This window comes from Vicugna pacos, chromosome 29, assembly GCF_048564905.1.
Source record: "Vicugna pacos chromosome 29, VicPac4, whole genome shotgun sequence".
Classification (NCBI taxonomy): domain Eukaryota; kingdom Metazoa; phylum Chordata; class Mammalia; order Artiodactyla; family Camelidae; genus Vicugna; species Vicugna pacos.
Genome location: NC_133015.1, coordinates 2,270,135 through 2,342,223, shown reverse-complemented (window position 1 = coordinate 2,342,223; position 72,089 = coordinate 2,270,135). Strand labels below are relative to the sequence as shown.

General features: G+C 39.9%; 1 protein-coding gene and 3 pseudogenes across 1 annotated transcript; 3 read left to right on the top strand and 1 right to left on the bottom strand.

Moving 5' to 3' along the window:
• The first annotated feature begins 9,548 nt into the window (after positions 1–9,548).
• LOC102529834 (R3H domain-containing protein 2 pseudogene) lies at positions 9,549–12,477 on the top strand (annotated as a pseudogene).
• A 14,339-nt stretch (positions 12,478–26,816) lies between these two features.
• RIPK2 (receptor interacting serine/threonine kinase 2) lies at positions 26,817–54,093 on the top strand. Its single transcript, XM_072951715.1, has 11 exons — positions 26,817–27,224; positions 32,135–32,288; positions 34,579–34,734; positions 42,087–42,244; positions 42,964–43,013; positions 43,801–43,962; positions 48,138–48,223; positions 49,914–50,003; positions 51,231–51,318; positions 52,994–53,149; positions 53,733–54,093. Exons 1-11 carry the CDS (start codon positions 27,052–27,054, stop codon positions 54,068–54,070), a joined length of 1,611 nt encoding a protein of 536 aa, XP_072807816.1. The 5' UTR covers positions 26,817–27,051; the 3' UTR covers positions 54,071–54,093.
• On the top strand, positions 34,772–35,852 carry LOC107033380 (E3 ubiquitin-protein ligase RNF220 pseudogene; annotated as a pseudogene).
• A 5,732-nt stretch (positions 54,094–59,825) lies between the features above and the next one.
• LOC102544846 (rab11 family-interacting protein 4 pseudogene) lies at positions 59,826–62,084 on the bottom strand (annotated as a pseudogene).
• Positions 62,085–72,089: the final 10,005 nt, after the last annotated feature.

Sequence of the window (72,089 nt, the reverse complement as noted above, 5' to 3'; positions counted from 1 at the left end):
TCTCAGCCTCAGTAACGCAGGCCTCCCTACTAACCTGAGACGGGCCATGCAGATTCCTTCCTCAGGGCTTTTGCACTTGCAAAGCCCTTATCTGAAACATTACTCCCCCAAGTGTCTCTTGTCTCTTTAAGATCTTTGCTCACATATCACCTTCTTAGTGTGCCTTCCCAGAGTGCCCTACTTCTCCTTTCAGGCATTTCAACACTCCCTAGCCGTCCTCTCTACATCAATTTTCTCGATAGCATGTATTCTATTTTTTGTTTATTGTCTGTCTCCTCCCACTAAAATGTGAACTCTGGGAGAGCTGATCATTTTTGTATGTTTTATTCACTTCTGTATCCCTCTGTGCATGTATATAATGGGCACTCAATAAATACTTATGGAATCAATTAACAATAAGCTAGAACAAACAAGCTTGCTTCATTATCAGAATAAGTCCTCTCAACAGGGAACACCGGCCATCCTACCAAGACAAGTCTGATTTTCAATCTGCATCTATCCTTTGAATCCCAGAGACCATATCTAGACTGATGAAGTTCAAGAATCCCAAGGGAGCACTCAAAAAAAAACAAAAACAAAAACAAAAACACCTTATGGAGTTTTTAATTAGTAAGAAAGAATATCTTTGAGGAACTCACTGCAAATTTAAAACTTATACAAACAGAAATTATACAATCTAGGAACCTCCGGAAAGAGTACACGTTAGGCCATTTGATCATTTAGAGGAGGAGGTCAATCCCTATTTTTCAAACCTATATTCAATGTATAAAATGAAGTCTCTTCAATTTTAACATGCATGTCTCATATATATAAGGAAGTCTATAGAAAGTAAACTGTGTGGACCAGTGAAATAAAGTATATGAAGGTGCTTTGTGAAGTTTAAAGGAAATTAAGTTAAAAAATGTAACATAAAACTTTTTACATTTTTATTATGATACTAAAATTAAGCCAGGGAGCTGGGTTTACCATGGTGTCTTATGCTTTCAAGACAATAAGAGCTTTGGTGCTACTGAGAAGACACACAGACAACTTTAGCTTCCCTTCAGGCAAGAGAACTGGCAGCAACAGAGACACGGAGTTTGGAGGGGAGAGAAGGCAGCAGTTTCTTACAGTGTGGTTGCAGAGTCCGGCTTCAGAAAGCACGGCTCCAAGTGAAAGTTTCTCTGATCATCCTGTTTTCCAATTTCATTTTAGGTGCTTTCTTAATAATGGCCAGAAGATGGCGTGCACAACACCTAATTCCAGAAATATGTAACCAAATACATTCATGCATTACAGAGTTATATTATTCAGCATATTGGCCTTTAGCTGCCAATGAAGATGACACAAAAAGACAAATGAAAGTTTAAGAGAATAAATAGGAAAGGGCACATATATCACAGCTACTATCCCTACCTGGACCACTAACATCGCATGATATAACACTCATTCTGAGAAATCCTTTCATTATGACACTTCAGTATGTGAAAGCATTGGTTTACAGAATATTCTGGAATTTTTTTTAGATGTTTGTTGTTTCATTGTTTGCTTGCTTTTTTTAAATGTCAGTAGCCTATAAAGTTTTCCTTTCAAGAATGGCATTTATAGGAAACTCAACTCTCAAGGCATTTTATTTCAACACGTACTGTTTGACGTGTTTCTACTGAAATAACTGTTTCAACAGTTCCCATGATGCAATCTTTTTAGGCTCCTCCCCTCGGGTCAGATTAGACTCCAGCTCAAGGCAGTGAAGAAGTGATTGCTTAGTCATCAGAGAACCTCCTCCTCCAAGCCAGACAGACAGAAGGGGCAGCTGCCTGGGAAGACTAAAGTGAAGAGGTTTTCCCAAATTGCTCTCCTTTTTCCAGCACTCCTGTGAGGTGAGGGTGGGTCCTTTATGCTCTCAAGAGCAAGCCACATCTAGTGAGTAGTTACTGGTTACTCATTCTATTGTAAGTCTGTGTTGTTATCCGTGAGTCTCTGGTAACATCAGTAAGGGGCTGCAGTGGTCTCAGCTGCACTGTGGTCAGTTCTAACCCGGGCCTTAGCTGGGCCTGGATGCTAACGAGGGTCATGCATCATCTTCCGTGGGGGCCAGGGGTGGTTGTGGCAACGGTGATTAGCGAGACCCTCAAGGGGTCAAGGACAGAAGCCCTGTGTGTCAGGTCCAGGTGTCCCTTCCCCCACGTATCCTCACACTGTTGCTGACCGAGGAGGATCAAAGCATAAGGAAGCTCATAGGTTTCTTTGTAAGGACCATCACAGCTCTGGTTCTTTACAAAATCTCTTAAAGATTGATGCAAACTCTGCATTTTTAGCATCCTCTGTGTTCTCCGTGGGATCATATTTTTGAAAAAAAATCTCCTCACAAAAAGACGAGGGCATTTCCCTACTCATTCAAAACCACAGTCTTTCAGTCAAGTTACTTGAAAATACAGCCTTGATCACCTGAATCATGGCCTAAATTCTACCCTTTACTCACTAACAGGGACGTGGCTGGAGGAGAACACTAAGCAGTACCTTGTGCTTCCTATTTACAGAGCAACATAGCTGAAGGACTTCATCGGATTTCTCATGAATAGAGGTCTCAATGTCTAAGCCAAAAATGGTATTAAAAACAGTGAAGAATCAACATTGTAAAGTGGCTATAACTCAATTTTTAAAAGTTTTTTAAAAATTGCACATAAAAAAAATTGCCATTTTTTCACGAAATAAAGGACTTTTGTATACCCCCGGAAGTCCACATTTTCAGAATAAAGGGCAGTACTCTAGCTTTATGGGGGGGGGGGGCGAACAGTGAAGAAAACACGTTGTACCAGGAAACTAAATCCTTCATTCTTTAATTTATTACTTTAAGGAATTGGAATGACATACCAGAAATAAATAAAAGATGACAACCACAATTTAATAGGCTCACTTTAATCTTTTCATCTCTAAATATCCCTCATTTATTCAAAGCTACTATGTGAAGGAACATATATGAATCAGAAGTGATTCACAAAGGTAACCAGAGCATTTTGGACTCCTACCAGCTTCTTGAAGCCTGTAGTATTACACGGATCAGTGGGAAGCCTTACATAGAAAAGAAACTGGGCGGAAGTCTACGTACTACGTTCTGAACTTGATTGTTAAGACTCAACTGGTCAGACATGCCTAACTTCTCCAACTAGTCAGACATTTCAAAGACGAAGGAAATACATCTGTTCATGCACATTGGCACAGGGCTGTAACAGCAGGTACCTTTTACTGAAACGTATCAAAATATTCATGACCCCCGTCCCCCACTAAAACTGTCCCTTTGTGCCTAAGTCACCATCTTAGGTTGTAATTTGTACTACATAACATTAACCCTTTGAGGACACCGAGATAGACTTTAGTTCTAAGCTCTGATATACTAAATTAGTAGCATTTAATCATGAAATTCTGGACATTGGTAGTCCAATAGCAGAAAAGCCTCAAGTTTCTGTATGTTGTTTCTTAAACTTTATGACATATGTGAATCACCTGGGAACTTCTGATTCAGTGAAAAAGGGTAGATCTCAAGATGCTACAGATCTAACAAGCTCCCAGGTGATGCCAGTGCCGCTGGCTCACGCACCACAGTTACAGAGGCACAGAAAAAAAGCTGTGCGGAGTCTCAGTAGATACTGTGGTCCAAGTAAAACTGCCCTTCCTAGCATTCCTCAATGAGTCCCTGTTGCAGATCACGCTGGACACATTTAACCAAAACGAAAGTAGTCAAAGATCTTGTCCTTATAAAGATATACACATACGTAATTTATTTTACTATTTTAGATATTTTTAGAGTACTCTTTCTTGAAGTAGGGAAAAGCTTACTGAAGAGGAGGTAGCAAAATGAAGGAAAGATGTACAAGCAATGAGTTGGAATAAGAAATTAAAGACAAAAATGTAAGTTTCACAGATGCCAGGTGGCACAATGGAATGGGAGCAGGAGGAGAAAGAAAGTAACAAAATGAAGGCAGAATTGGCAGGAGATCTGGGGGGAGGGAAGATCCCTGGGAAGGGGAGTGTTCTCAGTCCGCATTCCAAAGGGTGCCGAGTAAGCAAACCAGTCACCCTGAGTGGTTTCGTTTGGCCTCTGTTGTTTCCCTGCTTCTTCCTCTGCTCAGTTCTGAGAAACTACAGAATGTACATTTAGTCCTTGACGTATGACTACAACTATAAACCATAATCCACCATCCTGTTTGTCAAAAACATCTGTTGTTCTATAAATAAACAAGATTATACACGTATAGCACAGGGAAATACATACAAGATCTTTTGGTAACTCACAGCGAAAAAGAATGTGACAATGAATATACATATGTTCATGTATAACTGAAAAATCGTGCTTTACACTGGAACGTGACACAACATTGTAAAATGACTGTGACTCAATTTAAAAAAAAGTTTAAAAAAGAATCCATTCTACTTAATATTAGTCCCCATTGTAAGGACATCCTTTCTGGCATGTCATTCCAATTCTTTAAAGCAATTCCTTAATTTTCCACAAGGGAAAATCCAGTTTTTCTGTCAAACTAAAACCCACACTTGGTTTTACAAAAAAAAGGACAAATTTTTGATGCATCTTATCTCAGGAAGAAAGTCACTATGCCCACCCTTTACAAAGCAGATTATGTCAAAAGTTGGAATATTTGGAATCCTAGTTAAAGAGCAATTTTTATTTGTTCTATACAAAATAACCTTTCACCTGATTCAAACAATTCAACTGTTAAGTGGTAAGCTAGCACCGTAATCCCAATACGTAACTCCTTCCTAGTTCAGAGGGAGAGAGAAATGAGGTGGCATTTCTTCACCATCCTTCTGTCTTTGAGAGCAAGAAAAGAGATCACAGAATATGATGCATAGGAGACATGGACTTAGAGAGAGATTTAAGACACCCTTACTTCAAGAGAAGCAGCAGCTAATCAGTGGGCTGTCAGGACACCGTCCCAGGAAACAACTCTGAATCAGGCACATTACAGGAGAGGCACTGAAGGGCTATTATCAGCCCCTGGGAGCAGTTTTTTCTGGGAGCACAAGACAATGCAGACATGAACTCTTAAAGACATTAACATTGATTCATCTTTTCATTTCCGGTGACTTATACTATATCTGGTGAATATTGGGTACTTAATAAACGAATAAAGAAAAGATGCAAAACCCTTTAAGACCTATGAGCACAGTAGATGCAAAAAAATTAAAATGTTAGCGTTTTTCTTCTTCTGAGATTAGAAAGAAAAAATAAAAGTTAAGAAAAAGAGTACTCCAAAGTAGTTATATTTAAGAAGGATACCTAAAGGGTCTATACATTCATTTTCTTTTTTTTTCTTTTTTTTCTTTTTCTTTTTTTTTCTACTTTATTTTTCCATGTTTACACCTAGCAAATACTTTAAATGATTAAATATATATACCATGTATGTTCTATGTTCACAGAAAAACACATTGATATTGATTAGGTAATTATTGATATTAACATAAAATGTTAGCAATGGTTACCTTGTAGGGAGTGGAAGGAGTAATACTTTGAGAACTGGGAAAGGCTTCCCTTGTTACATTTACCCACGTCGGCTGGTAGAGTGTCCTCAGTGACCGTCCAACATGGGCTCTAGCTTTTAACTCCTTTCCTCTCAGAGTGTCTGTGGGCCAAAAAAATGTCCCTGCCCTGAGAAAGGCAGGTATGAAAGGGTACTGTGTTGACATAAAGGAACACTGAGTTGCCCCTAAAAGGCCAACATATTTCTGTTTTTCCTTTGTTTTCCCAAAGCCAATAACCATTCACCTTATTTCAGAGGATCAGAGACTTCCACATTCATCTTACTGAGGCTGCTTCCCCAGTCTTTGCTGCAATTTCCACGTACCTGCCCTTTGGAGGCCAGTGGGACACACAGCTCAGCAACTCTAGACCTTTCACAAATACATCTTAGATGGGGTTGCAGAAGCTTGGGGTTAGCGGCTGGAATCTCATGCCCAGAGGTTAATAACCAGCTCCACAGGGTACCTTGCCGAACGACACCCACCAGGTAACCACACACGCACGTTTATTCATTCATGCCACTGTTGACCTCAAGGATTATTCATAGGCTTAATCAAAGAGAGAGAGACGTACAGCCACTTAGGAAGAGAGTTTGACTGCTTCTTCCAAAACTAAACATACTCTTTCCATTCAGCCTACTAGTTTCTCTTTTTGGTATTTACCCAAAGCAGCTGGAAAACTTGTGTCCACACAAAACCTACACATAGATGTTTACAGCAGTTTTATTCATAAATTTTTAAAACTTGGAGGCAACCAAGATGTTCTTCCATAAGTGAAGGGATAAATAAACCGAGGCACATCTAGACAATGGAATATTATTCTGCACTAATAACAAATGAGCTATCAAACCGTGAAAAGGTGTGAAGTGAACTTAAATGTATATTACTAAGTGAAAGAAGCCAATCCAAAAACACTATGTACTGTATGATTCCAACAATATGACATTCTGGAAAAAAAGCAAAACCATAGAGACAATAAAAGATCAGTGGTTACCAAGGGTTTGGAGTTGAGAAAAAGGATAAATAGGTGGAACACAGGACATTTAGGGGGCAGTGAAACTACTTTATATGATACTATAGTGATGGATATATGCCATTATATACATTTGTCCAAACCAATGTACAACATCAAGAATGAACTGTAATGTACACTGTGGACCCTGGGTGATTATGACGTATCTGTCAATGTATGTTCATCAACTGTAGCAAATGTATCACTCCACTGGGGGCATGTTGATAATGAGGGAGGCTATTCATGGCAGGAGTCGTGATCATATGGGAAATTCCTGTATCTTCCCCTCAATTTTGCTGTGAATCTCAAATTGCTCTAAAAAAAAAAGTCTACATAAATAAATAGTGAAAGAAAAATATTCTTCAAGAACAAAGGCAGGGAGTTGGGAAGCACATCTCTGTCAGGGTGCCATTTTCTCTTCTACTTAGAGCTCTAAGGTGTTAGGGCCACATGCTACAAACATTCAAACCAAAGTAACAAATGAAAGATTACCATTGCTAAGATGGGGAAATGGATGTGTTGAGATGGGGGCCAGGGTGCTGAATATACCTCCTTTCTTTCTTTGCTGGTTCAAAACACTGCCATCTCCCACCAGATACTGGTGGAGAGGTTGGATTCACACCCTTCCCAAATCTAAAACCTAGAAATACATTTTCCAAGAAAATCTTAACTAGCAATAAAATCACTTTACAGTCAAGCAAATTGGACGTAGTATGGAATTAATTTTTAAATCAGTGACCAGCTGAATATTAAAATCAATATTTTAAAGGCCCAGAATAATTTTTATCAGTTAATACTTATCTATAACTTAAGAGAGTTATTAGTTTTTCAAATTCATAAACATTCAGAGCCTATGAATGCAACATAGCCTGGCTATATATATATATATATGTTTGTGTGTGTATATATATATATATATATATATATATATATATATATATATATGTTTGTGTGTGTGTGTTGTGGGGGAGATTTTTTTTTAATTTTATTTTATTAAGTTATAATCAGTTTACAATGTTGTGTCAATTTCCAGTGTAGAGCACAATTTTCAGTTATACATGAACATACAGATATTCATTGTCACATTCTTTTTCACCATGAGCTACCACAGGATCTTGTATATATTTCCCTGTGCTATACAGTATAATCTTGTTTATCTATTCTGCATATGCCTGTCAGTATCTACAAATTCTGTCTGTCCCTTCCCACCCCCCAACCCTGTCAACCACAAGTAGTTTGTATTCTATGTCTATGAGTCTGTTTTTGTTTTGTATTTATGTTCATTTGTCTTTGTCTTTTCTTTTTTTTCTTTTCTTTTTTTTGGATTCCACATATGAGCAATCTCATACAGAATTTCTCTTTCTCTTTCTGGCTTACTTCACTTAGAATGACATTCTCCAGGGACATCCATGTTGCTGAAAATGGTGTTACATTGTCATTTTTATGGCTGAATAGTATTCCATTGTATACATATACCACATCTCCTTTATCCAGTCATCTGTTGATGGACATTTAGACTGTTTCCATGTCTTGGTTTTAATCAACACTCAAAGCACTTAACAGGAGGTAGGATCAAAATGTTTTTTAAGAGATTGATAAAATGCCTGAATTCCCTGCTGGAGCAGAGGGAGGAAACAGAGCGGGAAAAAAAAAAAAAAAAACAGGATTAACAACCAGAACCCCAGTCACCTCATAAGTTTCTAGGCAACAGGCCTCCTTTCAAATTCTCACAGGATTTCCTCCCTTACCTGATTCTCTTTAGATGTAAGAATTTATACAGTACCCCTGCGGTTAAGTTTTGAGTGAGTCATCAGCTGGTTCTGTATGTCAGACAACCTAGTGCCTTCCACATATCCTTCTGTTGAAACTCAGAGCAGAACACGTCACAAAGCTGCACTATCTCAAAGACAAGACTCCGCCAGCCTTGGCCAACCTTCTGAGAAGATGTGGGTCCCCATGTTTTTAATTTGCTGGTAATTTATTGTAAAGGGAGACTTATTTTGTCATTTTTGTTTGTTTGTTTTGAGGGAAAACATAAGTTAGCATGAAATTGCCTTAGATTTCAAACTCCAGACTAGACTGTGAGACAGAGCAGGAATCTGCCCAGTTCTGCCACCTGCTAACCATATAACATTGGGAAAGTAACAGTAACCGAGCATTTGCAGCTAAGGCGCTATTCAAACTGCTTTATGTGGATTAACCCATTGAATCCTCAAAAAGACCCTATGAGGTGGGACCTTGGGAGATGAGGGAACTGAGTGAGAGAATAAGGAACGCAGAGCTGGGAAGATAAAGAACTGGGATTCTGGCTGAGGAAGGGGGCCTCACAGAAGTCTTCCCGGGGACGGTGAGACCTGGGTGGGGGTTGGGAGTGTTCTGGCTAGAGGAGGGAGGAAAGCCATGGCCCTCGTGATGGTTAATTTTCTGTGTCAATCTGGTTAGGCTATAGGGCCCAGTGATTTCATTAAACACTAATCTAGGTATTGCCATGAAGGTATTTTGGAGATGTGGTTAACATCCATCATCAGTTAACTTCAAGTAAAGGAGATTACGCCCTGCACCCACATCCCCGCCAAGGAAAAGGACAGGGATTAAACCAAGGGAACCTTTTTGCTAGAGCCTCTACCCTTAACCTCTTCATTGGTGGGTTTAAAATTGTTTAATGTAACCCACTATAAAAAATATTTTTCACTTTCTTCCCCTTCTGATTTTCCCCCTCCCCTCTTTTTTCCCTTTCCGGGTTTGGTTTCCCACCTTTTTCTCCCCATCTCCCGCCTCCTTCCCAAACCCCTTTCCCCTCCCCCGCCCTGGGGAAACCCCCACCGAGAAGAGCCCGCCCCCAGAAGCGCGCCGCCCCCACCGGCCGCTGGGGCCGAGCCGCAGCCGGGCGATGGGCGCCCTCCCCGCTGCGCCCGCGTGGGGTTAGACTTGCACTTACATGTGATGCCATTCCAGCCCTGGGCTCTTGGAGGCTGAACATGTATTCACGAGTCCGTAGAGGCAGCTGCGTCCTATGAAGAAGATGTCTAACAGTAACACTACTCAAGAGACCCTGGAAATAACGAAAGAATCAGAAAAAAAACTGGTGGGAGAATCTGTAAACAAGAACAAGTTTGTATCTAAGGCTCCAAGCAAGGAAGAAACTGAGAAAGAGAGTGAAGATACCAGTTTGCGTCACGAGACACAGAGGCGGACATCCAACCACGGTCATGCCAGGAAAAGAGCCAAGTCAAGAGCTAAGCTGAGGTTGGTGCGCAGCCTTGCCGTGTGTGAGGAGTCCTCTGCACCATTTACTGATGGGCCACTAGAAGCCCAGGATATAATTCAATTGCACATCAGCTGCCCCTCTGACAAGGAGGAAGAAAAGTCCACTAAGGATGTCTCTAAAAAGGAAGACAAGGATAAAAACAAAGAAAAGGTCCCAAGGAAGATGCTGTCTAGAGACGCCAGCCAAGAATATACGGACTCCACTGGAATAGACCTACATGAATTTCTTGTAAATACACTGAAAAAGAACCCAAGGGACAGAATGATGCTGCTAAATTTAACACAGGAGATTCTGGAATTTATTAATGACAACTACCAGTTCAGGTTCCCACAGATGACCTCATATCACTGGATGCTATCACACCAAGTGGCTGCCTGTTTCAGAATGGACCACAATGTTGATCAAACTGGAAAAGCTGTCATCATCAGCAAAACCAGTAACACAAGAATCTCTGAACAGAGGTTCTCAGAACATATAAAGGGTGAGAAGAATACAGAATTTCAGCAGAGATTATCAAGAGAGATGATGCCAGTATGGACCGAGATGATAACCAGATTGGCCAGAACGGATATCTAAATGACATCAGAGCAAGAGTCTGAGCCTCACCTCAAGCAGCCGCCAGAGCAGCACAGACAGCTAGCTCAAGTCCCTGGAGCCTCGGCCCTGGAGCAGCAGGGACTCTGAGAGCTCCGTCCAGAGCATGCGGGCCCCTGTCACCAAAGCCAGCAACTTCAGTGGAATCTCTCTCCTCACCCGGGGTGACAGCATTGGGAGCAGTAAAGGTGGCAGTGCAGGAAGGCTCTCCAGGCCAGGTATGGCACTTGGTGCCCCAGAAGTGTGCAACTAGGTCACCTCATCCCAGTCTGTCCGGGGCCTTCTTCCTTGTACTGCCCAGCAGCGGCAGCAGCAGCAGCTTCCTGCTCTCCCGCCCACGCCTCAGCAACAACCACCCTTGAATAATCACATGATCTCACAGCCAGTCCCAGCTCTGAAGCCCTCTCCACAGCCTGTTCCGTTCTCGCCAGGCTCCTGTCCCCAAGTCCTTCTGCCAGTCTCTCCGCCCCAGCAGTACAACATGGCAGATGACCTCAGCAACCCCTTTGGACAAATGAGCCTTAGCCGCCAAAGTTCTGCTGAAGCAGCTGACCCATCCTCAGCTCTGTTCCAGCCCCCACTTATCTCCCAGCCCCCTCAGCAGACTGGCTTCATCATGGCTTCTACGGGGCAGCCCCTCCCCACTTCCAGCTATTCCACTTCTAGCCATGCACCACCTACTCCGCCAGTCCTGCCACCCCAGGGCTACATGCAGCCCCCTCAGCAGATCCAGGTTCCTTACTACCCCCTTGGACAGTATCCTAACTCCAACCAGCAATATCGACCTCTCTCTCACCTGGTGGCCTACAGCAGCTGCCTCGGCCATCCCAGCAGCCTGGTTTACAGCCCATGATGCCTAACCAGCAGCAGGCGGCTTACCAAGGCATGATTGGGGTCCAGCAGCCACAGAACCAGGGCCTGCTCAGCAACCAGAGGAGCAGCATTGGGGGCCAGATGCAAGGCCTGGTGGTTCAGTACACTCCACTGCCTTCTTACCAAGTCCCAGTGGGTAATGATTCACAAAAAGTGGTCCAGCCACCTTTCCAGCAACCCATGCTGGTCCCTGCGAGCCAGTCTGTACAGGGGGCCCCAGCAGGGGGCACACCAGTGTACTACAGCATGACCCCACCAGCTCAGCAGAACGGTACGAGCCCTTCTGCAGGGTTTCTGCAGGCTCCTGGTTCTGAGCAGTACCAGATGCCTCAGCTTCCCTCTCCCTGCAGTCTGCCACAGATGCCACAACAGTACTCAGTAGTGTCACCTTCTGGACCAGGTGTGGTGGTCATGCAGCTGAATGTCCCTAGTGGAGCACACGCCCCCCAGAACCCATCCATGGTCCAGTGGAGTCACTGTAAATACTACAACATGGACCAGTGGGGGCAGAAGCCTGGAGACCTGTACAGCCCTGACAGCAGCCCCCAGGCCAACACACAGATGAGCAGTAGCCCTGTCACATCTCCCACCCAGTCTCCAGCACTTTCTTCTGTCACCAGCCTCAGCAGTGTCTGCACAGGACTCAGTCCCCTTCCTGTCCTCACACAGCTCCCCCGGCCTGGGGGGTCTAGCACAGGGTGATGGGCGCTACTCCCTTTTGGACCAGCCATTGCAGTACAATCTGTCCATCTGCCCTCCCTTGCTCCGTGGCCAGTCAGCTTACACGGTGCACCAGGGACAGAGTGGACTGAAGCATGGAAACCAGAGCAAGAGGCGAGCACTCAAGTCTGCCCCCACTGACCTGGGGACAACAGATGTTGTCCTGGGGCGGGTGCTGGAGGTGACAGATCTCCCTGAGGGCATCACCGAGGTGGACAAGCTCTTCACTCAGCTTGCCATGTTCGACACCAAGATCCAGTGGCTCAAGGACGCTCAGGGGCTGCCTGGTGGGGTTGGGGGAGACAGCGGTGGTACTGGCGAGAACAGCTGCCACATGGACTTCGCTGCCTTGTGCACCATCGTGGCTGTGTTCCCCAACCCCCTGGCTGCCCAGAATGCCTCCCTTCGCCTCAACAACTCCGTGAGTCACTTCAAACTTCAAGTGACCAAAAAGAATTATGACCTGAGGATCCTGGAGCGAGCCAGCTCCCAATGAACGGAGGAGGAGAAGGGACCAGCATGGCGTGGGGCGTGGGGCAGGGTGAAGGGGGTCGCGGGGTCCTGATAGGCCACAGAGGCAGAAAGGGAGGTGACAGACACTAAACTGAAGCCTAAGACAGTAGGGATGAAGATGGGAACAGACAGACACGGACACTCTCACTGGACTCTCACTCCTCTGTCAAGGGCCCCCTTTCTCCCTGGTTGGCCCCACGTTGCTTCCCTCTCCTTCCTGTCCTCTTCTATCATTTTTTATCTCTTCTCTCACCACAAAACTCATTTCTTTCATAGTTTTTGGTCAGGTAGAATTGGGAGGATCCCAAACTCCCCTGTTCTCCTATTTCCTTGCCATCCCAAACTCTCCTTTCTTTTTTGGTCTTCATGAATATATTTATATGGACAGAATTAAGAAAAATGAAATTGATTTCCCCTTCCTCTCACCCCACTCTGTCTCCCCAAGCCCCACAGAGTTAAAACTTCGGCCTCCCTCCACCCCCAGAACACTTGTATATTGTTTGTTTGAGGTTTGTGCCACAGTAACAGACACAGTATTTAATTGCACATACAGATGTTTGCTGGGTATATTCACTGTAGATTTTATTTAATCTGATTTTTTGTTTGTTTGGGGGTGCTATTTGGGGAGAGGTTGATTTTGTTTTTAAATATTAAAAAAAATCTGTCACTGGAAGAAAAAAATATATATTTTTCCCTTGTATCCCCTGTACCTCCTCTAAAATTAAATAAACCTAATTACTTCCCCACACATACACACCAAAAACAAACAGAAAAAAAACCAAATCAAATAAAATATTGGATTAAAAGAGTTTTTTTTAAATATTTTCACTATGACCCATAGTAAGAGATGCGTTCTGCAACACAACCCAGAACATGCATTTTATCAATTAAGACTAACTTATAACTTAAGTATATATATTTAAAAAGAAGAAAAAGAAAAAAAGTATATATATATATATATCAATATTTTATCAATTAAAACTTACTTATAACTTAAGAGAGTCACTCTATGTGTAATTGAAACCAAAATTTTATGAAAACATATTTCATGCAATTTACCAATATTTTCTATTGTATTTTATTGTTTAAAATTGCTGGTCACTCCTTCCAAACTGATTTCAATTTCCACTGAGGGTCATGAGCTGAACTTTAAAAAACAAGAGACTACATTTCTTTCCACCACCATAGTAGTTAAATATAATAATGTGTGCGAAACACTTAGCACAATGCCTGACACACACTGTGTACTTAATACAGGGTAGTGATTATTACCGATCTTTTAAACTAGTAGTAACTATGGGAGTCAGGGACACTGAGGGGAAAATCTGACTGGCTGTAGATGAATTTCTTGCCAGTTAGGATCTGTCCCTGGCAGTGAGAGAGGGACTTCCCCCTGTATTTTTAACTTGTGTGTAATGAAAATCCACAATCTAGAAAGAGAATTGGCTTGTGGCTAACTCTGGTTTCCTCTTCTCCACTAGAAAGGGCAACTGACAAGTTGCTGGGTCTCTCTGCTGGAGCCGTAGGAAACCCAGTTTATTCACCTGTGTTTGTAACAGAAAAAGACAAATCTGACTCCATATTCGATCTGTTCCTTTGGCTTTAACCCTGTGCCCTGTTTCCTAGCTTAGTCTTGCTAGCTCTGCACTCTCGTAAAGATAACAAGTTGCAGAACAGAGAATAACATTTGTTTTGTTGGAGGTTTCCAGGGATACCATGACCTGACCCACGTGGATGGCTGCAAGAACAAAGAATGCCTGCAGCTTCCTTGGCTCATGGCCTCTTCCTCCATCTTCAAAGACTGCAACAGTAGGCTAAGTCTTTCTCACATCAAATCATTCTTAACTCTGACACTGACTCTGTGGTCTCATTTTCTTCCCTTAATCTTCTGTCTTCCTCTTCAATTTTTAAAGGACTCTTGTGATTACATTGGATGTACCTGAATAATCCAGGAAAAATTCCCTATTTTAAGACTTTTAATTTAACCACATCTGCAAAGTCCCTTTTGCCATGTGAGGTAACATTCAGAGGCTCTGGGAATTAGGATGTGGACATTGACGTGGGGGAGGGGCAGCTATTCTGCCTAACACAGGAGACAAATAGCACAAACTAGCAAATACAATATAACAACAACAACAGCAACATAGGACATTTATTGATCATTTACTCTACAGCAGGAGTTGTGCTGAGTGCTTTACTTGCCTCAGTTTACTTTCCTGTCTAGAGACCAAGGCTCCAAGAAATAAAGCAAATTGCCTGAAGTCATACAGATAGTGTCAAACCCATGTCTGCCTGGACTTCAAAGATCATGCTCTCAACCACTTCACTAAATAAATAAGTACTAGATGTATGAACATTTTGTGGTTTGCAATTTCTTCCCAGCGTGTACTCCTTTTTCTCTTTTCCCTTAGGGACCTCATTTTGAAAGGTTTATTCTGTTGATTTTTTTTTTCATTAGTCAAAGATAACTGTAACTTCTGATAGCTCTGAGCTAATCTCTTTGCCTCTTTTTGGATTTATATAGTTTCAGACAAATAATGAGATTAAAGGAGAATAAATAAAAAGTTGAGGCTTTGAAAGAAAGGTAAATAAATTTAACCAGACAGGAAAATACAGAAGCTGGAAACTTTCTGAGCAGCAGTTCTTGGGCTTGGGGAGGTTACTCAGGTAGAACAAAGAGCAAGAAAGGAGGAAGTAAGAGACTGGCAACTGTGATTCCGGGAGGGGGAATTGGGTGGCTGGAGGCATGGAAAGAGGTCGAAGCTAACTTTTCACTCTATCCCCTTTTGATTCTTCTAAATTGTATATGATGCACGTGTACAAGCTAATGGAATATGCAGATCCACATATGTGGTATGTATCATATATAAATGTAATATTATAGATAGCCATGTATATAAGGCTAACATTACTGACACAGAATACCATGCAGTAAAACTAGGCATCTACTTTTAGTACAATTAAGAGCTCAGTATAAACCATTCCTCAGTTCTTCCCCCTCCTTATCTCACCCGTGCCCCAAGTAAAGCTACTTCAGCAATTTTCTCATTGGCTTAAAAAATTGCTCCTTGGTTTCTGGCCACCTACCTTATCCTAGAGCATCAACTCCAGGTTGGGCCAGGGCCCAAGCATTTTACATTACTCTTACATGTTTGCCCAACTTAGACGAGAACTTACTTCAGAACTGACTCAGAAATCTCAAAGGATACTGCCATTCACCGCCAGAATCAATGATCAGTAATAAATCCATAAGGCCTACACATCTTAACCCAGCTCAGGGCCCTGAATCAGACAATGCCTGCCCACTGGCCTCATCCCCACACCGTAGGCTCCACTTTATCACCAGTGTATTTGCATCAATATTCCTCTATTCAAATTAGCATGCAGTTCAAAGGGAATTTTCATCTCATAGTTCAACAGGCATCCTATTGTTACCCACTTGTTCTGTTTTGTAAGAGCTAACTAATGAAATAATTCCATCAATGTTTTTGTGAAAAGATGTTGAGTTTAGCACTTTCTGAATAATCAATGCTGTATTTGTAGCATTAGAAAGCCCAGTGGTCAAAGCAGGCGCTCCTAATGCCTAGGCACCCAGTCTGTTGCATTAGTGCTGAGCGGTACCTGAGGCATATGGAGAACTCGATAATTCTTTAAATGTTTTGAAGTTCAGGAAGAGTTGCATTGGAAGACAATTACTATTTTTTGTTGTTGTTATTCATTTTATTTTCTGTAATTTTTTTATTGAATTATAGTCAGTTTACAATTTTGTGTCAATTTCTGGTGTAGAGCACAATTCTTCAGTCATACATAAATATACATATATTCATTTTCATGTTTTTTCGTCATGAGCTAAAAAAAAAGATGATTTCTCAATCATATTGTGACTTTACTCCATTCAAAGCCACAATGTCAAGTTCCTAAAGACAGTTTAGAAGCTACAGACGATGACTATATAAACAAGCGCAAGTTCCAGCAGGTCGAGGAGAGCTAAGCCAAAAGTGACGGGCATGGCTAGATCCTAAAAGCCAGTTTGGTTACTCATTACACATTTTTGCCAGTTTTCATTGTAAGATGTGCAAGCATGTGTAAGATGACATGCTATGTTGTGTGAATGAAAATGTTTCATGTAACTAATTGATCTGCCTGTCTTATGTTAGTCAGTGGAGAAATATTTATTGAGCTCAACACAGAAGAGTAATTTTAGAAACCACGTTAGCAGGAAAACAGCCAAGGGTGGAGAAAGTGCTAAGCCTCTAAAAACCGTCCTCTTTTCTCTTGAAACTCCTGGAAGGCAGGAAATGCCTGTGTTTTTCCATTTGTGCCCAGCACAATGTACACCTTCAAGTGACACACAGGAAAAAAGAAAACCTTAGGGAAGAGTCGCTATTCAGAACTGAAATTAATTAATGTGTCACAGTTCATAAAGCACTTCCACATGTGTTCTCTCATTCATTCTTCCCATAACCCTTATGAGTGAGAAAAGCAAGTTTCAGTAAGGATAAACAACGTGGGTAATAAAACAGAGGCTGGGGTTGAAACCAAGCGTGATGCTATCAACACGGTTTTATATGTGTGATTAAGCCAAGCACAGATCATGCAGGTTTTTAGAGCCTTTGCTATCTACCCACAAACTATAGATGTAGATATTACAAACTCATATTACAGTACCTGGCTCTTCAAACCTCTTATTGTCCCAGAATGTAGCCGGGTACAGACTTCATTCAGCATGGCATTACTCCTTTGCAGCCTGCAGACCCACCAGTGGTCCTAAAAGACATGGTTCTCATTCTTGGACTTTGTAGCCCTCTCTAACCTGTACCCAAAAGTCTCAGGGGACAACTTTCCTCCTATCTGTAATACTAGAAAGGTAAAAGAAAAAGCAAATTATAATCAATGGAATTATTTCTATAAAGTTTGGATTATTTCTAACAGAAACCATTGTTAAAGATACATCAAATACTTTAACATTGCTAGACTGGACTTATTTAAAAGATTCCCTTGCTCACATATAAAATAACTTTTCATATAATAGTGTATTGAACTGTATCAGATCATTCACACCCATCTCTCAGTACTCTATGTGTGTCTGTGCATGTATTGCTTAAAAATATATACACCTTAGCTTACAATCTGAGAGGGACAGATGGAGAAAATGATTTTGAGTTCTGAAGACATTTTAAAAAGCAAAATATCCTGCTAAATTCAGGGGCTAAAATTTTTAAATGCAGGCCCAGCTACTAGTAACCTGTCTTTCTACATTCTTGGAAACCTGCCAGGTAAAATGTCAAAAGCAAATGGAATTTCCCAGGAAATGTCTCTTAATAATAAACTTCTGTCCAGCACTGTTTTCTGTAGCTGGGAAATCCCCTCTTGCCACTGTATTCCTCTGCTGAGTCATTATATAAAGTGAAACCGAAAATGAAATATCCTACTGATAGAGTGAGCAGTTTCTGGAAAGAATATAAGCTTAATTCAAATAGATCTGTGCAGGAACCCTGCCTCTGTGATTTATACACTGTGTGACGTTGGCCGATTTGCCTTACCTCTCTTACTTTTCATTAAATTACCATTTATGGTCCTCTCCCCTAATATCCAGGGTGCCCCAGACTTCCCTATCAGGACGCTTATCATACTCTACTGTAATTGCCATGTTCAGGTTTCTACCTCCCTTAGAACACTAAAAGCATTTTAAGAACAGAGATCATACATATTTTGCTTTTCTTGTGTTTCTAGCACCTAGCATTACGGTGCATAATATTTGTTAAATTTATTTGTTGTCTGGAGGGAGGTGGACTGGAGGTCTGAAGAATCAGGAAGGCTTACTTAGCATTTATATTCCTTTTTATAATTCTTGAATGTTTTACCATGCTAATTTGGTATATGTATTTCTTTTTTGAAAAGATCGTATTTACATGAAGAGAAGAAAGATAAGACGTTTCTTGTAAGTAAATATTAGACAATGGAATAGTAGGCACTGAATACTTACTTTAATAGGGATCAAAGTATCTCAGTTTAAGGAAAATCATTTTCTCTGTCTTCTTCTACATAATAAACCATATGTGTAACTTGAGAATTAAAGTGCAATTTCATTTGGATGTAGTTTTTTTATTATTATGAAAAATTGATAGTCCAGCCAATTCTATCTTAAATCCAAAACTTCCCAGTTAAAGTTAGATAGAGGACAGTTGCAAGAGGGAAGCTTCCTTGGGCCTTTTGCCTAATGCTCTGGTCAGCTAATCAGAGCTTTAAAAATATGCTACTAGTTTTCCTTCTTTCACCACTTTTACTTGTGTGTGTAGATCTATCAGGGCACCTCATCAGCAGGAGGCTGGGGGATTGAGGCAGGATGTGGCTAATCCTGAGTACCTTGGTCGAATGCCATCAAATAGCACCACAATACCTCCATCCACTACCAATTTGAACTTTTTAGCAAGCAATTTTCTCTGCATGGAGTATTTCTGAAGATTTTAGCTCCTGATCATCTTACTCTGAATGACCTTTTTAAATCTTTTAATCTTCCCAAAGGACTTTTGTTTCTTTAGCCACATAATTCAGATCATGCTGATGTAAAATGATCTGAGTCAGAATTAATATATCAGTCGCATATTTTCTGCCTGATTGTTCTCTATATTACCAATTTTAAAGGCTTAACAACATGATTTGTTTCAATGAGCAGACAAAATGAGCAATTTGCCCATGCTTTAACCTCAAAGGTAAAGGAAAAATTTCCTGAAGTTTTACTACCTAAGTGAAAAATATTTTCCAGGTACTAATTTATCTGGTTAATTAATGAAGAGACGTCTTCAGTATTTACCTCTAGATTCTGACCCTGTTTTGTTCTGGTCCACATTTTGGTTCAGTTGAAAACACAGAAGGGGAAAAAAAACAGCATCTACTGAAAGCGTGCCTTATACTAAACACTACACACAAATTATCTTATTTCATATTTACAGTATTAGTTAAAGCAAAATCTTCACAGAGGGAGAAAGTAGGGTTCAAAGAAGTTAAGCAGGCTGCCAAAGTCACAGTTCATAAATGATGAAGCAGAAGTCTGAAGTCAGGTATGTATTATTCATATATATATATATATATATATATATATATATATATATATATATACACATACACAGGTATTGTATTATTCTGAACATTGTGCTTTCTGGAAAAGACAACCAATATAGCAAAATACAGATTTAAGAGAATCATGAAAGGCTAGAGGAATGGACCTACAGAAATATGGAAAAAAACTTAATATGATTGAATCCAAAAATTAAACATGAGTCTATAAATGAGGTATCACTACACACTTACTAGATAAGCAAAATAAAACCCAATGGCAATACTAAATGCTGGTAAGAATGCAGAGAAAGGCAATCTCTCACATATTGCATACTTCGTTCTGAAAAATAGTGTAATAGTTCCTTACCATGTGACCCAGCAATTACAGCCCTGGACATTCATCTCAGAGAAACTCAAGTATATGTCCACACAAAAAACTGTACATAATTGTTCATAGCAGTTTTATTTGTAATAACCAGAACCTGGAAACAACTAAAATGTCCTTCAGTAGTTAAATTGTTCAACAACTTTGGTACACTTTTACCATGGAATACTATCCATTATTAAGAAAAGAATCAGCAAGATGTGGTGTATATTTACAACAGAGTACAACTCGGCCATAAAAAAGAATGAAATAATGTCATTTGCAACAATGCGGATGGACTTAGAGGTTATCATACTAAGAAAAAGTCAGACAGAGAAAGACAAATATCACATGATATCACTTATATGTGGAATCTAAGATATGATACAAATCAACTCATTTACAGAACACAAACACTCACAGACATAGAAAACAAACTTATGGTTATCAAAGAAGAAAGGGATAAATTAGGAGTTTTGGATTAGCAGATAAAAACTATTATATACAAAATAAACAAGATCCTACTGTATAACACAGGGAACTATAGTCAATATCTTATAATAAACTATAATGGAAAAGAAAAAAGAAGAATCAGTCATTGATACAAGAATAAAACTTGGGTGGACCTCAATGAACAAAACCAATCTCATAATATCACATACTTTAACTAACATAACATTCTTAAATAACAAAATTACAGAAATGGAAAACAGATTGATGGTTGTCAGGGGTTAATGATACTGGAGGGTAGGAGGGCAATTTTTGAGGTGATGGAATAATTCTGTATGTTAACTGAGTTGGTAGCACATGGAAAAACTGCACAGAACTCTGTACACATATTGGAGGAATTACAGGTTTTGGTATTGTATTATAATTCTGTAAGATGCAATCATTGGGGGAAACTGAGTGAAGGATATGTGTAATCTCTCTGTACTATTTTTTCAACTTTCTGTGAATCTACTATTATCTCCAAATTAAAAATTTTTAAGTTGTACCTGAGTGTGTTAGTTTCTTGGGGCTGCCATAACAAAGAACCACACACTCGGTGGTTTGAACAATGGAAATTTATTGTCTCACAGTTCTGGAGGCTGGAAGCCTGAAATCAAGATGTTAACAGTCAGTTCCTTCTGAGGGCTATGAGAATCCATTCCATCCTTCTCTTCCAGCTTCTGATAGCCTCCGGCGTTCCTTGGCTCGTAGTTGGCTTTCTCCCCACGTCTTCACAATATCTTCCCCTAAAGCTTGATTGTCTCTATGTCCAATTTCCCTTTCTTATAGAGACATTAGTCATATTGGATTAGGCCTCATCCTAATGACCTCATCTTAACTTCACCAACTACAAAGACCTTGTTTTCCAATATGGTCATAGTCACAGGTACTGGAGGGTAAAGACTTCAACACCTTTTTGAGTATACAATTCAACCCCTAATGTAATAGAAAATAAATCTGACTCCATATTAGATCTGTTCTTTTGGCTTTAACCCTGTACTCTGTCTCCTAGACTGTTTTGCTAGCTCTGCACCTTTTGTAAAAGAATGTTGCCTATAACCTGACATATACAGGAGAGCCTATTCTCAAGGCTCTGACCTTTAAGGATATTAACACTTCGCATTCATACAAAGATAACAAGTTACAGAATAGAAAATAACATTTGTTTTGTTGGAAGTTTACGGGTCCACCATGATCTGACCCACATGGACAGCTATAAGAACACAGGATTCCAGGAACAAAGAATTCCTACACCAAGAAGTTTGCAACAACCAATCACACCCCCTCCCCTTTTTAGTATAAAAGGAGCCTGAATGCTGACTTGGGAAGGTGGTTCTCCAGGACGTTAGTCTGCCATCTTCTTGGTCTGTCAGCTTTCCAAATAGTCATTATTCCTTGCCCCAACACCTCGTCTCCCAATTTATTGGCCTGTTGCATGGCGAGCAGAATGAGATTCGACTTGGTAAGAAGACTATGTTAGATTTCAAGTATGTCATTTCAAGCTGCTGTGTCCCTAAAGTGGCACATGCAGGTAAAAACAACCTTTATTCTCAGTAAATGGAAAAATATATCTTAATATGATTTTACAAAATTTCAAATAGATGAATTCAACATATAAATGTGATGTTTGTTTTTTTTAGTCTAATTTGCATTATTATTCTCATTTTGTTTTGTTTCTCATTTAGTTGATGTATTTCAGCATCAGTATTCCTTAAGCGTTCTGTCTTTAGCCATTCATTATAGGCATTAATTAAACAATATAAATATGACTAAGAATACATATTTTTAACATGTATAACAGTGAAACTCATAAAACCTAAAGTTTTGAGGTTTTGATAAACAAACTGAAGCCAAATATTTAAAAGGTTTGCTATAATAAAAAGAATTTTAACATTTAAATGAGTTTAGAAGCACCAAACTCCAGGAACCAGCAGACCAACACTGTACTATCTATCTCAAAAAGAAATAAAGGCAGGTATGTGGAGAAATAACACTTCCATTTGCCTGCAGAAAAAAAAAAAAAAAGAACAACTTCAGTGAACAGCAATTCAATAATACAAACCAAAAACGACAAAATGAACATAGCACTTTGGTCCAGCAATTCAGGCTTCTGGACTTACATACGTAGATATACTTGCTCATGTATGAAATGACATATGTAAAGATTATTTATTGCAGCATTATTTGTAATAGCAAATTGTGGAAACCCTCTAAGTGAGATAGGCTGGGACCTGGGACCTGGGACCCTGGGCTGCAATGCTTGCACCTGGACCAAATAACAGAAACAAAGAAATTATAAAGGACTAAAAATAACTGTGCATGAGCAGTTAGGGTGCAGGTGGGGTTAGTTATGAACAATAAGATACAAAATGATCAAAAACGCAACAGCCACTTTTGAGGTGTTAGAAGCAAAAGCAGGGTACCCTGAGCAGAAGTAAGAGACTGTGCATGATCCCTGCACACAGCATGACCAAGGGGTGGGCAGAGCACTTAAGCCACCCCTCCAGCCCGATCCCCAGACCCCCGCTACTTCCACCCCATTAAAGAGAACAGCTCACCTTCCCACCTAGAAAGTGAGCAAGGGAACGTGTTACTTGTTTCTGATCCCTCATGCTGGAAGTCCCAATAAAGCTTTGCATGAATTTCTTGTCTCTCTTTTCAATTTCCATTGATTAAGGAGGCCAGGAACCCTGGTTGGTCACATAAGTGTCCACCAATAGGAGGTAAATTATGGTATATCCATTATTTTAAAAAACAAAAGATATGGAGTTAACTTCTTACGCATTCATATGGAAAGATACCCAAGAGAGGCTGCTAAGTAAAAGACAGGCAAGGTAAACAGGCTTATAGTACCATATTAATTACAAAGAAGTAAGAGACAGTGTATATCTCCATATATTTATTTTATATTTAAACCTATGAACTTTTTATTGAAATATAACATATACATACAGAAAAGTTCACATTGTAGAACCTCAAAGAATTTCATAATGGAATATACCTATGTAACTTGCACCTAGCGTCTAGGTCCTAGATCAAGAAACAACATTATTATCACCCCAGAAACCTCTTCATGTTCCATTTAATCACTGTGTCCACCCTACAAGAGTAGCCATTATTCTGATTCTAAAAGCATGGGTTAGTTTTGCTTATTTTTGTGCTTAATAGAAATTGACTCATAAAATGTACACTCTTCTGTGTCTAGCTTTTTTTATCCAATATTTTATTTGTGTGATTCATCAATATTATACTGTTCCATATCATTACTATTTAGTATTCCATTGTGTATATGGGCCACAAATTATTTACCCATTCTACTATTTATGGATATTTGGGTAATTTCCAGTTTGAAGCATAAAATAGCACTACTATGAACATTCTAGTATATGCACATGCATGTCCACACACCTAGGAAAGGAATTGCTGAGTCATAGGACCTGCATGTCTGCAATTTTAATAGGTACTGCCACGCACTTTGTAACATTGGTTGTACCAGCTGACACTCCCACCAGCAAAGTACAGGAATTCCAATTGCTACAAGACCACATCCACACTTGATGCATTCTCTTGTTTGGCCTTTTTTTTGTTTGTTTTTAATTTTAGTTATTCTTGTATTCGTGTAGTGATATTGCACTGTGGTTTTAATTTGCAATTCTCTGATAATTAATGATGTCAAGCATTTTTCACCCTCACTCGCTATTTCTATGTTGATGTTACTTTCAGTGAGGTATCTAGGTTTTCTATTTTTCTATTGGATTATCTGTCTTTTATACTTTTAAATTTTGAAACATGAATATAATACCTATTTTTAAGTAAATTTAAAAGTAATGTAATTAAAATATAAATTTTATAGAGTTCTATGATGCATGTTCTGAATACTAGTGTTTCAGAAGCTCTGAAAATTCTTAAACTTTTCACCACCACAGAACACTTTGGAGAAATGCTTTTTCTATTCTTGTATAATTTTTATTTTTTATGGAATTAATAATTGCCTCCCTTTTTTCATTTGCTTAATTTTTTTGAGTTCTCTCTCCAATTTTATCATGTATTTCATTAGATCTATCAAATACCTATCAATATAACTATCCAAATACTCAAATCATTTTAACTAGTCTTTTTTCTTGGACTCTGCCATCTTCCTGCTGAGGTGAAAATGGACAGCTCTCTAAATCCATTACATATCTTTAATCCTGGGATTTCTCTTCCCATTCTCCTGGTCCTGTTTTCTGGATCCCATGTCTTTCTCTTTCTTGACTTACTCTCATGTTTTGTTGGAGCACATTCTCTCGTAGCTTCCTTAAAAAAGAAAAAAAGGGGATGGATGGTGGATAGGAAATAAATGTTGGCATCCTTGTATATGTGAAAATATTTTTATTCCACTCTTGTAACTTGATGGATAGTTTGATTATGGAATTTGAGGTTGGAAGTTATTGCCCTTCAAACTTGAAGAAATTTCACTGCAGTGTTTTAGCATAAAAGTGTTACTATCGAGAAATCTAGTGCCATTCTAATTCTCATCCATGTATTGCTTCTTCCCTTGAAAATTTTTAGAATCTTCTCTTTAGTCTTAGTGTTCTGATCTTTTTAATGACATGCTTTAATACAGGTCTTATTTCATTCACTGCAGGTAGCTGGTGGGCCATTTCAATATGAAGACCTTTGTTCTCTGGTCCTGGCAAATTTTCTTGAGTTATTATTTTGATCATTTCCTCCCTACTTACTTTTTGCTCTCTTTTTCTGGAACTCTTCGTTTGTTAACTGATGAGATGAATGAATGAGTAGGGAAAGTTTTCTCAGCACTTTTTGTAGTAAAAAGCTTAAGCAATAAAGCACAGATTATCAGACCATATCTTTAAAGCTAAGCATTTTATTTTAAACGATCAAAATTTAAAACACACTCTTTCATTACAACTTCCCTTCATTGTAAAATGTAACATTGCTACTCTCATTTCAGATAACTCAAAAATATAGGATGCATTGATTCTCTATAGGCAGAAATCCCCCTCTGCGGGCAGAAGTAAGTCAAGCATTCCTTATTATTGTTGCCTTAGAATTCATTAAATGCTTCATATTGACTTGGTATTGCATAATATTTGCACTCACACTCTAGAAAATGGTCATTTCAGGGGAAAGGTGTCTGTTTAAGGTAAAAAGATGAAGAGATGTTGGTAGTTTTTTGGTTTTGTTTTGTTTTGGTGTTAAACACTGACTGCATTCTTCCCAGGTCTACAAGAAAGAAATTTTTGCAGTCTTACCTGGCATCACAAGGATGGACTATCTCAAGGTTATTTTTCAATCTCTGTCTAAAATTATGGATTTCAGAGAGAAGGGAGGAAAATGGATCCTTAGCAGAGGAGCACTCAACTGGAACTAACATCTGAACTTTTTGACAGGGCTAAACTCTGTTGACTGAAACAAATGCACAGCCTAGAAATTGAGAGTTCTGTTTTATTTGGCAGGAGGATTCAAGCTGGGATGACAGCCTCTCAGATCTCCCTGAGGGGCTGCTCCCAAGAGGTAGGGGAGGATCTAGGATATACAGGAGCTTTACAACAAAGACCAGGTAGTTGGAACATTAAAAGTTTACTTGTTAACTGAAGGAAATCAGACATCTCAAGTTAAAGAATTTAGCGCTTTTCTATGCATGAGAGGAAGCAAACATTTGGGCTCATTGAATTCATTCCTTTAACAAGCACCTAGCTATGTAGGGCCGGTGTCCTGTCCTTTCTTATTCTGAGTCCCCTCAGAGGGAACCACTGTGAGTGGCTGCAGAGGCCGGGCTGCAGGCTTGTCTTTACTGGGGGGTGGCGGCAGCCACTGATGACTTGATGGCTTCAGCATTCTTTGTTCACTGGTTTGGTTTGCAGAATTTTTTTGTTCACAGCTCTGACAGGGTTTATCATCCACCCTGTCAGGACTAACGCATCTGGAAGTGCGGGGACACTGGAGCCCAGATAGGCACCGGAGCTTAGCACTGGGCTCACCAAGGGCGTCTTTCTGCCCAGGGGCGGAGCCGGTACTCGCTGGCCCCCTTGCCACCCCGCCAGCCCCCGATGGCCCCTCCTGGGAAAGCCCCGGCCCAGAGGAGATTTCTCTCCTCGGTGAGAGCTTGCTGGCCAGGTAGGAGGCTGCTGAGAGCAACTTTCCTCCAAAGAAAACTTTTCCAAATCTAGCGGAGGGGTGGAGAAGACCAAGTGGGCGCCCCTGGCTCCCTTCCGCACCTGGGAGCCCCGCGAGCGCGGGGACAGATCGCCGGGGCCGCGCCACCAGGCGGAGACCCCGTCCTCGGGCCAGGCAGGAGCCGCTGGGAGGACCGCGGGCCCGGGGCCCCCGTGCCCGCCCCGGCGGCCACCGCTGACGTCGCCTGGGAAGGCGGGGGAGGGAGGAGCTCGGCCGGGCGGGCCCTGGGGAGGGAGCTTGCGCCGCCGCAGAGCGGCCCCGGGCTCCAGACGAGCGGCGCCCGCCCGGCTGCGGAAGAGCGGCGGCTGGGCGCGGGCTGCGCGGGGCATGGCGGCCTCGTGACCCAGTGCCCGGCGGCCGGGAGGGCCTGGCCGGCCCCGCGCGCGCAGGGGCGGAGCCGCGGGGGGCGGCGGGCACAGCCGGAACCCGGCCCGCGGGCCCCGAGCGCCCGCGCCGCGCGCCACCATGGACCACGAGGCCATCTGCAGCGCCCTGCCCAGCATCCCCTACCACAAGCTGGCCGACCTGCGCTACCTGAGCCGCGGCGCGTCCGGCACCGTGTCGTCCGCCCGCCACGCGGACTGGCGCGTTCAGGTGGCCGTGAAGCACCTGCACATCCACACCCCGCTGCTCGACAGGTAGGCGCCCGGGCGCTTCCCTCGCGAAGCCACCAAGTCTGCGTCCCCCAACGCCGCTGGCTCCAGCCCGGGGGGAAGCGGGCTCTGGAGCCCCAACGACCGCGATCACTTGTGGGGTCGGCCCCATCCCTCCACACCTCGAGGCCGTCTTTCAGGCGTGGTGCTGGCCTGGTGGGCAGAGCTGGCTTCTCTGGAGATGCAGCCCTCTCTTTTCAAAGCCCTCTGTTTTCTTACTTCTGGACTTCCTCTCTGCAGATACTCAAAATCAGCCATCACAGCCCAACTCTAAACGCCCTCTTTATTGAAATTGGGTTTTATTTGCTGTGATTTTTTTTTTTTGGCCCTTTTGGGGAGGGGGGTCGGTCTCTAGGATTGCATTGACCAGTAAGAAGCTGTTAGCCACAGGAGGCTGTTGAGCGCTTGGAATGTGGATGCCCGAACTAAAATGTACTCTAGTTGTGAAATACACACCAGGTCTCTAGCATTTTGTACTACAAGAAAAGAAAGAAAGAAAGAAAAGAATTACAATGCCTCATTAACACTTTTGTACTGATATGCTGAGTTGATTTTTTTAATCCATTAGGATACATACAAGATATTGTTAAAGTTCATTTTATGTGTTTCTTTTTACTCTTTAATGTGACCACTAGAAAACTTAAAATTGTGTATGTGATTCATGTTATATTTTTGTTGAACAGCAGTACTCTAGTGTCTGGAATGTTTTGGTTTGTGCTTTCTGTTGTTCTTTTTGGTTTATTACAGTGTAGTCATGAAAGTTTAGATACCAAACTCAAGTCAGTTTAGTTTCTCCTCTCACAGGGAAGCCCATCCCCAAAGGAAATGTGTATTATTTTTGCTAACAATAAACTGAATCAAAAGACTGTTAAATAGCCAAAAGATTTGAACGTCACTCACATCCTGGAACAGTTTTAGTGCAATGTCGGAGTTTTAAGGGAGGGCTAGACTTAGTTTCTGTTTCTAGAAAACTTTGGACCAAATGTATTAGTCAGTGAGTCTATTTTTGTGTATTTTCTTTCCAGTAGGGATTTAACTGGGACCTGTATTGAGTTCTTAGTGAGTTAACATCCATGATTGCAACATTGTCCTCTCCTCCCCCTCTGTCTAAAGTGAAAACACATCATGCTGGCTGCCTGATTGGCCGGGAGGCTGTCAGTATCCAATATCCAATCAGTTCCTCAGCTTCAGCCCTGGGTGTTACTGGCCTTTAATGTGCCTGTGGCTTTTCTTTGTTCTCTTCCTGTCAGGTTTGGATGGGCTACATCTCACAGTAAATTCGAGACACTTATAAAAATTGTCCCCACTTTTTGGGTATCGTAATCCAGGTCTAGTGACCATTCAGGGTGTGGTGTCTGTTTACCCTGGGCTTGGAATTCTGTGGAGCAAGTTCTAGGCAAGTAGGTGTATGTAGTCAGCTTTGAAGGGTGCAGGTTCATTAGAGAGGGTGGATGTATTTTAGAATCAAGTATGAAAATACATGGAAATCTAGCACTGAGGGGCTCATTAGGTATTTTAAGGCCAGCTAATCCCTCCATTTTGGATGCTGCTTCTGAAGATTTTAATTTATCAAAGTGTTGTGCCATTTGGGGCCAAGAAATGAAGAGGGAGATCCCTTTCCATATTCACCAACAATTTTCATAATCTAAAATTCTTCACTAAATTGGGTAGGAAATTAATTTTGTCATCAAAGAAGCCATTTAAGAACCAGTGAAACACTGGTATTACGACATCACGTTTTTTTCTCGCGCTTGTCACCTAGAACGTTAACGTTAGCAGCATTTATGTAGTCTGAGCGTGGGGCTGGGCTCTGCAGTTGACTCCCAATGTGTCTGTTTCCTCACTTATAAAGTGGGAAGAGCAACACATACACTTCCTGGGCTCTGGTGTGGACGATGATTGCATTGTTCTTTGGGATCGCCCGAAAGAAAAGTAGGTTTATGTGCTGTTACATGTTCTTATTTTAGTGATTTAGTCATTCTCTGCAACTTGACTTCTGCCCAGTAAGTAGACCTTCCCCAGCAGTCTCCCAGCTATGAGGAGATGTCTGACTGATTGTTCAGACACCCTGTGTAGACAGCATACCTGTTTTGTAACCGAAATTTTGATTTGGATAATTTTAGTCATACGTCTATAGAAGCTGTATTTTATGTTTTTATTTTTAAAAATACAAAAATCTTTTTTTTAAACTGTTTTGGCTTTTCTGTCTTCCCACTCTCACTCATTCTTCCTGCAATCTGACTTCAAGAACTTTCTCTTCTCTGATCAGTGAATGGAAAGAACAAAGGCATTAAGAGTCCCACAGTTAAGAGTCCCACAATTACAACTCAGATCTGGCTCCAGCCGTCACCTGTTGTTGGTGTGACCATTAGAAAATTGTTAGTTTACCTGAGCCCTCGTGTGTAAAGTGGAGATAGTGAAACCAGCTTTGGAGGGTTGATCTTAGGGCGATAGTCCACTTAAAGTGGCCGGCACATAACAGAATCACAGTAGAAGGAAGATGCCTCAGCCTTTTGATGGGAGGAGGAGTATATATTTAGTATCACTGAGACGCCCCCGGCTTGCCCTCTGAAGCATTCTTCCTCAGAGTCTCCAGGAACCTCCAGGTCCATCCTCTGCCTCCCTGCAAAGGTGCTTCTCAGTAACTGTGTTGCTGACCACATCTCTTGAGGCGAACACAGAACTGTTTCAGCTTAGAGAATATGAATTTAAACAGAGAGAGAGTTGGTTGTCTCACAGTTGGGGTATTTAAGTAACTGAAGAAGAGGGAGGAGGAGAGAAGCTTTTTACTTTATACATTTTGCAACTCCTGAATTTTGAAATGTGAATATACTACCTATTCAAAATATAGATGACTGAGTTTTTTGTTTTGGGGTTTGTTTGTTTGTTTGTTTGTTTGCTTGCTTTTTGTATGTTTTTAAAGCAGGCCTCATAGTCTGGTCTGGAATATCTGTTGCTTTTTTTGTCTTTTTTCCAGCAGCCATTCATCAAGAGCTTGGGTGGTTTAAGCACCAACTAACTTATATTACATCATCACTTACCTAATAAGCTCCTCCTAGAGATGTTTCTATTTCTATCATTGCTGCTACCAACACCAAGTCATCCGCAGTAAAAATTGATGACAAATCCAATTCCCTCCCTTTTTTTTACATATGTATGCAAATAAACCGCCTCAGTCAGTCAGTCAGTCGCCACAACCTGGCATTCTGTTCAGCTGGTATTTTTCTTTCCATTTCTACTGCAGCCTTTATGGTTCCAGATTCGCATTGCTTCACATTTTAACCAATATTATAATCCTCTAACACCTGGCTTTCAAACTCTGCCTCTTTCTGCTGATTCTACACCTTGCTGCCAAAGTAATCACCCTGAAAGTTTGTTCCACTCATATCATTCCCCTGCTCAAAAACCTGAAATTTGAGTCACAACTCAGTGACTACCAAATAAAGTGTGAACACCTTCACCCAGTTTTAAGGCTCTAAGATGAGGGCATATCCTGCCCGATCCACCTTCACTTCCTTTACATACTGTTACACATTGATTATATTAAACAATTTGCCATTTTCCAGGTATAGCCCTCACTTTAACTGCTCTGAATACATTTGATATGGTATCTATGAGACTATTCTGTGTGCCCGGCACTGTTCCAGATCCTGGGGATACACAGATGAAAAAGAAATGCACATCCATCTTGGATGCGTGCTTTTTGATGATTGAAATTCTATCCATCCTTGAAGTCCTGTTGAAATAGCTCCTTCAAGACTGTAGAAATCCTTAGCCCAAAGTTACTAGTTCTCTGAGCTCCTTACAGTTCTGTATTTATTTATTTACTTGGTTACTTACTTGCTTATTTTTTGTTTTTGTTTTTGATGGCACTTATCATATTCCATCTTACATTTTGACTATTTAGTTTTCTTTCATTATTTATTTGCTTTCCTTATTTTTTTAACTTTATTGAGGAATACATGACAAATTAATTATATATGTTTAAAATGCACAACATGAGTATTAGATATACATACACATCATCATGAAATGATTACCAAGGTCAGTATAATTAACACATCCAAAGACGTGCAGATGACCAGTAGGAAATATGCAAAGGTGCTCAACTTCACTAATCACTGGGAAAATGTAAATCAAAACCACAATGAGTATCTAGTTTTCTTAAAAAGATTTCTGACAGCTTGAGGTCACAAACTATGTTTGTTTTTTTTAGCTTAATAGTCTTAATAGCTGTGCACAGTTCTTTATTCATAGTAGAAGTTCAATATTTGTTTGTTTTATGAGTGAATAAGCAAATAAACCAGGGATCTGTTACAACAGATTAAAACAGCATTTACCTGTTCTCAGTGTTCTTTTCCTGAGTTCCAGTGCATAATTTCTAAGCAATATTGTCCCTTACACAACTGTTATCAGCTAGTCATTAAAATCTACAACCTTTAAGTGTTTTAAGCTCCAGGGTGTGCAACCATACAATGAAAACATTTAATATCAAACTTGATTCTTTTCTCTAATCAAATTTGATCATTCTAATAACAACATAAATTTAGTGTAATTAGTTCAAGCACCTGTCATTCTAATATAGATAGACTTTATAAACTTAGTTAAGTATTGTGTTCTTCCCTTTTCTAGGAAAAGTATAATAATCTGTACATAGCACTTTTTTCTGTCAGTGGCTTTTAGAAGTTATTTTGGTCTCTAAACAGACCTGTGGAATATAGAGGGTAGATACTGTCCCTGCTTGAAATACGAAGAAAATAAGACAGACAAGTTGTGTAATTTACGTGAGGCCAAAAGCTACAGAATGAAAAAAATCCAGGGTGAATTAATATTATGGGTATAGTAATTATGTATTTTTCATTACTTTGAAATAATTTTGCATTTTCTTTCTTTAGTGAAAGAATTGATGTCTTAAGAGAAGCTGAAATTTTACACAAAGCTAGATTTAGTTACATTCTTCCAATTTTGGGAATTTGCAATGAGCCTGAATTTTTGGGAATAGTTACTGAATACATGCCAAATGGATCATTAAATGAACTCCTGCATAGGGTAAGTATTGTACATTTTCAATGGCTGTAATTCTGTTATTCAAGCTATGTGGTGCTTTGGTTTTACATATGGTCAGATTATTTGGGGATATATAAATGAATCAAAATAAGAATAATGAAAACCAAATGCAGTGGTAAAGGTTCACCATTTATAGCTTCTTTTGTGTTGTTAAAAATAACTGGAGTCAGACCCTGCATCCTAAAGGACCTAAAGTCTGCACACTATACAATTTATTGTGTATTAAGCCAGCTTTTATTTTATGTTGAAGGCAATTTAGGATTCAAATCAGATGTTAGTAATACAAGTTCATAAAGTTCTGAGTAAATAGAACACATAGAGCTATCTCTGAGTATCAAATACTTGAACTTTTCCTGTAATAGACAATAGCGTGAGCCATTTACCTTTCTCTCAAGGTACCAGTTACTCTGGCTTTGACTGCAAATCCCATCAGTAAACAAATTCGGGGTCTTCTCATTCTCAAAATGTATGTGTTCATCTGCTGTTGTTTGATCTTATTATCTCCACCCTGCAGTTTCTCTTAGGAAATATTTTTCAGATAACTCGATCTATTTTGCAAGAGTTGATTTAGTTGAAACTGGGGAACATAATGTGTAAAACCCAATCACTGGACACTCCTAAATTCTGACATGTCACAACGTTCTCTAAGCAAACAAGGGAGACTGGCTGCTACTGTCACCCAGTCATGAAGTGACTTCCTCTTTATTTCAGGATACATCACATTCTGTTTGTGACTGGACCACCTAAAACAAGGACCAAGTAAAGTGACTAGTGTCAATGTGTAAGATTTGTGTAACCAAAACAGTCAAGATACAAATACTAATTAAACACAATTTCCCATTTTTTATGAATATAAGCAAACATTGTATGTAATGCTGTCATACCCAGCACCCCAGCAGATAGTCTGGTACCCAAATTTGGAGCTCAGTAGAAGTTCTAGAGCCCCCTTCAGGGGGCTTGCTACCTCCTAAAAGGAATCATAAAATACAGAGTGAGTGTTCTTCTGCTTGGTCCCATGATCCATGTAACACTCTAGCAGAGAGATCTTGCTTGTTACTCCTCTAAACTGCATCATTTTCAGCAAAAATACCTTTTCACAGATTGAAAGATTTAATTAGTCCACAGGATGGAGATCCATATATACAAGAGGAAGTAATGGTCAACATGTATGTTTTGTGTTTCTTTTGGTGTCCTGTATTGTATTATTAGGGTAGGATTTATCTTGAAGCACCCTCCCCCAACCTCACAAAAGATTGTTGGAAAAAATCAAAATACACTGTAAACACAAAGTATTTTGAGTTATTCCCCTACCAAGTGAGTTAATCGGTGAACAGTAAGCTGACCAATTTGCAAAAAAAACAAATTCTCAAGAACAGTTTTGAACTTCCAGTAGAAGCATACTTTTTCATTTAGAAAAATGTACCCAGTAGCATGGTCCCTGATGATTCATTGTCAGATTTTCCCACATCGTCTCATTTTTCTGAGTGTGTTCATTCTCCTGGGAAGCTGTAGTAACTTGTATGTTCAGAAAACATTTAAGAAAGTTCAGATGACTCTCACTTGTAGGTACCAAGAAATAGAGAACATTACATTTTTAATGTTTCTGTGTTGTATACACTTAGAAATGAAGGTGATCTTTGTCTCCTTCTCAAAAACAAAACTCCCAAAGGCTAATTTTTCAAGCTGGAATGCAAATAAATTCATTTTATGATTTAAAAGTATGAGATATTAATGCTTAGTAAATATATAACATAGTCATAATTTTAATTGATGCAATGATTATTATATAATAAAGTTTGGTTTTATATTAATAGGAAAAATATAAATTTTCAATAAGAACAAATTGTGTACATGTATGTGTTCAGGTGTGCGTGCATGGGCACAAGTTACTTGATAGAAGCCATGGAATGGGGAGATGGGTATGAGTATAACTACATGTGTCTGTGTATTACACAGACGAAATATAATTAAAAACTGTCACCCAAAGAAAGACGCATACCATGTAGTTACCAATATAAACTAAGAGGAACTATTAGTACTGTAAAGTCATCATTATTTTCTCCAAAACTTGAGGAAAATGAGATATAAGGATGTTAAATAATGTCAAATTGATACTATATAATAAAAAAGAGCGTATATTTTGACCTGCCTTTAGTTATACTAAATATTTAATTTATACTATATTTCCTCATGGACTATTTCTTTTCCTAAGTGGAAATGCAGTGAAAGTGGGCCACTAATTTCTATTTTGTTTCTTTTATGTTATGTGAAGAAAAATGAATACCCTGATGTTCCTTGGCCGTTGAGATTCCGCATCCTGCATGAAATTGCGCTAGGTGTAAATTACCTGCACAATATGAACCCTCCTCTACTTCATCACGACCTGAAGACTCAAAATATCTTGTTGGATAATGAATTTCATGTTAAGGTAATTACTTTAAAAAAAAAATTTAGGCAGAGACAACCTGGCCGCCGCCGCCAGGCAGCCGGGGGCAATCCGCCCGCATCGCTGCCCTCGCCGGCCGGGCGGCCGCGGGGCCCGGAGTCCCGGAGGCCGGGGCTGGGGCGGCACCGCGCGGCGGCCACGGCGTCCCGCTAGAGCAGTCGAAGGCGGCTATGCCGAGGGCCCGGAGCTGCCGGCAGAGCAGGGGGGCCGGCGGGAGGGAGGGAGTAGACCTTCCTGCGAGTGCGAGCCAACCGGCAGACCCGACTGAATGCTCGGATTGGGAAAATGAAACGGAGGAAGCAAGATGAAGGGCAGGTACGTCCCCTGTGCAGCCGCCCCCTGGCAGGATCGGAGCAGGAGGTGAGTAGGCAAGCGGAGCACTGCCTTTTTAAGAGGGAAGGCTCCTGCGTGGCTGAGGACGATGCCGCGGACATGGAGCGTGAGAACAGCAACCGCTCTGAGGCGTATGAGTGGTGCGGGCAGAAGCGGAGACGGGCCCCCACTGGCCTGGAAGGTGGGTTCCGAGGCTCTGGCTTCGTCATGTGCGGCGGCAAAGAGAATCCGGACAGTGATGCTGCCTTGGATGTGGGTGGGGATGACACTCCAGAGTACGGGAAGCCACGGTACACGGAGGCTGACGTCATCCCCTGAGCGGGCGAGGAGCCTGGCGAAGCCAAGGAGCGAGAGGCACTCCGGGGCGCAGGCCTAAGTGGCGGCCCTCCCAGCACACGCATCACACCTGAGTTCTCGAAATGGGCCGGTGATGAGATGCCATCTACCAGCAGCGGTGAGAGCAGCAAGCAGGAGGCCATGCAGAAGACCTGCAAGAACAGCGACATCTAGAAAATCACTGAAGATTCAACTGTGACCACGTTTGAGGCCCTGAAGGCTCAAGTCTGGGAACTCCAACGGCAGCTCTCCCGTGGGGACCGTTACAAACGCCTCATCTGCATGGACTCATACTCGATGCCCCTAACGTCCATCCAGTGTTGACACGTGCACTGTGAGGAGTGCTGGCCGCGGACCCTGGGTCCAAGAAGCTCTGCCCCCAGTGCAACACCATCACAGCACCTGGAGACCTACGGAGAATCTGCGTGTGAGCTAGCCACCCCAGGCAGGCCTGCCTTGAGCCCCACCTGCTCCGCCTGTGACATGACTCCTCCTTGTACATACTTGCACGCAGGTTCCCCGTGTACATACATGCACGCACACACATGCACACACACAGGACTCTAAGCCAGAGTCGGGGCTGAGGCCCAGGCCCTGCCTGCTGGCTCCCGCCAAGACTGGGGACCATAACTGTTTCAGGTTCTGTTTCCAGGGTGCGGCATGGAGGCGGGGGTGGGGAGTAGCCCGGCAAGGCTCCTGAGATCCAGCCCCTAGACCGACAGATGGACAGACAGACATGCAAACACCAGACTGAAGCTCATGTACTATAGGCCGTGCATGTTTACAGTGTTGTGTGTAAGTGGGACAGCTGGCCCTCTCCCTCCCCCCGGTTGTACGATTTTCTTCTTTTGTTACGAACACCTGGAAGCAGTGCCTCTTCAGGGCTGACTGGGGGCTCGGCCCACCCACCTCTTGGGGTAGCTGCCTCTCCCACTCCCTCTCCCTGGTGTCCCTTCCCTCTCCTATGTGCTCGGTGTTCAGTGGTGTATATTTCTTCTCCCCGACGTGGGGCACACGCCCCAAGGGACATGATCCTCTCCTTAGTCTTAGCTCCTGGGGCTCTTCATAAGGAGTTGGGGGAGGGGGAGGCACAGGAGATGGGAGCCGAGCTGAAGCAGGGGCTGAGACGGGCTGGATGAGGGTGCTTCTGGCTGCCCAGCCTCCTGCCGAGAACCTTTCCTGGGATTAGAGCTGCCGTTCCCAAGGAAAAGTGTTGTCTCCCTCGCCCCTCTCGTGGGCTCCATGGTGTGATGCTGTGTCTGTATATTCTATACAAAGGTACTTGTCCTTTCCCTTTGTAAACTACATTAGACATGGATTAAACCAGTACAGACTTAAAAAAAAAAAATTTAGGGGGTGGGGTATAGCTCAAGTGGTATAGAGCGCATGCTTAGCATGCACAAGGTCCTGGGTTCAGTCCCCAGTACCTCCTCCAAAAATAAATAAACCTAATTTGCTTTCCCCTCTGCCAAAATAAAACAATTAAATAATACCATTTTAAAAAAAAAAGCAAACATTTATCTGCATTCTTGTGTTTAATGGTTTTTAACACTTAGACATCCCTCCTCTCCCAAGGCGGTTAGTCTGTGGCGGGGAGTCTTTAACATCAGACCTGAATGACTGACTTTTTTATATGATCAGTCAAAACTTCTTCCCTGCTGCTTCTGCCCTTCGGTCCTAGTTCTATTCTGTGTGATAAACTGAATTCAAAGTTCAGTTTTATTTCCCCCTGACAGCCCTTCTGACCCTCACACATACTAGTGTATTGTCCATCTTTCTTCTAAACATCCTTAGTTCATTCACACAATTTTCTTATTACATGAGTTTTAATCCCAGGTGCTATGTACATGCATCTGTGTTCAAATCTGTCTTAAATTTGTATTTTCAGGACAAAACAAAATACCCTTTATGTGGTCTGGTGAAAATAGAATTGAATGGAGGTATCATTTCCCTGGTCCTACGTACTTCGCTTCATAGTTCCTTAGTAGTTCGTCTTTTGGGGAGCAGTCCTGTACCAACAGTCAGGCAGCACTCAGTGTCAGCAAAAAGCAGCTAAGAGGTTTTTTTTTCTTTTTCTAACGTGTTGTTAACTTCAGTCATACCTCCTTACCATGCACCTTGCAGAATACTTTCTGGACATCATCAGTTTATCTTGTTGGATTTGGGTGATAACTTCAGCTCTTAAGACTTCTTTGAATGTTATTTCTGTAGTCCAAGGATCTCAACTTTGTCTTCCAGCTTTGTGTCATCTTCAGATTTAATTCGCTGGCTTTTTGTATTTTCAAGTCATTATTAAATACTAACTACTACAGAGCTCTAATCAGAGCTCTACAAAATGATGCTAAAAACCTCCCTTCAGGCCAGTATCAGTCCTTTTATTAATTAGCACTTTGGGAGAATAAGCATTCATTTTGTTTGGAATACTCCTAAAAGAGTTGTCATACAGCACCTATTTCTCCATTTGTCCTTAAGAATATTGCAAAAGTCCTTACTTGACTGCTTTGCCAGGTGTCCTCGTGGCTTACTCCCTCACCTTTGTCAGCTCAGTATCCAAATGGCTTTTCCTGACAAGTCACCCTGTTCCTCTGCGTCCTCATTCCTTGATAAATGCTTCTCCATAGTATTTTTCATCATCTAGCATAACATTTTATTTTACTTCATTTTTTGGTGGGGGGAGGTAATTTTATTTTATTTATCTATTTAATAGAGGTACTGGGAATTGAACCCAGGACCTCATGCCTGCTAGGCACGCACTCTACCACTGAGCTGTACCCTCCCCCCTCGACATAACATTTTTATTAATGTGTTTATTGACCATCTCCCCCAATTAGAATGTATAAGCTTCATGAAGACTGAAATTTAGTCTATTTTAAACTACCATCTGTTCAGCACATGCCATATAGAAGCATTTAGTAAGTATTTGTTGAATGAACAAATGAATGAATTCCACACCTTCTGTATATACTAGGTAGGTCTGACCATTTAACACTCAAGTGTATTATTATTAAAGTACCTCAAAACACTTTATAATACACAAACTGTTTCAACGTTTACTCTCTGACAGCAGTCCTGCTCTCAAAAAAGGAAATGAAACTCATCATTCCTTTTTTCAGTAAATACTTTGTGGAGCAACAGTGATGTGCTGGACATGCGGAGCACTTGAGAAATGTCGCATGAGCTCTGAAATTGACCCCTCGTCCGATACAATTTGTTTTCCTTCAGTCTTTCTGGCTCTTTCTTTAGTTACTCATAAAGTATCCCTTTCATTAAATAAACTTTCTAAATTTTCTCAACCTGGAATTAATGGATAGCCTCTCCCAGTGTGTAGATTTACGGAAGTCAACGTTTTTCCCCTTTTTAAAAACCAGAATGACGTTTGCTTTCCTCATATCCTTTAGTACCCGCTGCATCACTGTGGAGGCATTTGCATATGTTCTAAATGACCTGAGATTTGTACTTTGAAACTTTTCAATCTCCTTTGACTTCCTTTTCTTCATCTCAGTTCAGAAACTATTCGTGGTGGAGAGCGCAGAAGCAAAGTAATGGGTGACGGTCCCTACTTTCTCATTTTCATTCATCAGTTGGGTACCCTTGGTCTTTTCTTTGAAATGAATAGAATTTAAAATAGTTTGGCTTTGTGTTTTTCTTTTTATTAATTTTATCACATACACAACTGTGACCTTTCTGATACCCTTCTTATAAATTAGTGACACTTATACATGTGTCCTATGTGTCTCTCCTTTTTATTTTATAAATGTCCCTTAAAAGTCAAAATGTATCAGTGACTCATGAAGAAGTACCAGTTTTCTGGTCTACCTGTCTTCTTGGAAGGGCCTTTAAATGAAATGCAAAAAAACTTTTAAAAATACTTAATGAAATTAAATGGGAATTCACACCTTGCTGTAGTTTTTTGAAGTAAGCTTTTTTACTGGAATGCTAACCAGAAACACAGTATCTAAAAGCAAAACATTTACCACCAATTAAGATCAACTGAGATTTATTGAGATCAACTGAGATTTTCCTACTTTAAAAAGAATACATTCAGTTTGGTCATCTGCTGGTCCATTAGTGTATCTTAGATAGAAATGAGCCAGTGGTAGTCTTCTTTGAAATGAAAATATTTATATGTACAGTATTTACTTTCTCTACTATTTGTCAGTCCTGTGTGGAAACCAGAATACTTAGAGGTTATTCCTTATGGCTCCTTATTGATGATAAGTTTATAGTTTTACATAAATGGATAGTATTATGTGCGTTAAAATAGCTATTCTGGTAGGGTGATAAGATTATGGATGATTTTTATGAGTAGTGTGTTTTAATGTCTTCTAATTTTTCATCTTTTTTTAATTGAAGCACAGTTGGTTTACAATACCGTGTTAGTTTCGGGTATACAGCAGTGATTCAGCTATATTTTTTCAGATTATTTTCCATTATAGGTTATTACCAGATATTGAATATAATTCCCTGTGCTATGCAGTAAATCCTTATTGCTTTTGTCATTTTCTTTATTAAAAAGAAAGCCTTTAGCTTTGAAATGCATATTAAGATTTGTGCAGAATGGAAAGGCTGCTATTCTGTCTTCATTGCTGAATGATACATTTATCAAGCCCCTCAAGAAATCACAGAACTCGTATTCCTCTCATCACCATCTTCAGTTTTTTCTTCTATTGAACATCCAGATTTAATGAATCATGTCTCTTGTATATCATGTTTATAATAGAGAAAGGGGAGAAATGTGGTTCCATGTGAAAGCCAAACTAAATTAGCTAATAGGGGGAATTCTGATGAAGTTTTCTAGGTGAGGCTTGAAAACACATGGATGAAGCCCTCAGGTGAAGTCAAAGGAGCGCATAAGGAAGCCAGCTCAGAATACTTTTTCTCCAATACCATATTCAAACCAGTAGCTTGAATTGCCCAATAGTTTGGAATTTATGATTCAGGTACAAGATGAGACCAGATCTAAGTTTCTTTTTTTAGCATTTTTCAATAAATAAACTTTTCTTCTCAAAGTGATGCTTATTATTCTAGCAGATGTGCAGCTGGAGTACTGTTTTGCTTTTAGAGGATGGGTGGAAGGAATAGAGTTTGGACTGGCAAGTAGGAGTGTGGGATATAAGGTCCTCAGAGTCTTAATACCACGTAAAAGTGACTAAAGGCCCTGAAACTGCACACTGTGCTCGCTGGCTTTACATGCATGAGAGCAACCTTTAGAGGTTTATTCCTACGTACAAAACATTAATAATACCGACATAAATAGGTCACTTATTATGTGCCAGGTTCTATTCTAAGTGCTTTGCTTAGAAAATCTAGTTTAATTTTCTCAGTACAGCACTGTGATATAGACACTGTTACTATCCCCAGTTTACAGATGGGTAATGTGAGGCCCAGAGAAATTAGAAAACTTGCTCAAGGTCACACAGCTAATTAACTGGTAGAATTAGAGCATCACTCTAAATAACCAGGCCTCCAGAACCCCTCTTCCAGAGTCCATGCTGTATTGCCCTTAGAAATCAGTTCAGCTTAGCTCTCCATGTACAGGCACCATGTTCCCTCGTGGTCTTTTCTAATTTTTTTCTGAGACTTACCCTTTCATTTTGCTAATGTAGGAAAGATTCTTTCAGGCTACTCCCTCCCTTTTTGGAGTGGGACCACAATTTTTTTTTATCTCAGACTTATCTAAAGAGTAAACAAATTATTTTTTCTGTTAAAATTATTAAATATTTAAGAGTTAAATGATTGAAACACAAACGGTGTGTTGGATGGAGCTGATTCTACTCTGTTGATTCCTAAGTTATGCAGTGTAAAGGTCTATGTAATTTAAAATAAATGTCTTCAAAGTTTTCCTATACTCCTTTGTCCACTAAATATTGTTTCTGTCCTTACATTTTTGTCTTTCTTTTAAAAAAAAAAGGGGGGGGGATGTTTTAGGCATTTAGAATGCTGTAAGATAATGTATAATATCTGCATAAAATTTGTAAGTGAAATAAAACTACAAAGGACATATCAAAAATCCCGAATGTTTGTCACTGGTAGTTCTCTAAGCACTCCCCGTGTGGACGTATGCTTCATACGCTATCTAGACTATTGTCAACAGGGATTCTTTTGGTGGTGGGTGTCAGTTACATGATAATGATTTATGAGATTTTACTTATTTCAGAATTAAGGATACTGTTTGTAGCACTGTAAATAAGAACGTATAAACTTGACTTGTAAAACAACACACCACGAGTCATATTAGATACGAGTCGTTTAGCAGTTCTGTGAGGTAGAGGTCAATTTTGAAAGCACACACTAAAAAGCTACTTGTCATAAAAAGTATTCAGTGTGTATGCTCATTCAGAATAAAGGACAAAAGATATTCGTTTGATTTCTCAAAACTTAGTCTCCCTCTTAAAATTTATGGTATTTTGCTGAACTTCAAGTCAGTGTGTATTGCTTCTAGTTACTGGGTTCAGCACTGTGGGATCCAATTTGTTAAGAAACTGATGGAATGTACAGAAATAAAATATTAATATATAACATTTGCTCTGGTCTCATCTAAATACAATGGATATAAAAAAGACAATTCTTGGATTTTTTTTAAGGAGAAAAATTTTAAATGACAACCAATTCTTGGATTTTTTTAAGGAGAAAATTATTAAATGACTTTCTTTTTTCCCTTGCAGATTGCAGATTTTGGTTTATCGAAATGGCGCTTGATGTCCCTTTCCCAATCACAAAGTGGTAAATCCGCCCCAGAAGGAGGGACAATTATTTACATGCCACCTGAAAATTATGAACCTGGACAAAAATCAAGGGCTAGTGTCAAGCATGATATATACAGGTACAGTATGTTACTTTTGCTCAGCGTTAATCTTGTCTTAAAAAAAGAAAAGATTAATCAATCAGAATTTTGAAAATGCACTTTAGAGTATGATTTTTATGCTTCTCATAAGTGTGGTGAAAATGAATTAGAGACAATGGTTAATATTTTTAAATATTAAATCTTTAAATTTAAAGATGTCTTGCTTTAAAGCAACTTTTACATCCTTAAGAAGTATAAAAGCGTATCTTATTGTCCTATCAGTTTATAATACTCAAGGGTTTTTATCATATTTGACCTTGATGGGGGGAGGGAAACAACGTGACGATGACACGTAACACTGCTAAAGGAGACTGTACTTGCACCAGGAAGAACAGAACAGGGTTACAGGAGACGGTCTTTTTTATTAGTCTTTATTTTATGTGAATAATAAAATCATGTGTTAAAGAGCACAGCTTATCTAGGTGTTGAAGAATCCACAATAAGTCATCCTAGCCTAGAACTTCAAGTTTTTATTACAGTAATTTCCTAATTTTTCAAATTGTATTAATTCCCTTTCAAAACAAAGCTATATATGAACAGTCATCATTTTGGATCTACATGGTGGTTCTTTAAGCAGCATTTCACTGCCTTGTTACTTTCAAAATCTCCAGAGATTTTTAAAAAATCAATACTATTGTAGTTTTATTATGCATACTTAATTTATAATGTAAAAATACGTGTATTTTTATCTTAAACAGCTATGCAGTTATCACATGGGAAGTCTTATCCAGAAAACACCCTTTTGAAGGTAAATATACTTTGACTTCCCTGTTCTAGGTGATATAATCTTAGCAAGTCATGCTCAGATCTAAATAAAGATCACTTGTCTTAAATCTGCCTACCATCCATTTTGTGGAAAACACACTAGAAAAGTGTATCAGTGTGAATTCTGTATCAGTGTGAATCTACCATATATTGGAAAGTACTGGATTAAGAATCAGAAAACTGTAGATTCTTCTTGTTGTGATAATAATTAGCTCTGTTGTGCCACTAAATTTCTTAAGTCCTCATTTTTTCATCTGCAAAATAAGAATTTTGAATTTTTATTTCTAAGATTCAGTCCACCTATAAAATTCTTTATACGAACATGTAATTAGTACTTCTATAAGACCAGCTGAAGAATAATTTTTAATTTTTCTGATAATATTGGCTATTTTGAGGTTTGTTTAGGTCACCTTGCTGTGTGACAACCTCAAAATCTCAGTCACTTACAAACTAAACATTTCTTTCTCATTCACATTAGATATTAGTTGCTGTGGCCCTTCTTGGCTTTGCTACCCTCTTTATACTCCGTTGGCCAAATCAAGTCACATGGCCAAGCCCCAACTCAAAGAGGTGACATAAAAATTCCTCCCACAAAAGGCAGCAAGTCTGGCAGTGGGTGAGATATATTTATTCCTTTGACAGAAAGGGAAGTAATGAATTATTCCTAAGATCTTAAGATTCTCTCATTTTCATTCAGTTGGCTTTAGAATGTATTTAATATATTAGATCATAATATACTGCTAATGAATGAAATATATTTGTTTTGACAGAAGTCACCAATCCTTTACAGATTATGTATAGCGTGTCACAAGGACATCGACCTGACACGAAGGAAGAAACTTTGCCGTGTGATATACCTCATCGAGCACTGATGGTCTCTCTAATAGAAAGTGGATGGGCACAAAATCCAGATGAAAGACCGTCTTTCTTAAGTTAGTGTACAGTTTTAATGTGGACGTTTTGAATTTTAAAAATAGTGAATATGCTGTGAATATTATATTTCTTGAAATATTACACAAGTTGGATGACAAGTTCAAAGGTTTTTTTAATTCAGTGTTGTTTTTATTTTATGAGATGAGATTAGAGCAGTAGGCGAGGCTGTTGGCTGTCATAAAAAGGTTAGAAATTTATTCCAGGTACAATGGAAAGTCATTAAAGTGAGTTTTTCAGGGAAATGGCATGTAAGTTCAGGATGCACCACTCTTGTTGCTACGTGGATATTGACTGGAGAAAAACGTAGACTCAGAGACCAGCTAGGAGACTCTTGTAGGAGTTTTCTGATTAAGGTGGTAATCCTAGAGATAGAAAAAGCAGGTAGAATTAAGATTTATTTCAGAGGTAGAATGGATCGTCAGCTAAGTATAAATGTAGGAGAAAATCTTCATGACTTTGGGTTAAGCAAAGAGCTTTTATATATGAGATCGAAAACAAGATCCATTTCTTAAAAATTTGATAATTAGGCTTCTGAAAAAATTGGAAAATATTTGCACTTCAAAAGATGCTTTTTTTAAAAATTGAAATAGTCAGTTACAATGTGTCGATTCCTGGTGTACAGCACAATGTCCCAGTCATGCATGTACATGCATGTATTCATTTCCATATTCTTTTTCAAGATATTACAAGATAGTGATTATAGCTCTCTGTGCTGCAGAAGAAACTTGTTTTCTTTTTTAATCTATTTTTATATATAGTATTTACAAATCTCAAACTCCCGAATTTATCCCTTCCCAACCCCTTTCCCCAGTAACCATAAGATTCTTTACTATGTGAGTCTATTTCTGTTTTGTAGATGAGTTCATAATGTCCTTTTTTTCTTTCTTTTTAGATTCCACACATAAATGGTATCATATGGCTACTTTTCTTTCTCTTTCTGGCTCACTTCACTTAGAATGACGATCTCTAGGTCCATCCATGTTGCTGCAAATGGCGTTATTTTATTCCAAAAGATGCTTTTAAAAATGAAAAGACAAGCTATAGACTGGGAATCTTTCCAACTGAAAAAGCAATGAAATATACTTTGCATTCAAAAGTTATGTCCAGTGCTCATCGGCATTGTATTTTAAAAAATCGGAAGTTGCTATAATAATGGAGTAACATTTTATCTATTTCTCAGAGCCATGTAAGAGGATTTGTCCCCAGTGTCACTTCCAAATTGTAATTTCTTCTCCATTCTCTGAAAATTCCAGCTCTTCTGGAGATCATGCCATTAGACAATACTTATTTCTCTACAGACTTCCTGGTTTTCCCCTATTCATTGAAGACGCTGGATTTTGGCTTACTGACTTCTCCACCCTGCATTGCTCAGTACTGCTGAATATTTCAGAGGAAGGAACCCTGTGCAGTCTCTCTCTGCAGACTTCTTTTCTTTGGTACTCTGTCATATGCACTCTGTCTTGGTCTGTCCAAACTCTCAGCCCTGTCTCCTCAACTCTGAGCATCCACTGGGCCCCATCTTATTTCCCTCTCCCTGTGGTATAGCTGGAAACTCTCAAGGCAGTAAGCATGGGCAATCGGCTATCATGAGGCTCACCTCAGTTGTTTCCTGTCACTCAGAGATCACTGTCCTTGGTTGCTTGATATCTAGTGTCTTCAGCAAACACTGTTTCACGTATCTTGTCTTGCTAATATAACAGTTGCTTCCGGCAGGAGGGTAAAATGTTCCTGGTTGCTTCATCTTGGCCAGAAGTGGAATTCATTGATTTCTCTTTACATTAATGGCTAAAACCAGGTGCTAAACAATTCTTGGCAATCCTGTTACACTTCTCAAATACATCTATTCCATTCTCATAGATCAGCTGTTCTTAAGACGCAATGCGGGGCCCCCTGGGTGGGGGATAGAGGGCGGGGTTAGTCCCTGAGACTTTTATAAGGGGTTCACAAAATCAAAGCTGTTTTCAAAATAATAAATACTAAGATACTATCTTCTCTTTTTACTCTCATCCTCTGGAAAAACAGACTAAATGAGGTGTGTTGGCAATATCATTGCTCCAACAGGCTGTGTTCTCTTACACAATGACATTTTTAAATTTTCTCAGCTTTAATTTCTAATCTAGTAAATATCACTAGATATGATTGACATATACAAAAGGGTACTTACTAATTTTGAAGAATTCTGAGACCTTAAAGTCCTGCAAGTTTGAGAACTGCTATCTTCGACAATCAGCTTATGCTGCTGTCGGTGATACAGCCCCATTCTTCACGTTTCCAAAGTGAAGGTGAAATTCCTTTTCAATCCCCAAGAAGAAAAGTGTGGGAAGAACATTTCCAGCTTCCCTCTGCCCCTCAGCACTCCTCCTTATGTGTTAATTTTGGAGCAAAACTGAGCATTCTTATCTAGTCCTTCCTCAGTTTTGTCCTACTTTATAAGTCTACTTATAAAGGGGTGCGCACATTTTCTGCTCCTTCATATGGAAGCAGGTGAGGCCGGTGGCTGAGTGAGTGACGCTGTTCGCTGCAAGAGTAAAGCGTTACCAAGCCCCTGGCTGAAGATCTAAACCAGGAACGTATTCCAATTAGCTTTATCAGTAATAAAGGTGATGCTTTGATCACTGGCTGTCATTCTGTGACTTTTCTTAATAAATTCTGAACTTTGGAAGAGAAGACAGGGGTAACACATACTGTCTTTTGTGCTCCCTTCTTAAACCTCCTGCACCCCATGCGCCATATTTCCTTTGAGCTTTGAGAAAATAGAAGCCACAAAAGAGAACTCCCTCATAGTTATGCTGGTTACAAACTTATTAGTTATAATTGATCCATCTTTTTCTTGCCTTATCTCTTTACAGTGGAAAAAGGTGTTTGTATACTTAACACAAATGTGAACAGTGTTACATATGCTCTGGACACCTCTCCCTTCCATCATTCTGTTCTTTATGTCTGCTCTTGTATTGCCTGTCTACTGGGTCATTCAGCCGGCATTCAGATGTATTCTATTATTATCTCCTATCTTCATGTAGGAAAAAAATTCTTGACCCCACATTGTCCGTCAGCTGCCACCTCATTTTCCTACTTCTGTGTAGATCTGAACACCTTGTAGGAATTGTCCATACTTGTTGTCTCTACTTCTTCCCCTCTAATGCATTTTTTGACAAACTTACATCAGTCTTCTGTTTTCCTATCTCCCCTAAAGCTGCATTTGTTCGAGTTACCGAGGATGGGAATGTTGGAAAATCCTGCTTATCTCCGTCTCTCCGCAGAGTAGATACATGTGGCTGACTCTTCCCTCCTTGGAACTTTCCCTCTGATGGCTTCCAAGACTTGAGAGACTACACTCCCTATTACTCTGTCTTCCTCAATCTCTTTTTCTCTTGCTATACTTAATTTCTAATTGTTGGGATGCCTCACAGCTCTGATAAGGGTCTTTTACTGTTTGTTATCTCAACCCCCCCCCCCCCCCGCCTTAGATGATCCAGTCCAGATCATGGCTACATATACCCATTTGTGTATCTCCTTTGGTGAAATTCAGTTTTTTGTCTATTTTTAAATTGGGTAATTTTTTATTAAGTTTTCAGAGTTCTTTTTATATTCTGGATATAAGTGCTCTAGCAGATTCATGACACATGAAAGTATTCTCCTAGTCTGGGGCTGTCTTTTCATTTTCCTTAATAACATCTTTTGAAGTGCAAAAGTTTTCCATTTTCTTTCAAGCCCAATTACAAAAAAAATTTTTATGGATCCTGTTTCTGAAGTCATATCTAAGAATCATGCCTAACCCAAGGCCATGACGATTTTCTCCTATATTTACATTTAGATGTACAGTCTATTTCAAGTTAACTGTGTGTACAGTGTGAGGTAAGAGTAAATTTATCTGTTTTCATGTGGATATCCAACTGTCCTAGTACCATGTGTTGAAAAGAGTGTCCTTTACCCCATTGCATTGCCTTAACAGCTTTGTCAAAAAACAACTGACTAATTTATTTTTAGACTTTCAATTCTAGTCCATTGGTTTATATTTCTATCTGTATACCTGTAATAAAGGTCTGAAGACAATGGAATGTCATCAGTTTGGGGCAAAATTGACCTAGGGCCTTATCAGTTAAATATTAGCATTTATGTTTTTCATTTTAACGGCTAGAAGCAATCTGAACTTAACTTTTTTTTTCTTATTTAGAATGTTTAATAGAACTTGAACCAGTTATGAGAACATTTGAAGAGATAACTTTTCTTGAAGCTGTTATTCAGCTAAAGAAAACAAAGGTAAATTGCTAAACGGAATGCTGAAAGTTAGAATGGTAAATCATGGAGATTTTTGGTTTAGTTTATAGTTTTTATCCATATGCCTTCCACAGTTACAGGCTACAGAACTGGGGCAGTCACGTTCACCAGAGATTGTGAATACTGTCTTTAATCTGTCTCCAAAGAGTTTTTCCATTTCATTCAAATGGCCACCGCTAGATTTCAGAGACATTTCCAGACCTCCCATATGTCAAATGTGGATTTAAAATACGTAACAAATGCCAGTTGTGTACAATGAACGCCCTAAGTCACTAGTTTTGGGTTTTTTTCTTTTTAAATCTTTATTTCCCTAAAGCCTTGATATACACAGAGTAAAAGCCGTCTGGATTATTGGATTTCTCTTTATTCAGTTATCTTGGGTTTTTCTGAGGTTTATTGCCATGTTAGGCTGTAGAACTTTTATTAATAATAGAGGCCCAGTGTGTACTTTGGTTATAAAATGCAAGAGGAAACAGTTCAGTTCCTTTTTTGTCCCCAACCAACTTAAATACTAGGGTCTCTGTTTAAAACTTAATTTGGGGGAGAAACGTTTGCTTTTTAAATTAAGTATTTTAAGATGGATGTTCTCAAGTACTTGAATACCACTTACCAGTAGCATTACTTTCATCGGTCAGTGTTTTTAAGTTGCTGTATTATTTTCAGTCAGAGTTGTTGTAGTTTTTGTTGTTTTTTTTTTTTCTTTTTTGAATCCTTGTGTCAATTCTGTAAAACTGTTAGGGAGAGAATACCGCCCATCTCCGTTTTATAGACAAGATGCTGAAGTATAGGGAAGTACGTTACACAACACCCTACACAGCCAACTTCTAAAGTTCTGTAGAGAAGTTGACGTTATGTTGGTTTGGGGAAGAAAAGCAGACTGATGGGTTTGTTTCAAATCACTCAATAGTGATGGCAGCTAATTCAAGCCTGGTTTATAGAGACCGGAGTAAATCATTAAACAATTTTAATTCAAAGGTATAATATTTAAATAAATCAGCTGCTTAATAGCTACAATTTATCTAATGCTTACAAAGTAATCTTAGGGCCTTTTTGTATGTATTACTTCTAATCCTCTTTACAGTAATCTTGTAAAATTGGCATTCTTATCTCCAGTTTACAGATAAATAAACTAAGATTAGGTCTCATGTCCAAAAACAAACAGTTAGATATCCTGGGATTCTAAACCAGATCTTACTGGCACCCATCATTCCATTGAGGCACTCTGCTTCCGCAATTTCTTATCTAGAAAAAGAAAAATAATAATAGTACATACAATCACAGCACCTAAAGTAAAGTAAATGCTTAGTAATATGGGTGGCTACACAGATGGAAATTTATTAAGTACCTTGTTTGAACCAGGTACTGTATACTCACTATCTCACTCAATCTCTAGACCGATCCTGCACGTAGATATTATTCCATTTTAAGAGATGAATTTGCTCAAGGTAACCAATTAATATGAGGCAGGGTTCAAAACCTGTGTCACTAAAGTTACTTCCCCTATTCTACACTGTCTCTACCTTTAAGTTATATATTATATTCTGAACTGATTTACATTTCCCTTCCATTGATTTTGTATAAACATATAAAATATGTTAAGCAGATTGTATTTCACTCATATATTTTCTCATCACCTCTAATTCAAGTACATACATGTGTGCATTCATTCCAGTTACAGAGTGCTTCAAGTACCATTCCCTTCTGTGACAAGAAGAAAATGGAGTCATCTACGAACATACCTGTAAATGATGGTGCACAGGAGGTAAAAAAAATATGTTATTAATAAACTCATTGAATTATAGTCAGTTTACAATGTTGTATCAATTTCTGGTGTACAGCACAATAGTTCAGTCATACATGAATATACATATATTCATTTTCATATTCTTTTTCACCATGAGCTACTACAGGATAGTGAATACATTTCCCTGTGCTACACAGTATAAACTTGTTTATCTATTTTATATGTACCTGTCAGTATCTGCAAATCTAGAACTCCCAGTTTATCCCTTCAAACCCCCCTCCCCCAAGGTAACCACGGGTCTGTGTTCTGTGTCTGTGAGTCTGAAATCCAGCTCTCTTTAATTCTCAGTGCATTGTTCATCTCACTAATCACAGTCCTTGCATCTTTGTTAGGCATTGACTTCTGTCCCTGTCTTTGTTTTATATAATGGATGGTGTTCAGGATGCTACGTAGGCAAGTCATTGATTACAGTTCGGCCACTGTATTTATACCTTCTTTTCCAAATGTAAAAGAGCTAAAATACCTGCCTTGTTCTTACCTCTTCCAATGATTAATATCCAAAAAGAAAGATCTCTTTAGTAGCTTTTATTCACATTTATTTCACATTAATGATTTTTTTAAGATATGTCCTCTTTACAGATTCCAGAAAAGTCATAATACCTTCAAAATGAACCTTAAAGCACAGTCTTAGAATCATCCTTATATACAGATCTCATTGGATCCTTGACCCACACATGCACGTTTTTAGATGGATATTACAGAAAAAGAACCTGAGAGCCAGAGAGTTGAAATGCCTGTCAAAGCTTAGGCAGTAATTCCATGACAGAGCTAGGCTTGGGGCCAAGTTCTGCATTACTTTTTCCATGGATTCCCACTCCTGGATACTAAAGGAACCCAAGACATTGGTAATAGGCATTTGCTCTAAATCGGCAGGCAATCAGAGTTGCAGATTGCAAATTTCTCTTTGGCCAGACAAAGCCTCTGAGATTATGTAAAAAACATTAAAAATAATGATTTCTAATATATTTAATTATTGCCCCACCCTCCCTAACTTGATTTGATAAATCAAGTTCATTTTTGTTTGTCATTTTATATGTGTGTTTCTTTAATTTTGTAAGGTCTAATTTGTAGTAGTTTTAATTCTTTGTTTATAATAAGCCAAAAGAACCTTTTAAAAATGAAAGCTGCATTACCTTAAAAATGATTTCTCATTAACGTGAATCATTTATCTTCCATTTACTTTAGGAATCGTGTGACTCCTCTCAGCTCCGTAAAACTACTCCTAGAACCTCGGGGTTCCTGTCAGCTCCTCAAGACAATGATTTTTTACCTAGTATGTAAATTTGTCCAATCAGTATTACTTGCAAGTTTTTCATTTTCTTTCAAGGTCATATTCTTGGCAAACAGTCATGGTTTGTGTGACATGTCTTTCATTTGCATTCATAACTCATTTTTAGAAAGTGACATTCTAAAGATGTGGAAATAGTAGTGTGATGTTAAACAAATACATTTAAATATTAAGATCATTATATTAGACACTACAGAAAGATATAAAAAGAATCTCTTGTAAGAAAGAAGAGAAACGTTTCAAAGTAATTATAGCATGAAATAGCAAGCAATGTGTTGTGAAAGGGATAAGGATGCAGGACTATGGTGATACAGTGAGACAGTGACAGTTTTTACAAAGTACTTTCACAACAACCTTGTGAGGGAGATATTCCTCATTTTACAGATTCTTAGGATCAAGACTTCTGGATCATAGTTAGTAGCTGGCAAATCCAAGACTCGAAGCCAGGTCTTTTGATAAATATTTTCATGTCACTCTACTACACCATGTTGTCATCATGAAGAAGTTATATCTGGCTGAAGGTTGGACATCCTGTAGTTATACAGGATGGGCTTTCCAGGCAGAACGAACAACATAGAGGCAAAGAAGCAAGAAAACACAGAGAACAGTGAGTAGTTGGGTTTAGCTGGCAAAGAGGGTAAATGGAAGGAGATAAAAGATCAAGAGGGTGGAGTCATAGCATCATGAATTCTAGGATGTGAGGCTAAGCCATTCCGGCTCTTTTGCTCGGGGTAGGGAGCAACTACTGCAAATTTTTGAGCAAGGGTGTGACGTGTTAAAATATTTTGCTTTAAGAAGATTCATCCTGGCTGGAATACGTAGGATATTTTGGAAAGAAAAGGAGACCCGAGGTGGGGAGAGCCGTTAGGAGACTGTTGGTCTATTACTGTGGTGCAGGTGAGAGGTCATGAGGCCTGCCCCAGAGTCTGAAAGGGGAGAATGGTGTAAGAGATGTTACAGGGACACACTGATAGGACTTGATGACTTTTCACTTGCAGGATGAAAGAGAGACAAAAAGATAAAGCTGAACAAGTTGTTTAGCCTGGTGGCTGGGAGAACACTGATGTTATTAATAGAAATAGGAGTTGAAACAGGTTTAGGGTTAAGATGAATAATTAATGTTTAATGAATAATTAGTGAATAATTTAATGTTTCTTTTTTAATTTGAGGTGTTCAGCAGCACATATGAGGGTGATGGCCAGTGGGCTGTTGAAAAATATAAGACTAAGGTTCAGCGAAGACAAAATCTAATTCCATAGATTTGGGAAGAGAGGTGATTTGAGGCCCTGAGGTTAAATAAGATGACCAAAGGAGAGTATGGAAAGACACATGTCACATATATACATTTAGAGGATACATTCAAAATGCAAAAGGATGAAGACAACACAAGGAAAACATGGGACTAGATGAAGAAGTAAATTTCCATGGTTTATCATGTACATAGGACAGGCAGGCACAGACAGGAGTATGGTAAGAACGTTCAGCATAAACCCTTTTTTGTTCTAAAAAAATATTTACTTGTAGAATTAGGTTTATTAGGTAGTGAAAAATTAAAGACACTGAATATTACCCTCTGTATGACTCAGCTGTTTTTATTTTAGCCAATAGTAATAGCTAAGGGATTACACTACCCCCTAAGGAAGATGTTTTTGTTTTACAGGAAAAACGCAAGACTTTTCTGTGCTGCATCAGTGTCCAGTAAATCACAGTTGGAACAGTAACATTTCTGTGGCTCAGAGGGCAGCATGCTGTGATCACAAGACTGCCCCGTGTTCTTTAGCGATAATAAATCCACTCTCAGCTGAGGGAAATTCAGGTAGATATCTACTGTGAAACCCTTCGTAAATGGTGCCACCTCACAGCTATATGTTCAGTAGGTTTATAGATTTGCCATGCAATCAGTTTGTTTTTAATTCTTCAGTATGATAAATACATACCATAAGCAGAAAAGCATCTCCAACTCCAAAAGATGTGAGTGTTGACATGTAATAATAGGGCTAAATGGTATTCCATGAACCTCTGTTTAGGGAGGGAGTGCTAAGAGGAGATGTGACTTAATATGTTGCTGAAGGTAAATATACTTTTATTTAACAAATATGCAGGTATCCTTTATGTTTAAAAAAAAAAAAGACTTGAAAAAATCTTGATATTTGCCCTCATGATTTATAGCATATAAAAAGGCTGTGCTTTTTCTTGGAGGGGAAGGGAAGAGGTAACCCAAGTGTCTGAATGTTTCCTGAAAATTAATAGCATCCGCCAGAATATTGGTAACGTTCCATATTAGCACAATCTTAGTAAAATTAGGTTTTATGCTTTATTATTTCATTTTTCATCTGATTTTACTCATAGAGATATACCCATCCCCACCTTTTTGCTTGTCATCCCTTGCCCTCCCACAGAGCGATTTCAGCCTGGAATAGCCCAGCAGTGGATTCAGAGTAAGAGAGAAGACATTGTGAGCCAGATGACTGAAGCCTGCCTTAACCAGTCGCTGGATGCCCTTCTGTCCAGGGATCTGATCATGAAGGAGGACTATGAACTCATTAGTACTAAACCTACAAGGACCTCAAAAGTCAGACAACTGCTGGACACCAGTGACATCCAAGGGGAAGAATTTGCCAAGGTTATAGTACAAAAGTTGAAGGACAACAAGCAAATGGGTCTTCAGCCTTACCCAGAGATACTTTTGGTTTCTCAATTACCATCTTTAAATTTATTTCAAAATAAAAGCTTATAAGTGACTCTTTTTCAAGAAGAAAATTCAGTTTATAAAAGTGTATTTTGTATTTTTATTGCCTTGATCATATTGTTTATATAAGATCCACATGAGTATTAAAAACTTGAATGAAGTTTCTTCTTCAGATAAATATTAGTCTCCTTTCATGACATTATAGTATTTTTTTTAAGTTAACACAGTAGAAAGTTTACATTTTGCTACATAGTTCAATTATTTTGTCTGGTTAATTGAAACTATCTTTTTAATATAATAATTATATTTTTCTTATACATAACAGTGTCTTTAGGTTTCATGTGTTTTTCATGGAAGCCATTTTCATATTCACTTTCTTTGTGGATTATTTATTACTTACCTAGGATAATTGGCTTTTTGATGTGTACCTTTTATATACTTAAATCAGTGTTAGTACAGCACATTCCTCCCCTATAGTCCTTGGTTCCAGTCCTTCCAAAAGCATTGTTCATTAAACTGTTATCCACATTACACTTCTAAATGTTATTTATTGAATTCTTTAAAATTGTTTCCAAGATAAAGCCATACAAAGTATATAAAGAAAAAAATTAATCTTTCTATATATGTTTCTACCCTCATTTCTAGCCTCAGCTAACAACCAAGGTAACCAAAGTTAACAGCAGATGTGTATGGTTCTATTCCTTTTTTCCTGGCTCATATTTAAAGTATATAAAAAAATAAGAATAAAAACAAAGTATATGTTCATTTGGGAAAAGATCTTTTCTTAATATTATCATCACTGTATCATCCTGCAGCCTGAATTTTGCATCATATGCAGCCTTCCAGATCATGTCCAGATCTAACTCCTCCTTTTTAATTGCTGCGTAATACTATCGGAACCACTTTTTAAATTTTAACTTGTTCATACCAATAATAAAGATAAAGTGTGAGTTCTTTTTTCTGGTTAGTGGGTTATGCCACTAAAGTGAAAAGTTAGAAGGAATAATAGCCCTTTTCTGAAAATGTCTGTCAGTACGTGTGATACAGGATACATTTGAAAGTGCAGACTTTCAAGTTGGGCCCTACAGTATGACCCGTAGTATGAAAAAATAAAAATGAGTAGATGGCCTTGAGGCAATTAAATATTATTTTTAAGTAACTATTGTAATCTCCATTTTGGAGCTGGGTATTAACCTGTGGTGCATCATTACTGCTCCTCTGAGAAATACGGAAATTAATAGGGAAAGACAGAAACTAAGTATATGAGTTATCTTTTATCATAGCTTATTTTTAAAGTGTTTGGATAAAGATTTAATTTGGCAAATGAGGGAAAAAACCTCTCTGGGGGGTTTTCCCCTTTATACATTTTTTTAAATTATTTTGAACCTTGATGGTTTCAAATTGATTTTTATATCAGTTTGATGACATGGTATCTGGATTGATAAAGTGAGCTCTGCCCAGTTTTTTCCGTTTTCTTTGCCCAGCTCTAAAAAGACAGGTTTCCAGTCAGCCTGTATGCCTGTGGCTCCATGCATGACAGCCACTTTCTCCCATAACTTAATGTAAGAGAGGCATAGATGTAGCCATTCTTTGTTTCAGCTCTGCCAACTTTACCTGCACAGATAACATCAATGTATTGATGGAGAAGGTGGTATGAAGGATCAAGATGAATCTACAGTGAGCTCCCATCCGATACAGAACTGCTGCCATCTCCGCAGCCAGTTTTCATTGTAGCCCATGTTTGACAACACGATGTTTAGGGGGAGTTGCGACAGGGTATTCCGAGTATGATCTGTCAGTATGGAACAGGGCTTGGCACAGATGCTTTCTAAGAATCTCTTTAATTAATGGTTCAGTGGAATGAAAGCTGAAGGGAGGAGGAAGATGCTTGAAATCATATTCAAGATGCAAAGCAAACTAGAGCTAGTAAATAGGACTGTTGTAGGCAGTATGCAAACCACTAAATTCACATTTGAGTCACATAGTAAGGAAGCTCTTTCTAATTCTGAGCTTCTAATTAAGTAAAGGAGTTGTGTTATCGTCCTTTATCCCCTTTATCATCTGTTATTAACAAGAAGACAGAAAAATATTCAGCAAGAATTTTACAGTTCTTTTCATTGTATTTCATTTGAAAACGACCTACATCTCTATAGTATGTGAAGTTTTTCTTTTGCAGTGTTCAAATAAAAAGACACTTGGAAGTACTAAATTACAGGTAGTACACCGGAATGTGAGCCACAGAAGTAGTAAGAGAATGATTTTAAGATTCAGTCACTCGAGGAAGAAAACAAAATTTTATAGTATTTTTTTTTAACTAGACAATGATAGATAATGGTAAAGATGGCACACTTTGCACTGTATTTTAAGACAGTGCTACCCAGAGTAGTCCACAGAGCAACTGTATTAGCATCTCCTGGAGCTTGTGAGAAATGCAAACTCGTGGCCCCTATCTCAGACCTTTTAAATCAATCTGGTCGTGAGTCCAGGACTCTGTTTTAACAAACCCTCCAGGCCATTTATGCATGCTAAAGTTTAAGGTCCTTTATTTCAAGAAACTCGACAGAATTGAGTGAAATAATTTCTCTTTACGTTCACAGATCTGTTTTCCTTCTGTGACTGTCACGTTGTCTTCAGAATGTAGCTTCAGGACTGAGGTTTAACTAGAAATGTTTACTTTTTTTTTCATCCAACTTCAATTTCCAGAACAATTTTAGTCACATTTTGCATTTTGAAATGATCACTTAAACATGACAATCAGATCAGTAGATTAGAATCTACAACTCAGCTCTTTAAGGAAGAACTTCAGAAGAGACAAACGAATTCTAACAGTGGAAGAGCAGAGCTGATGTGGGGCGAGACAAGAAGCAAGACTAAATTATGCTGGAAGTTATAGTAAAGAAGAAGGTGGCTTTTATTTCGCTTTCGCATTAATCCTCTGCCTACCCTTACTCTCCCTTGGTCAACTTTTGAAGGAAGGTTAATAAGATGGCCACACTTAGGCTAAAAGATTGCTTATTCTTATGCTTGCTCTTAAAACGGTCAACTGACATGACCAACCTGTTGCTACTCACAGCTCCCGGCCCATTGTTGAAACTAAAGCTATTAATCTTACTGTTTCTACTTTATTTCAGTAATCAAAAGTAATAATCATGCTTGGAATCTGAGTGGATCTCCAGGGAGAAGGGCACAGAACTGTAACCTTATGAAGTAAGCTAAACACAAAGAAGACCACGCCTTGAGTGTTTACGAGGTAAAGAGATTGAAAAAGTGACAACCGCTAGCCTCTATAGACTTGGTGGCCTGGAGCCATCATGATGCCACTCTAAGTCGTCTGATGAGAAAATGATTCTGCTGATTGTTATCAATGCTCTATTGTTTGAGCTCTGGCTTTACCCACTCCACCCCATCCCCTAGGTGGGCCCACAGTGTTGAAGACACTAGCCTGCGGTGAGTCCCCTTTGCCCGGCAAAGCAACAAAGCTGCCTCTTTTCTTCTAAGCTCCAAACCTTGTCTCTGGGTTATTCGGCCCATCTGGGACAGGGGCTGATCTTTCAGCAACACAACTACTCAATTTACTAATCTATGAAGAAAAAGTAGGACCAATGGGAGAACAGGAGACTTCTTTCATGCTTAGCCCCCTCACAAACGTTGGTTTCAGAAATGTGTTTCTTCCCTAAAATTGTGCCTCCCGTCTCCCACAGAGCCTCCTTCCCAAACTACCTCCTGCTTTTCTCTCTCTTTCCACTGGATCTTTTTTGTCCAATCCCTACACCCAGATTTCCTTATCAACAAAATTCCTTTGCTTGACCTGTTCTCCCTTCTAATCCTTTTTTTCTGAAAAATTATTCTACACCGTCTCTACGCTTGTTGCCAACTTTGTTCTTAACCATTTAAAATTTGATGTCAGAATCAGTGAATCTCTGGGTTGAAAGGCATAATTGTTCATCAGATATGCCTCAAATTCCTCTACAATAACGATGTTAAATGGACATGTATCTTGTGATCAAAACTTTCATTGATGATGGGGGAATTTATTGCCTGTCAAGGTAATGTACTTCATCTCCAGATAGTTCTACCAGATAGTTCTTTCCTATACAAAATGAAATTATTTTTAAGGCAAGACAAGAAATTTTTTAAACATAAAATTATCTCTCTGATCATTTGAGCCACTACCCCCTCCCCTGTACTATGAATTATGTATCTGCATTGTACAGTAACTCGATCTCCTTAGAAGACACAGGAATGCTTACTCTCCAAATAATAATAATTATTATTATTATTATTTATTTATTTTATTATTATTATTATTTTCTCCTGGGGCCCACAAAGTAACTTCTTAGGAGATAATATTCCTTTCTCAATCCTGTAAGGGGTCGTGATGACACAATACTTGCCTTGTGACTATGTAAACTCTCAATGTGTAACTTTGATGTATAATCCTTTGTCTCAAAAGCTTATATGATTATGCTTTGACCTCTAACAGACAGGACAGTCCTCAGGGCTTTCTGGAAGACTGTCTCCCAAGTTATAATCCTCAGGTTGGCTAAAATAAAATTTTCCATTTCTCTCTTAGATTGACTATTGATTTTTCTTTCTTTCTTTCTTTCTTTCTTTCTTTCTTTCTTTCTTTCTTTTTGATGGCACCAACATCTACACTGATTTAAACATTTATTTCCCTGTTGCATGTATCTATTGGTCGTAGTCCAAACCTTGGGATAGTTTTGTTAAAAAGAAAACCAAAGGCCCAAAACAGAGTCACTTGAGCCCGGCTCACATCACCAAACTGGGGCTTAATACCTAACCTAATTGCAGTTCCAGCCTTCTCTAGAAACGTCCATCTGGAATTTTCTGGTCAGCACCAGTGAGGTAATCTGCCATATAGACCTCCCCCGTCAGCTTTTTGTCCCTCACATACACCCCTTCTGTCCCCCAAAAGGAAATGACCTCACCCAAAACAACCCTTTTTGTTTACAACTTCCTTGTCCTGCCTTTAAAAACCTTCCCCCTTTTCTGTAGCTCTTTGAAGCCCCTTTTATTAACTAGGTGGGATGCTGCCCCACTCTTGAATCACTTAATAAAGCTAATTAGATCTTTAAAATACACTCAGGTGAGTTTTGCTATTGAGTAAATCTAACCCCTCTTCCATATGACAGCACTTCCCATGATTCCAGGAAACTTCTGTTTCTGATGATTTTCTTTTTTTTTTTTTTTTTCCTGCTGCAGAATAATCCCTCCTTCCTTCAGTGGCTATTTAAGAGGCATAATCTCCATTCCTCTCAAAGTATGGTACCCAGAACTGCACACAGTGCTGCCAATCTGGCTAGGTCTTAGCAGCACAGTAGAGACAGCTCTTCCCTCATTGTTAACACACTAAAAGACCATTTTTTAGCAGTCACATTTCACTGCTGAATCCATACATAACCCTTAGCTAAAAACCCTCTGTCTTTTATATCTATGCTGTTTTGTCTTATTCCTCCTTGGGTTTTTAGGCCCATGTACAACACTTTGCCTTCATCACTCTTAGTTTTCCTAACTTAATCTCTAGTTCCAGTCATTCAGTGTGCAGTTTTGATTCCTAAATCTGAAATCTCCCATCTTGTCTTCCACAAATTTGACAAAGTTACCTTTTGTGATTTCATCTAAGTTACTAATTAAAATGTTGAATGGAGCTGGGCCAGGGAAAAAGCCTACAAAATACCAGAGGCTTCCTCCCTTCAACTTGATGAAACTCAATTAATCATCACTATTTAGGTATAGCCATTCACCTAGTCACTAAGGAACATAACTGAAATATTTTTAAGTATTTACACATCATTTATTATGAAAAAATATGAAATCTACAAGTTTAACCAAAATAATTTCTATGTCCAGGTCTGTTTTTAAAGCATTGGCTTCTGTTTTTTCAAGCTAAAATATGTATTTCAATGTAAGCACACTTTTTTTTTTCTTGGCAAGAAGTACAGTAAAATATTATAAGAGACATGTCTTCTCTCCTTACATAGAAACAGTATGGTATTGCTCAGGCCCTGCTTACAAAATCTTGGTGCAAGGCACTATGCCCACCAAAATCTTACATTTAAGGATACCAGTTGTATAAAGGATCCCCAAGTTTAACATCTGGGGAAAAAAAACTAAGAAAATCAAAGACTAAACAGAAGACAACCTTAAAATATAAATAATACCTGTAGAGAAATTTGGGTAGGTATATCTTTAAAACTAGAAGTTACTATGAAATAGAAACTACTAGAAAAATTTTAAACTGTGATCCTCAAAACATTTACAGTGTGTGTGTTTGTGTGAGGCCCGACCCGGGCCGCATCCTGATGCGGGGTCTGCCCCTGAATCCCAGGGTCCAGGGGTCCCGAGGCCGCTCTGCAGCCAGCCCCCTCGCCTCAGTGTTTGATCTCAAGGATGGAGGGGTTGTGGTCCAGGATGGCAAGGATAATCTTGTCCACGTACTGCCTCAGCCGGAAGTTGATCTCTCCCTGCTCCTTTAGGGCTTCCATGAGCTCAGCGCGAGAGGCCGTGTCAATCTCCGCAGCCAGAGACTGGGCTTTGGTCTGGGTGGCAAACAGGTTCTTTGCCTCTTAGAGGCTGAGTTTCATGATCTGCCCGTTCAAGTCATCATTCTGATCTCGCAGTTTGTGATTCTCCTGCTTGAGCCGCTTGATCTCGTGTTCCAGCTCCAACTCTCGGGCCCGGGCACTGAACTCGCCCAGGCCGGAGGACGAGCCGCGGCCCCTGCCTGGCCGCTCGCAGTCCAGCTTGTACGTCTGCAGGTGCTCCAGCTCCTTCCGCAGGTCCTCGATGAGCTCCTGCGTCGCCTCCCGCTCCTTCTGGAACTCAAGGCGGTTCTGCCTCAGCTTGTCCATCACATGCTTGTTCAGGTCCATCTCATCCTTGAGCCGCAGGCTGGTGTCCTCCAGCCGGTCAGACATGCGCTGCCGCTCCTCATCCAGTTTCTCTGTTTGTGACTTGAGTCGAGGCACTGTCGTTCTGAGCTCAGTGTTTTCTTCTAACTGCTGCACCTGGAGTTGAGCAGCTCGGTCTCCGTGCCCCGCTCCCGCTCCAGCCGGCCGTAGGCCTCGCGGTGGCGCCGCGCCTCCTCCTCCAGGGCCTGCTCAGCCTTGGTCTCTTGATCCTTCACCATCTCCTCCAGCTCGTGCACCCTGTGCACCAGCTGCGTGTTCTCCTGCTTCAGCTTGCTCTTCAGGTCCCCGTTGGTCAGGCTGTCATTCTCCAGCTCTGTCACCTTTTTTTCCAGGAAGCTCACCTTCGCTGTGGCGTCGTTGTCACAGGAGTCGATGCTGTCCCGGAAGAGGTCCTCAGTGCTGCCGTTACTGCTGCTGAAGTTGCTGCTGTGCATGAACTGCCGTCCGAAGGCTGCGCTAGAGATCTTTCGGCTGGGGCTACTGGCCTTCAGGTTTTTGAGTCGGGCTCCCAGGTCATTGAGCAGGTTGATTTTCTTACAGCACTGAGGGCAGTAAACGTCCAGCCGTTCGCTGTTGTACGCATGCCGCATTTTCCTAGGCGTCTGCCCCGCGCTGGAGGACACGGACGACCCCAGGTCCGAGTAGACATTGGTCCTGGCCTCGTCGTCGGGGCAGGGGCTGCTGGGGGCACAGTCCACATCATCCGCCTCCGCGTAGTCTTCAAACTGCTCCTCGTTGCTGATGAGCGAGGTGGTGGAGTGCGTGGAGCGGTCTGGCGTCGTCATAGACGGAGTGTGGCCCAGGGACTTGTCCTCCGGCAGGAACAGGGCCCCGCGGCCCGCGGCCTTCTCCTCGGCAGGAATCCTGACCGCCCCCTCCAGGCCCTGGGTGCTCTCCAAGGGGCCGTCCATGTCCGACTCTTGGGGGCCCTCGGGTGGGGCGAGCGCCACAGCCTCGTCCTCGTCCTCGGGAAAGAAGCCGGGCTCCCTGAGGAGGAGCTCGCCGTCAGCAGAGGTGGGGCTGGCCCCGCGCTGCCCTGGCCCACGGAGGCCGGCGGGGTGCGCATCCCCCGTCCGGCCGCAGGTCGGTGCGCGGCGGAAAGACGGGAAGCCGGCGGGCGCGGGTCGGCGGGGCAGACGGAGACACAGCGGGCGGCGCGCAGGGCGCAGGACAGTCCGGTCCCAGCCGCGGCTGCTCGCTGGGTTGGGCATCGGTTGAAGGCGCCGGCCCCGCCCCCACCCGCGCCCGTTGCCGCTTTTTTTTTTTCAGTCGCACAACCATCTTTATTGTAAAGGTGAGCCCGGATCTTCACGATGGGCTTATCGGTAGGATTGCTGGTAGCCTCACGGCGTCCTCGGAGAACTGGACGTTCTGCTGCAGCAGTAACCCAGTAACTGTTCATTCTTGAAAACTGTCTCACTTCTTTCTCAACTGCTAACCTAGGCTGTTTGTTATGGTGGATAACCTGTCCGAAGTTCTAACTCCCCTAATCTTTGGTTGATTCCTTTTTGAGGGTCTTTAGAGACCCTCGGTGAACAGGGACCCTATCAACAAAACAGCCACCAGTACGTTTCACTTCCAGTTTGAAGTTTCTTCCCCCTCACTAAGGCCACTGAGTTCTCACCTTACCCCTCCCTCCCTCACATTTGCCTCAAGGCTCTCTTCCTAGTAGTTTTACAACACTCAGTGAGAAGGGTTGAAAAAAGGATGCAATCGCTAGGAAAGGTCCCAGCTGGCAGGATGGCCATAGCAGAATGGCATGAGGATTAAAGGGGAAATTTTTTGAAAAATTGTCTCAAGTTTTGGGGGGATAGCTTTGTCACAAACGAAGGAGAGATATTTCACCCAGGCCTCCCACAAAGGTTAAAAATACTCAAAACTCAAAGTCTCTTTTACTCCCAGAAGTGAGTCAATAGTTTAGAATTTTAGGCTCATCATGAGCCATGGAGCTGAATCTATCCTAAGGGAAGACGATGGAAACAATCCCCATCCCGGGGGCCTGATCCATTTATCTATTACCTGCCAGAAGCTCAGAGCCTGAGGCCCATGAAGATGCTTGAACTTTAATGTCTTTTAAAATTAGGAGGAAAAAAGTAAATATAACAGCAACAAATACATCTAGGATTATACCAATCTTTATAAGAATGTAGTTGTAAAATACACATTTTCTTTTTTTTTTTTTTTTTTTTTTTGGTAGGACGATGCCCATGAAAGTCTTAAAGAAGCCCCGATTGAGAAGCAGCTTCCCTGATGCTCTGAGGGTAGACAGTGGTTTGAGAAGTTTTCTTGGGTTGAAAAGAGTGGACCCACGCAGGCACAGCCCTCGAGAGTTGCCAGGATGAGGGGTGGGGATAGGAGGAGCTGATAGCAGTGGACAATCGGGCTTGTTCACTTCAGGTAGCGAAAGAGCAAGTGAGTACCGCGGATGTGGTACAGATGCGGTCCTTGGAGCCTGAGCATTCCCGCCATTCCACCTGCCAGGCTGGGCACAACATTTAGGGCCCTGAAGGGTGAGCGAGATTCAGAATTCCCACCAACCCTCTCCGGTAAGAGCCTGAGCCAGTTCAATTAATTTAGAAACATGAATAGCTGTACCTTGTTCCTGAATGTCATAGATAAAATCCCTCCTGATACAGAAGCTTACTGGAGAAAAGCCTTTTTGACAAAAAGAAATGTTTCATCTTTTACATCAGTAAACAGACAGTTTTAGTAGTAAATAAAATAGCCTCTATTACAGGTTATTCTCAGTCTTTGACAGCATAATCAATCCCAGGGATTTTTTTTCCCCCTTGAGCAGTGTTGGAGAGGAAAAAAGACAGTTTTTAAAATTCTGAACCTGCAGGAGATGCAGACTTTAGAGGCTTCTGGTTTTAGGCGGATGGGGTTCGGGACACGCTACTCTAAAATACAGCGTAGTGAGTATCTTCAACGGAAGCAGTCGGAGCAAACAGCAGACGCAGGAAGGTCACCCTGAAGGCTTCACCCTTCTTCGCTGAAACAGGTCACAAAACTCCCACATAAAATGCATCTTCCCTGTACCAGGAGGAAGGAAGGGCCTCTCACCAGAGACAGGGAATTGGGGACCAAAAAATCTATACAAACAAGACATTAAACTGACCGTTGTCTTCTCTTCACCATTTACTACTCTTAACCCAAACTCTTACCACTTTTTTGCAATTTTTTTTTTTTTTGTCTAAATGGTATGAAATCTCGCTGTTCTGGTCACTTCTTCAGGGCTTCAGTCTCTTGAGAAGGTTCCCTTGTACATGTAACAATTTAATAGACTTGGTATGCTTTTCTCCTGTTAAACCATGTTTGTCAATTTAATGTTCAGATCCAGCCTTAAGAAGGTTGAAGAAAGGAGGTGGGTGGGAAGGGAAAGACTGGGAGTTGGAGACTTGTAGATACTGACAGGTATATCTAGAATAGATAAACAAGTTTATATATAGCACAGGGAAATGTATTCAAGATCTTGTAGTAGCTCCCAGTAAAAAAGAATATGAAAATTAATATATGTATATTCATGTATGACTGAAAAATGGTGCTGTCCACCAGAAACTGACACATGTTGTAAACTGACTATAACTCAATAATAAAAAAAAAAACATAATCGAATGAAATAGTGATACTATTATGGGCAAAAAAACGAAAAACAAAAACAAAACAAAAATAAAAACAAAAAAAAGAAGGTTAAGGAAAACTTTTTCCTCCCTTACAAGGTGTTGATTTTAAAGTTCTGTGAGATAACCCAGTTACTTTACTCCTAAATTAATGTCTATCTGAAGTATGCTATTTTCTAATCACTAATCAACATAAAATTTCTTTTAGATTACTTTCTTTTTTCTCCATTGGAAGTCATATTATCAGTCTTGCCACTATCATTGTGTAAAGAAAATTATGCTGTTAAATGAATAAAGTGAACTGTCTACTATATTTCTGTGATGAAAGCAAATGTAGAGAAGGTCAGATATCTCTGTACTAGTTTATTTACTAGTAAATATGCTCTTTAAATAGAACTACTTTAGAAGATTTATTTTGTCACTAATTCATAAACCACTTTCCTAATGCTATTATGGGTTAGTTTTTATTATTATTTTACTGATTGCCAAGTGAAATTAAAGAACTATACCTGCACAGGAATTTTCCTTGAAAGAATGGAAAAAGAAAAGAAAATTGATTGGAACACTGAAAATTGCCTTGAAGTTATTGTGTCACCACCAAAGATAATTAGAACTTCTAAAAAAAACAAAATCAATTAACTAGATACTTTACTTGCCAATAGTGATATTACTTTATTAAGCACTTAACAATTAATTTTTCTCTTGGGGGGAGGATATAGCTCAAGTGGTAGAGCGCATGCTTAGCATGCACAAGGTCCTGGGTTCAATCCCCAGTACCTCCTCAAAAGATAAATAAGCCTATTTACCTCCCCCCTGCCAAAATAAAAACAATACAATAATAAATAAATAAAATACTTTTTAAAAATTAATATTTTTTCTTTAAATTTAAAATATATTTACCACTGATGTTGGGGAAACAGAATTAAAAATAAAATCTTTTCTCAGGCCACAAATTTTCCCCACAAACGTAGTAGAAAAACAACAGTTTAGTTTTGGGTAAGCATTAAATCACAATGCGGTAAGCGTCACAGGCTGCTGGCTAGAAGACAGAGATAAGTGTTACCCTTCTCTGCAGCCGAACAAATGCAATCTATTCATATATGTTCTCAAGATAAACATTAACTAGTTCTCAAGTGAGAGGACTTGACAGCACAGTTTGTCATACATGTATCGTCCTGAACTCACCTGGTAAAAGTGTTAGCTAATTGCTTTTACCCAAAGGAAGAAATAAACTTTTTATATCTTTATGACACAAAATAGTTCAGCAACTTGGAGCCAGGCACCCGCCTCCCCAGACTAGGCCCTGACCCTTTCACAGAAACTAAGAGATGGGACACTGTCTTCCTTGGTGTTGCACTTCTGAGAGATGGCCCCCCAGCTCTTGAGAAAAACACTTCTGCATTCTAGAGATGACCAACGGCCTATCTAGTCTCCAAAAGGATTTAAATACATTCTAAAGAAATGAGAAAGTAATTACAATGAAAAGTTTTCTAAAGTAAATGCTCTGAGTTAAAAAAAGAAAAGGAGGGGAGAAAATTATCTCCAACAGTGAGAAGCATCTTTTTCTTAAATCTGTATTTGTCCTGATACTAATTACCCAAAATTGGGCATTTTTGAAAGCCTAATCCAAACCTTAACAAAGAAAAAAAATTAGCTTTTCATGACTGAGTAAAACAATGATTTAGCAAACAAACAAATTAAAAAAGAAGATAATTACATATTATAGAAAGAGCTAAAAATTAAATGAACAAGGTCTCAAGAGAGAAAGAATTTGAGAGATGGAAGGAATTAATTTGCTTGGGGTGGTAGGAAGCACTGTAGCAAGTGACACTTCACTGTGCAGTATTGTTGGAATAGAAGAGGTTCTTGCCTCACGCAGGAAAGAATTCAAGAGCAAGGCCTGGTAAAGTGAAAGTCAGTTTATTTAGAGGTACACCCTCCATGGGCAGAGTGCAGTCTGTCTCACTCAGAAGGGAAAATGGCTTAGAGGATACACACTCCATGGGCTGAATGTGGGCCATCTCAGAAAGGTGAGAGGGAGCGAGACTGAGAGGTGTAGATTTATTAGGTTTTATGGGCTCAGTAATTTCACATGCTAGTGAGCAGCAGGATTATTACAACTACTTTGAGGAAGGGATGAGGGTTTCCAGGAAATGCCCCCCTGCCCACTTTTTGACCTTCTGTGGTCAGCCTAGGAACTGTCATGGCCCTGTGGGAGCACCATGAGGCTCAAGGCCTACTGGAAGTCAGATCTTCTGCCATCTTGGTCCCAACCAGTTTGTCCTGTCCTCAATGGCTGTGACATTCCTTCAATGGCTGTGCCTGCCCCCTTCCCTCCCACTTCAATATTATGGAGGAAAATGAGCCAGCCATGCTGATGAGTGAGGCAAGAACTTTCCAGGCAAAAAGAAGAGCTGGGAGGCAATATGGCTAGACCGCTGTGGAGAAGAGTGATAGGAGATGATTGAAGATCAAACACAGTCCAAAACCTGAAGTGCCTTTAGGAGTTTAATTTTATTCCAAACATGATGGAAAATGGCTGAAGAGTTTTTAAGAGAAATGTATGCACACTTGAGGGTTCTGTGAAGAGTGTGTTGTGGAGGAAGGGAGGGGCAAGAAAGAGATTCCATTTAGAAGGCCAGGACTCTAGTGGGACAGTTTAGACAGAGATGAATAGATTCAACATACACTTTAGGATTAGAACCAATACAGTTTAGTAATGGATTAGATATGAGGGGAGGGAAAAATAAAGGGTTACTGCTAGGTTTTGAACCTGAGTGGTTTAGTAGATAGGAAAGAGAGTAGGAAGAAATTTTGTTTTGATTCAGTTTGGTTTTGATTAATGCTTGGTTTGGGGGGGATGGAATAAAGAGCTCTGTTTCGGATATAATAAATTTGAAAAGTCTTTTGAACATCCAGTTGGAGATATCAAGTAGGTAGTGGTCTGAAAATCACGAAAGAACACCAGACATGAGATTTAAATGTGAGAGTCATTAGCAGAGAGGTAATTTTTGTAACTGGAATTGGTTAACAGTAACATAGTAGCTACATTTTTTGAATGCTTACTCTGTACTAGGTTTACCCTACCAAGTGTTTGAGCAAATATCATTACTTCTGAAAACACTATGAGGGTAGAACTATTATTATCCCTACCATATAGATGAGGAAACTGAGATTAGGGGAGGTTATGGAGGTCTAAGTAATTTCCCCTAGGTCTCCCAAGATATTAATTTGCACAGTGTAGGAAGAAGTCTGCTGTGTCAAACAGAGATGCTCTGACCACCCTGACCTCCTTAATTAGCTCTGGAACTCTTTCTTTTACTAAATAGATTCTTCCTTTCTCTTCTGCCAAATCCCTGATGACACATTTGAGCAGCTTCTATAAGAAACTCAGCACTGTATTCTTTTACACTAAAAGAAATATCATGCCAACCAAAAGGGGGAATACCAACTACAAGCAAGACTCACAGATGAATCAGTCATGGGTGATATCAGAATTAATCCATCTTTATTGGGCCCGTCATGCAGAAATGTATGTGTTGGGACTGTGCAGTCTAGAAAGAATTAGGATCGTGGACCTGTGTTCTCCAGTTGCTTATACTCTAGTTTTAGAGGAAAATATATACCTCTAGGACAGTTAAAAATGATGATGATGGATACATAGATAGATGTAGAGATATATATGCCAAAGAGTGGCAGAGACATACCACTGAGTCACAAAATTTACTGAAATCCTTTGTGTTCCAGCCACAATTCAGGACTTAGCATGGAGGTACATCAGGAAACAATACACACACGCACTAATCTCTTTAGTCTTTTAAATCTCTTACAGCCCATTCCCCCTTCCCAGGCCTTTTACCAAAGTAAATGTAAAAGAATTTACATTTGCAAAAGTACATGTATAAGAAATTTACATTTAACTCTGAGTGCTCCTCTGGGGCAAAGAGCCCAGTGGGCAAAGTCCAGTAAGAAAGAAGGACCCAGATTATACATTCTAAACCCAAAATTATTTTTGCACTATTCCCCAGCTTTTGGCTGGTACATTCTTTTATATTGTTGTTATTGCTTCATGAATTGTGTCAAATGTGGACTAAAACACAGATATGCTGAAGCCCTAAACTTTGGAACCTGTGAGTGTGACCTTATCTGGAAAAAAAAAGATCTTTGCAGATGTCATTAAATTAAGGAAGTTGAGATGAGGCCTATCCTGGATTAATTTGGTAAGCCCTAAATCCAATGACAAGGTGTCCTTATAAAAGACAGAAGAGAAGACACGGATAGAAGAGGAGCAGACCATGTGAAGACAGAAGCCAAGGATGCCAGAAGCCACCAAAAGCTGGGAGAGCAAACAAGGATTCTCCCTGATAGCGTTTGGGGGGATGTAGGCTTCTGAACAACATAATTTTGGACCTCTGGCCTCCAGAACTATGAAAGAATAACTTTCTCTTTTGGTCCTAAACCAGCAAATTTATGGTAATGTGTCAGTGTCAGCCCTAGGGCACTAATACACTTCATTTTGAAAAACAAACTTTATTTTTTTATAATAGTTTATGATTTCTAGAAAAATTCAGAAACTGGTATATAGATTCCCTTATCCTCAGTCCTCAGTATTCCCTACTGTTAACATCTGACATCCGTATGGTACGTTTGGTGCAACTCATGAACCAATGTGATACATTATTATTAACTAATATCCATTCTTGATCCAGATTTCCTTAGTTTTTACCTAATGTCCTTTTGCTGCTTCCTGATCTCATCCAGAATACCATGTTACACTTAGTTCTGTCTCCACACTTTTTGGCTCAGTAATGCAACATCCAACAATACTCTAAGGTAGTAATCATAGGCAGAAGTCTCCACAGTGATGTTCACCAACCCACAGTAGAATCTAAAATTGAGAAAAAGTTTAAATATTTATCCATTTGTTTTAGAATTACAGTAATATGCCTGTTACATCTCTATGAAAAATAACTATATTTTCCAAAATGGAAAAAAAATTGGTGAGAAGAGTGGTATTGTTTTACATTTTTGCAAATTTTTTTTATTCTTTCAGTTGAGATAAAACAGCATTTATTCCAGAAGATTTCCAGTTTATAAATAGGTTTGGTTAAAAAAATATTCTTTTTGTTTTTTATTCTATTTTATTGAGTTATAGTCAGTTTGCAATATTGTGTCAAATTCCAATGTAGAGCACCATTTTTCAGTTATACACGAACATACATATATTCATTGTCACATTCTTTTTCACCATGAGCTACCACAAGACCTTATATATATTTCCCTGTGCTGTGCAGTATAATCTTGTTTATCTATTCTACATAAGCCTGTCAGTATCTACAAATTTCAAACTCACGGTCTGTCCCTTCCCCCCTCCCCCCGAGCAACCACAACTTTGTATTGTATGTCTATGAGTCTGTCTCTGTTTTGTATTTATGTTCATTTGTCTTTTTCTTTTCTTTCTTTCTTTTTCTTCTTTTTTTTTAGATTCCACATATGAGCAAGCTCATGGTATTTTTCTTTCTCTTTCTGGCTTACTTCACTTAGAATGACATTTTTGCAAATGTTTAAATGCTTAAAGAAAGTAAATAGAAGAGAGGTGGGTTCTTGTATATGCATTCAATCAGTTGCAAGGTTACGTGCTATGTAGCCCCTGGAAAATTCCATTGTTCACCTGTGAGGGAATAAGTGTGAGAAATGCAAGAATATCTTAGAATTACAGTGAAAATATGTCTGACCTCATGCGCTCCCCTGAAAAGGTCACAGGAAGTCTCAGTGGCACACTTTGAGAAATGCTGGCCCAAAACAATAAAAAGTGTGAAACAACATAAAAATATTAAATAATGGAGGATATCATTAAATGACCCTCCATGCTTTTAGGTGAGAACTCAGACAATTCTGAATCAAACCCTTTTTTTTTTTGTCTTCTTACTCTCTCATTATGATATCAGAAGCACTCTTCCTCCTCCCAAGAACAATTTTTTGTTTCTGTGTTTCTCCTCCTGCCTTTTGGAGTGGCTTTCCTTCACACCCCACTCCCACTGCTCACATCTACAGGTTCCTTCCCACATGACTTAAACCGGCTCAAGACTTTCTCATATATTTAAAGTTTTTTCCCTTTCCATCTACCTCTTTCTTTCCCCTTTCTCTTTCCATTACAGCCAAATTTCTTTTTTTTCCCCTCCTGTTTTCTAAAGTAACCAGGTAAAAATAAAGAATTACAGTCATATGCAGTATACAAAGTGAGAGTATGCAGTGATCCCCCACCCACCCCACCCACCCCACCCAAAAAACCACAGTTCACAGTCTAGGATTCGGTTTCCAGATTTTGTTTTTTCCCATAAACTACTTACACATAACTGTTTTGGAACTTGCTTTGTAAACATTTTTATGTCAGTACTTATCAATTTACATCATTATGTTAAACCACTGTATGATATTCCATTATGCAATGTACCAATATCTATTCTATTCCCTATTGATGGACTCTTAATTTTTTCCAACTTTCTACTATTGGAAACAATGTGAAAAGATATATTTACTTCAGCACAATTTTTAAGTATTATGTCCAGAAACTGAACTACTTGGATCAAAAAGTATGAACATTGTAAGTGTTAGTAAATATTGCCAAATTCCCTCCTGAGCATGTGTACCAATTTACACTCCCACCAATAGTTTAAGTTAGTATGGCCAGACTTCTTAAAAGTATAAGCAATTCTTGTTTGTTTTTATCTCCATAGTCATTGTCTAGTCACTTTTTTAGCCTATTTAATCTGGCTTCTGTCTTAACCACTCTTCTGAAATGTCTCTTGCCAAAAATGACTAGCACATCTGAGTTTCTGATTCCAGGGGGAGTTTTTCAGTCCTTCTGTTTGATGTGGCTCACCCTTCCCTCCTTTTAGAGGGGTCCTCTTCCCTTTTGTGACATCACACATCCCTTATTTTTCTCCTACATTTGGTCCTCTCCTTGTCAAGTTCTTACTCAGTTCAGTCTGGGCCTTGTTATCTTCTTATGCTGTACCCCTCCTCTGTCCTACCTCATCCCCCATCCATGGTCTTCATTGTCATCTAGACATCAGTGACTCCCAAAGCCAGCCCTTTCTCCTAAACTTCAGACTTGCTTCATAGTAGGCCTGCCCACTTGAATGCTCTCCAGAAAAGTTCACATTCCAAAACTGGCCTTTGCTTTCCTCACAGCACCACGTACCCAAAACCTACTTCGCTTTCTTTCTTGGCTTTCGTATCTCAGTGAATCACACCACCATCTATTCAGATAAGCTTTACGTTTCTGTCCCTAGCTTTCTCCTTACTCTATTCTTGAACCCCCCCACCATTTATGTCCTGTTAATCATGTCTTGTCAATTCTATTTCCAAAGGTATATTTTTAATCTGATAATTTTTTCCATCTTCATTGCATTATCATATATCAGATAGACTGCATCTCTCCATATATTTATCTAGTGTTTTAAAAGTCAACAGATCCAAGTCACTCTTTGACTTAAAACACACACTGGCTTC

Coding starts and splice junctions, on each gene's coding strand:
- RIPK2 (XM_072951715.1), top strand. CDS start 27,052: ATGGACCACGAGGCCATCTGCAGCGCCCTGCCCAGCATCCCCTACCAC. Junction 34,735..42,086: donor ATAATGAATTTCATGTTAAG/GTAATTACTTTA, acceptor TTTCCCTTGCAG/ATTGCAGATTTTGGTTTATC. Junction 53,150..53,732: donor CTCAGCTGAGGGAAATTCAG/GTAGATATCTAC, acceptor GCCCTCCCACAG/AGCGATTTCAGCCTGGAATA.